General features: G+C 36.7%; 1 long non-coding RNA gene across 2 annotated transcripts; it reads left to right on the forward strand.

Moving 5' to 3' along the window:
* Positions 1–4,081: 4,081 nt before the first annotated feature.
* LOC144457536 (uncharacterized) lies at positions 4,082–56,039 on the forward strand. Of its 2 annotated transcripts, XR_013486908.1 has the most exons (4): positions 4,085–4,189; positions 18,155–18,217; positions 30,299–30,358; positions 55,555–56,039. It is a non-coding gene; the product is annotated as an uncharacterized LOC144457536 (long non-coding RNA). The 2 variants fall into 2 exon arrangements; XR_013486909.1 differs by lacking the exon at positions 18,155–18,217 and having other exon boundaries at positions 4,082–4,189.
* Positions 56,040–72,089: the final 16,050 nt, after the last annotated feature.

The following is a 72,089-nucleotide window of genomic DNA, read 5'->3' on the forward strand; positions in this document are numbered from 1 at the left end:
AGGAAAGTCTTCTGCACCCTCAGCGGCTTCTCTATGGAAGGTTAACTGGAGACCTAAGAGAAGGAGAGTCACCCATCATGGGAAAGAATACATGGGTTTCAATCTGCATTGTGGGAAAGAGTATGAAGGAAATCAGGTGGAATCATGTGTGATTATACATAATGATATTGATAAGATCATGGATGCAGTAAAGTACTGAGAGCCATATATGTATATATACATGCATGTATGAATACATGTATACATATTTCATATGTGTTCATTATATAATGTACACACATACACATATATAAATACCATGGACTGACCATTCAATGGAAATACGTACTGTTAATATATCCACTTACTTCTTAGCTCCTTACCATTCACACTTCATTTTTTTTTAAAAAAGCCTGGTGTAATTTAGTACTATCACAGCATATGTCTAGCGAGTATACTATGGAAGAACAAACATTTTTTACTTCTAAACTTGGGTCTCTACTCATCTGATAGGATTCCACAGTCAATGGGCTTAACCTCTTGCTTTTTCAAGTTTTGTCATTGTTGTTTGGGCATTCAGTCTTGTCTGATTCTTGGTGAACCCTTGGACCATATCACATCAATAATGTCCATTAGGTTTTCTTAGCAAAAGATACTGGAAAGCAAACAGGGGCTCAACTCAGCAAATCCAAGGAAAACCCACTTGCTCAATTTTATTCTCCATTTTATCTCTGTAAGACAATTTGACTAGAAACTTTCTGGGGACACGTTAGGATGCCTGAAAAGAGAAATTCTGAGGTGGAGCTTCTCATTCATCTATCAATCCTAAAATTAGCATCGCCACTTCCTATTTTTCCACTTAGAATTATGGAGCCTTGAAGCTGGAAAGACAAGTTGGAGCCCATCTCATACAAACCCCTACTGAATCCAGGACACCTTTCCGTAGGATCCTTGAGGACCATCTCACTTCCACATGAAAATATTCAGTGACAAAGAACTCATTAGTTCACAAGACAGCCTGCTCTGGTTTTGGACAGACATGACATTGGAAGGTTCTTCGTTGAGCTGTAAGTTATTGCCCTGAAATGTCCATTCATTTCTCTTATTTTTCCCCATTGCAGCTCAGAATTCCTCTTCCGCTTGTGGATCCTTCCGGGCACTTTTCAATTCCTGTGTCCTTGCAAAAATGTTGAAAACCAGTACAACAATCCCAATGTAATCTGGGCAGAGTAGAAGATGTGAGAACTCTGAAATGGAAAGGTTAATTTGAAATGGTTTTGGTTTAGAGAAATTCACTAAGTAGTAACTCTCCTACTTTGTTCACCTAGATAGTGGCCTATACAAGGGTAACAATGTAGGCTCCTTGTTTCAAATTCAGGGGCAATTAAAACCTCCCCATTCCTTCAACTTTCACTGCTCTGATACTATCATCCTCTTGCTGCATAAGACAATTTCAGTGAGGCTAGTTGTTTCAGATCAATGCCTTTTAAAGCTTAAAAAAATTATAGCTGAGTTAAAATAACAATAAAAAAAAAACCTCAAGCAGATATAACCTTTTATGTGGGCCTGACATCATGGCTCAAGCTTTAGTGGGCTCCTGAAGGTGAGTATAAATTAGAGATGGAATCTTTTATTTAAAAAATTAATTAAGTTTTTATTAAATATTAAAGAACAAGGCTGGAGTCCTTTTTCTCCTGGATAAATGCTGAAGAAAATTAGGTATGTTATTCATCTCCCTTTGAATAAAAAAAAACTATGTAAAAAACTATTTTTGAGTTAATTTTTGACAGAAAATGACTAATGTTTGAAAAGAGCTTCATAGGCATATACAAATGGTGACTCCAACATGTAGTAGAAATAATCTAGAAAAGTACATTAGTTATACAATATTTTATTTTATTTTATTTTGCCATTTTTTGAGATGGAAGAGGAAGGAAATGTGGGTAGTTTTTGAAAACAGTTTAGAAATCCCATATGCAAAGGGCACTAATATTGTAATTACTGGTTTTCTTTTATCAGCCTTAATTCTCTTTGTGGCTTCCTCCTATTTAAAGTTACTTGTTCACCTACTGTAGCTAATTCCCTTTGTTAAATTTCACAGTCAATGCTGCTTCCTGAATATTTGTTATTTCAGTCCTATGGATGTGGGCTTCTCAGATAAAGGGAAAACTGGGTGCATCCATCTGTGGGTAAATTAAAAATGAATTTAACCCCCTCATTCCTGTGAATGCATTTGTCCTGAGGCAACCTGTACTCTTTGCTTTTTACTTACACAGGGTAAAACTACTGGTAGCAGAAGTATTGACAAAAGCCAGCCAATATTTGGTACAGTCTGGACTACATTGTCATGAGGTGACCCTGTGTTAAAACAAAAGGGAGCAAGTAGAGAGAGGGGGAGTACAATGTGAAGAGCAAGAAACAGCAAAGTGCTTATGGCTTTAGCGAGAATAATCTGTTTTCATTTCCCATGGTGTGCTCCCTGTCAAATTATGTGCTTATTTGCAACTTGGCGAGAGTTTATCATGTCCTCGATATGCCACTTGCCTTTTGCAATGATTTGAGAAGGGAGAAATGAAATGTTTGCATCTGGAGAGCAGAGGCAGAAGGGGTAAAAAGGTAGAAGGACAAGAAAATGACTTTATGCTACCAGAAATTTAGACACCCTAAGACTGGAAATGGGCAGTTCTTTCTGGTGACAAAGAAACTGAAATTAGCAAGCATTTATTACTTAACCTTGTGCCAAGTTCTGTGCTAAGTTTAAGTGTGAAGGGCAGAAATGTTGGCTTCCTTCTGCCCCTTAATCTTCCTCTGTCTCTTCTGAGGATAACAAGAAAAATTTGGGGGGACAAGTTTGGGACAAGTACTGAGTCAAACTACCATTAAATATTCAAACGTGCCCTCAGTTGGGGATGGGGGTGAGAGGGAAGCTTAAATAGGCTAAGACTCAGTCTTAAAGGAAAACAGTAGATTTATTCACTAGAGTCAACATTATAGGAAGCTGGCTCAGGATTAATTTAAAATTCCCAAAGTGTATCTGGGAATAGGTTCTTCTAAGGGAGGACTACATTTTGTTGTTCAGTGTCTTTTTTTCTGGTCCAGTAAACAGCATGGATTTTTCAAGGGCATTTAAAGGGTCTGAGCTTCACAGAAAAGGCTGTTGCTGAGGCTCCAGAGGGTGTTTGGGAGTGAAATGCTGTTTTTGTAATGTTCTTAAAAAAAAAAAATGTTCCCCGTGAAATGGGCCTGCTATTTAACGAAGCCTTGCAAAGGCCTGTATTCTAATAGGCAATTTCCCTCCAATTTGAGCTTTTCACTCGCTTCTTAGTTGGAGCTGCTGAATGAAGCTTGTGCCTGTATGTACTTGAGTAAAAGCTGTCATGTTTACAGTTTTCCTCTAACTAGAATGGTGTCATAGTAGAACACAGTATAGGGGAAAGCTTATAGGACTGTAGTCAGTGGCCCTGGGTTCAAGTCTAAGCTTTTCCACTTATTGTGGATGGCTTAGAACAAACTATTTTACCCCTCAGACACTCAGATTCTCTGAATCTAGGCATTGTGATGGAGTGGGAAATATGTTTGCTCTGGAGCCAGAGGTAGGATTCCTCACCATTCTACTACTTGTGTAATCTTGGACAAATAATTTACCCTTTCTGGGTCTCAGTTTTCTAATCTGTATAATGGGGTGTGGGGTTGAGCTAGAGGGCCTTGAAAGTCCTGTTCCATTCTAGATCTGAAACCCAGTCCAACCTGCAGCTGATCAGGAGCCCCTGTCAATATCCCCAACAACAGGGCATCAAGGATCTGACTAAGGAATTTCAATTATGGAAAACTCACTTCCTCCCAAGGCAGGTAATTCTACTTTGGGGAAGCTCTAATTATTAGGAAGTTTCCTCATATGCAAAAATAAGGGTTTGAGACCAGGTGATTTCAAAAGTCCCACCAATCACAACTCTAACACGCTGTGATTCTTCCTACATCCCAAAGGCAAGCTACATTTGCTTCATATAAAAGATCTCTCTTTATACAGTTTGTGACATCCAACCACTAGGTGTCAAGTTTGGCCTGGCTGGCCCATGTTGAAGTGCTAACAGCTGTTTGTAGGGGTGGAGGGAGAGGCAGAGGGAATACAGCAGATCTGGGAGCAGAGGGGAAATGAAAGCTGTGGCACCAAAATGAAGCAAAAATGGAGCTTTTAGAATGTCATCGCCAGGTAGGTGTGAATAAGCATGCAGCCGGGAAAGGGGTCTAGAGGAGAAAAGAATCCAAGAGGAAGCCGAGGTCAAATCAATGTAGGAATAATTCAGATACAAGAGGTCAAGATGATCATGGTAAGCAAGATCATTTTTCCTCCTGTAAAGTTTTCAGTGGTACTTTCTTTTGATGGTGAGCCAGCGCGTGTCTGCCACATACCTTAAATGATCACACAGAAATTAAGATCCAGAGAAAGCCAGCAACCCAGTCCACAAATAGAAGTTAATAGTATTACCTACACTACAGTCTGGTTTTCGTTCCTGCTTTATTCACTTTTAGTCCAGTGTTTGTTCAAACACTTTCTTCAGAAGGTACATGAGAGAAAGAAAACAGTGAAGGTTTTTTGAATAGTTGTATTTTCCCATGTCTCAGAATCCTCCTCCCTTCTAACACAGTCCTGTCCCACATGGTGTCTGCTTAGCAAATGGTTCATTTTCCCAGGAACTGATGATGTACATTTCCCCTGCCCTGACCCACTTCTTTTAACCTCACTTTCATTCAACCAACACAAACTCTGTAGTATAAAGCAGAGCATACAATTCATTTGAACAAATCTATAAAGCAACATTGAATCGCAAGAAGAAAAAAAAACTTGGATCCAAATTAAAAGACACAGGATACTAAAAGGGACATTAAACCCAAATGTATTTGCCATTTTTCGCTGCCCCCAATTAAACTAATTTTGTAAAGGGAGAAATAGGACAAATATGTTTAGCCTATCAATGACTATACAGAGAGCTGAGCTTACAGATTTGGCATGCATTTTAATTTCATCTTTATAGATCCGGACACATATATCAAAATGACTGTGCATAATATGTGAATGTATACTTCATGTGAGCATAATCAATATGTGGAGAAAGGTATTTTGGAGTAGGAGAAAGAGCACCAATCCTAGAGTCAGAAGACTGGAGTTCAATCAAGTCTTGGCTCTGAGATTTATTGGCCATTTGGCCATAGTTGAATTATTTAACTTGTCTAAGCCTTAGGTTCTGCTTCCGCATGGGCAGAATATTATGGTCACTACTTACCTTACAGGATTGTTGGGAGCATCAAGATCATGAATGTAAACTGCTTTAAACTGTTAAGTGCTATATAAACACGAGTTATTATTATAGAGAACCGAAGGGATGAGAAAATCCCAAGAAAAGCAATGTCCTATATTAAAGCTCCCAGGACTCATAGGATTGAAAACTGGAAGAAGCCTTAGAGATCATCTAGTTTAATTACTTAATTTTACAAGTGAACAGAGGAAGAAACTGAGACCCAGAGGTAAAATGACCTGCCCAAGACTTCATAGGTGGTATGTTGAAAAGCCAGGAATTACATCCAGATCTTCTGACTCCAAATCTGCTGCTCTTTCCACTGTACCATGTCCCTTATGATCTAGTTAAAATAAAAAGGGGGGGGGGAGTTGTTTTGTTTGCCTTTCCAAAGCCAGGCAAGGACCATGTTACTGTATCTGACAGCGTTTCTCATAAGTTAAAAAGTTGTAACCCTGGGATCAAGCGTCACTGAAACCATCAGATGTAGTGATTAACGGTTCCTCCTTCAAAAGAGACAAGGACACACATGGATGTGAACTTAGACTCTGTTGCCAAAGAAGACCCGAGAGGATATCTGGGAAGAAAAGCGGGAAATATCATGTCTCTGAATGAAGGCCCAATGGCTGATTCCAAATGACATTCCAATGCAGGGCTGAAGTTCTCAGAGCAGGTTGAGAAGACTGTCAAGCATTTTTCGGAACAAAACTTGCCTGCTGCCCTCCAGCCAAATCTGCCCCTCAACTATCCAAAGGAAAGCCTGTTCTTAGTAGTTTCCCTCTCAATTGTTTTGCACCCACTCTGGCTAAAATCTTTTCCTGCTTTCCTTTTATCTGCTCTGTGCTCTATAGACTTCCTGCTGGGTTCCCAGTGTAATTCTGAGAAATATTACTCTTTTATTCCCTTTTGTGTTCTTTTACCCACGGGCAGCTTTCTTTTTTTATACTGAGTGTCCATCTGAATGGAGCATTTTACAGTCTCGAAAAGCCTTGCTTTAGAAAGTTTACTTGTGTATTCACATCATCCCTTGGATGGTGACTCAAGCCAGATTACCCTGGCAAAACTCAGATCAGCTGTTTCTTCACCTAATAGTTGCTAGAAACTTTAAAAGTGGGGGGGGAAGGAGGGAGAAGAAAGAGAAAAACAGCATGGGAATGCACTGTTTCTATTCTGATGATCATTTTCATCATTATTTAACAGTGAATATCACCTAAGTCTTTTGGATGTTTGGATAAAAAGAGTCTGTCTCTTTGTTATTTCCATAGGTAAATATACACACTCAAATATGCAGAGGATGGGAGAGGGGATGATCCAAGTCTTAGTGCAGTTTTAAAATATCAAAGCTCAAAACTGTACTAATACATTTGGAATGCCCTATATATAAACACGGCTGTCCTTCATACTTGAAAATGACATTGGTGTTCTTTTGCCATTCTTTCCTATCAACTGTCCTGACGATGATAGCTCTTGAGTGGATGCACGCAGCTGAAGATAGCAGAGTGTGACTGCCTCACACTAAGCTCACTTACAGAATGTCCCCCGACGCTTATGGCTACCTGTATGGCTAATGCTGTTTGTATTAGAGCTGTGTAGCTCTAAAGTTAGTCGGATCACTTTCCCTCAGACATACTGTCGTTATTATGGTTACTGTGGTCTGTATGTACTTCTTTCTACCATTACCCCTCCCCACAACAGCTCTCCAGAGCACTACAGGTTCTCTCCCACATGAGAGGCTTCAGGATGGCATCAAGGCCCTGTGTATACAATCCCAAACATGCATGTGAAAATGGGAATGTTCAAAATTTAAAAATCTGGATATTTTCTTCTTAGGAATACTCATGCCAACAAGTGACTTCTTTGCATGAGGACATCATAGAGCGCTGGTCTAGGTTTATGCTTGCCTTACTTTCTGTTATTTGAGCTTTTCCACCCCCACAGTACATTAGGTATTGTTGGAAAAGGTAACTTGTAATTTTGTAACATTTTAGCATTCACAAAACACTTTTTCTATCCCTCACAATAGCCCTGTGAGCCCAGGAGTATAAGTATTATTGTTCCCAATTAGCAGATAATGAAACTGAGGGTCAGAAAGATTGTCACTTTCCCAAAGACACAGAGTTAACTAGTACCAAAGCCAATATTTGAACCTAGGTTTCCACAATCTAAGTCTAGCACTCTTTGCATTATGTTATACTATAGTCATAAAGGAAAGGCCCTTGACTCCCATGAGTTTCCATTCCAATCCAGGGTAGCAGGGTAAAGGCAAGACAAAGTGACTCATCTGGGAAAAAAAAAATTGAACTACATGCTCAAGTGTCCAATCCTAATACATTGGATTGACTGATTTTAGTCCTCAACGTATATCTGCTTTTTTTTTATTCTTAGCTGCCGCATTTTCTTTTCTTTTTTTCTTATTATATATATGTATATATATATATATATATATATATATATACACACACACACACACACACACACACACACACACACACACACACATAAAATTTTTCCCCACTAAATGTTAAAGAATTTTTTAAACTTTTTTTTTTAAGTTTTGAGTTCCAAATTCTATCCCTCTCTCGCCCTCACCTATATCTGTTTTTAATACATTTGGAATATTGCATTCTTTTTTAATACTTTGCTATTGAAAGCATTAGGGCATTTTGTAGAAGAATCAAAGGGTAAGATTTATTTATCTCTGCCCAGGTTATCCTTGTTATTCTTTTGTTTTTGTAGCACTATATTTTATTTTGGTTTTGGTTTGTTTTTCTCAAAAATGGATCTGTATGGATGTGATGGTTTAATTTTGTCATTTTTTTTGTTTAATTTAATTTCTTTTTTTACTTGTTGTTTGGGCTGGTTGGTTTTCCCTTTGTCCACTCTCTAGCTGATAAGTACAGTGTTGCCTTATTCAGAAGGGAAGTGGAAGTTCTGAAACAACCTCCAAACAGCTGCTTTGCAGTGTGTTTCCTGTCCAGGGAAGCAGGAAGAACTGGATGTTTCATGAGGAAGTCTGCCAGCATTAGATTTCCAGAATTGTATGGGTAGTATTATAGGACCCAGCATGGAACCCAAGAGCTGAGGCACAGAATCTCATCAAAAATGGATGTCTGAGCCTCTGAGTTTCCCTTTTTTGCGATCATATCAGCAGAAACTTTTCATGCAGCATATAAATGACTGAATCACAGAGAAGTCAGTGCTCATAAATGCATGAGAAGCATTCCATACCTTTCCAACACAAAATGTTCATCACAAAAGCATCACTGATTTCAGGTTGAAAGCAACTTAGAAACCAGTTAGTTCATTACCATCATTTTATAGCTAAAGAAACTAAAACCCAGAGGAATGAAGTTGTAGAATAAGGTTGTATAATGGAATAAGCATTTGTTAAGCACTTAATGTGGGCCAGGCACTGTGCTAAGCACTTCACAAAGATGATTACATCTGATACAACATCAATTTGATTCTCAGTAGTTGTTACTACTATCTTATGTTAAAATTGAGAAAACTGACACAGACCAAAATTAAATGACTTGCCCAGGATCACACAGCTAATAAATGCCTGAAGCCAAATTTAAACACGTCTTCCTGTCTTCCTGACTCCAGGCCCAGCACTGTATCCACTAAACCACAAGCTGCTGGCAAAAAGAGCAGTGGATTTGGACAAAAAGGGCAGGGTATGAATCCTGACTCTGTTGCTTTATAGGTCGTGACCTTGGGCAAGTAACTTCACTGTTCTTGCCTTTCATTCCTCCATCTGAAAAATGAGGAGGTTGAACTAAATGACCTCTGATATCCATTCAACACTAAATCTATGATCATATGACTTTGCCCAAGGTCACACATGTAATAAGTAGCTGGTCAAGATTGAAATCCAGACACTTCAACTTTAAACTCAGCACTCTTTTACATGACATAATTTAAGAAGAGCTTACACTGGGTTGAAAGTATCCACTGATGTTTCCTGAGGTTCTAAACCACAGGTCAAAATAAAATTGTTTTTAATAAATCATCATGAACAAAGGAACAGATATGATGCACACACACACACACACACACACACACACACACACACACACACACACACACACATATATATATATATATATATATATATATATTTGGCAGCATGGTTGAAAGCTTAGTTCAACTGGTAACAGGAAAGAGAAAGTAATAGGACAGCATGTACGAGTCATGGAGAACATGTAAAGCATGTGAAATTCTGAATAAGTGAAAAAAAAAAAAGAAAGAAAATCCTGTTTGGAGGGAACTGGTGCTATGACAGAACATTGACCACTAAAGAACCATAGGAGAATCTGCTCAATGAAGGTCATTCAGGTGGATACCAAATTGAAGTATTTCTCCTTCCAGGGGGAAGTTGTCCCCTGAGATCTATCTTAGAATACTAATAAAAACAAATATGGACCTATCCAGAACAAAAATATCCCCACTCCACATAATTCAAGATCGAATGTACCAAATCCAATCCAAGATAAAATGAAGAACTTTAGCATCCTGTGTCATGAGATCACATTGAATCCAAGACTTCCTGTGACCATGTTGAAGTGACTTGGTCCCATTTTGCCTTAGTCTTGGTCTTGTCGGTTAGACCACTCCTTCTTTGACAAGATAGGTTTGTATTTCTAAACTGTGCCACAACTCCAGTGTTGCCTTGATTTGGGAGGAACAGAACTATGATAGTTCTCAGTTCCAAATTGGCCCAGTACTCAGCAGAATATAATTTAATCTTATTTTCCTTTCCCATTGCACATGTCTTACATAGCTCTGGTAGGAAATGTAATTTCAAAAACCCTTAAGATCTATTCTTAATTACTCAAAACTACTTATCAAAGTGGGAAAGGACCCTGATTGTGGTGACTGGGATGCCAGCAGAGGCTGCTAGCTCTGTTTCTCTGCTTCCAGTGTTTCTAGAAGTGGATTCTCAGGCTGACAGGATTTCAAAGAACAAAAGGACCCAGTTTATCCACAGCCTCAGAGAGATTCAGAGGGAGATGTGAGTACATGGTGACAGGGAAGAACTAGATGGAATTTGATCACCCAAATAATTTAATATTATGTGCTAGAGACCTTCTGAAGGGAGAGATGAGTCATAGAAATCCCTAAACTGCCTAACTGACCCCTTTTCCATAACACTGTGGAAGAGACTGTGAGGCTATGTAAGGACAAAATAATAATGTTTACTATTGAGAGGCACATGGACTGGGAGATCTCACTCTAAACAACAGTAGCACAGCAGCAAAGAATGGTGGAAAATCAGCAGCAGAAGATGGAGCATCAGCCAATGACAGCTATGGCAGTGGTCAAGCTCATTTGCAGCAGATGTGAGGTAGAGGAAAGAAGTGACAGAATCCCTAGAGCACAACACCCCAAAGAACAGGAGGAATTTTTAGTCAAGATGTGAGGCATATCCCCAACCTGAAGTGAGAGTCTTCCAGAATCTGTTTATTTCCCCATCAATTCCATAGTCTATGGAAAATTATACCCATAATTATGTAAAGTGCTGAAATTCAGTCCATTGTTTAATTTTTCTATTAAAAAAACTTATGCCATTTTAATTAAGTAATTTGCTTTATAATTTATGATTTCTGCCTGTTCTGTTGATAGAAAACACGTAGGATGGGTTTATGAAGCAAATATTAATTATGTACATGTTCACAATGAACCCAGCAATGATGTCATTCTAGAGTTTAGTGGGATATTTGTTGAATTTGGAACTATCTAGGCTTCTTGCCCAATCCTGTTTTTCCTAGCTCCCACCAGATGAATTGGTCCTTTAACTGCTAATTCATACTCCCATCTGAAGGTGGGAAGAATGAAAGAAGTTAAATCCCAAGGCTGCCTGCCAGTTTTCTTACTTGTTACAGGCTCTGAGAACAGGTTCTCTTGAGAAGGAGGTTGAAGTTAATGATTAAAATGAACTTTTGGGATTATCGTGTATTTCTTTTATCTATGTTACCTCTGTTCATCACTAGCACAGGAAATTAAGAGATCATCTGCTATAAAAAAGATGCAAAGGGAGACTAGTAAATGGCACAGAGGAAAATCAACAATGTATTAAGAACTATTGAAGAAAGGGAAATAGAAAGATATGAAGCCTTAAAAGCAGACAAAGAGAGAAAGGAAAAGCAATGAACACTGGTGACAGGAGAATGAGTTCAGGGAAATAAAGAGGCAGAAACAGACAAGAAAACAAGTCATTTAAAGGCAAAAAAAACCCCAATATGCTTAATATGGAAGTAGATAATTCCTAGTTTTGTTAAGCCAAGAAAAATTGAAAAATACACTTTATTAGAAAATGTTTAAGAAAAATATTTCAATTGTTTTTCTACTTTAAGGAAAATGTTCACATCACCAAGATGGATTGTTAAATATATAGAAAGACTGGAGAAAATTAAATGGAAGTAGAAAGGAGTATACCTTTTTCTCAGCTGTAAATGGCACCTTCACAAAAATTGACCATGTATCAAGGCATAAAAACCTCACAACCAATTTCAGAGAAGCAGAAATATTAAATGCATCTTTTTCAGGTCATAATGCAACAAAAATTGCATTAAATAAAGGATAGTGGAAAGATAGATTAAAATTAACTGGAAAATAAACAATCTAATCCTAAAAAATGAGTGGGTCATAGAACAAATCATAGAAACAATCAATAATTTCATTTAAAAGAATGACAACAATTAGACAACATATCAAAATTTGGGATGTAGCCAAAGCAGTACTTAGGAGAAAATATGGTTCTCTAAACTCTTCTATCAACAAAATGGAGAAAGAGCAGATCCATGAATTGAGCATGCAACTAAAAAGGACTAGAAAACGAGCAAATTAAAAATCCCCAATTAAACACCAAATTGGAAATCCTGAAATCAAAGGAGAGATTAATAAAATTGAAAGAAAAACCATTGAACTAATGAATGAAAGTAGGAGTTTGTTTTATGGGGAAAATAAACAATAAAATAAGTCATTGGTTAATTTGATTTTTGAAAAAGAAAGAAGGAAATCAAATTACCAGTATCAAAAATGAAAAGGCTGAATTCGTCACCAACAAAGACGATATTAAAGCAATTATTAGTAGCTATTTTGCCCAATCATAGCCAATAAATCTAACAATCTAAGAGAAGTGGATGAATATTTATAAAAATATAATTATCCAGAAGAACGTAAGAGGAAATGGAAAATGTAAATAACCCTCTCTCAGAAAAAAAAAATTGAACCAACCATCAATATGCTTCTTAAGAAAAAAAATCCCCAGGATCAGATGAATTTACATGTAAATTTAAAGAAAAATTCGCTCTAATACTATATAAAGTATTTGGGGAAATAGGCAAAGAAGGAGTCCTACCAAATTCTTTTTATGACACAAATATGGTGCTGATAACTCAACTAGGAAAAGCAAAAACTGAAAAAGAAAACTATATTACCAATTTCCTTAATGAATATTGATGCAAATATTTTAAATAAACTATTACCATTATACTAAAAATATTATAAATAAAATAAGCAATAAGGAAACAAACTCACTATTTGCAGACAATATGATATATTTAGAGAATCAATGAAAACTTAGTTGAAATAATTAACAACTTTAGCAGTTACAGGATATAAAATAAATCTACATAAATAATCAGCATTTCTATAGACTATTAAGAAAACTCAGCAGGAAGAGGTAGAAAAAGAAATTCCATTTAAAATAGCTGCAGAAAATATAAAATGCTTGGAAGTATACCTGCCAAGATGAAACCCAGGAACTACATGAACACATTTACAAAATGCTTCACACAAATAAAGTCAAATCTAAACAATTGGATAAATATTAATTTCTCATGAGTAGGCTGATTCAATATAATAAAAATGACAATGCTACCTAAAATAATTTACTTATTCAATGCCATACAAATCAAAATATTTTACAGAGCTACAAAAAATAATAACAGATTTCATCTGGAAGAACAAAATGTTAAGAACCAATAGGAAAAAAAATTAAAGGAAGGTGGTTTAGCAATACCAAATCTCAAACTGTATCACAAAGCAGTAAAAATCAAAATAATCTGATATTGGCTAAGAAATAAATTGGTGGATCAGTGGTATAGCTAGTAATCTAGTATTTAATCAATGCAAAGATCCAAGCTTTGGGTGCCAGAATTCACTATTTGAAAAAAATTGTTGGGGAAACTGGAAAGCAATTTACCAGAAAGTACATAAAGACTAATATCTTATAGTGTATTCCAAGATAAGGTCAAGGTGGGTATGTGTTTTGGACATAAAGGGTGATATCATAAGCAAATTAGGGGATCATGGAATACTTTACCTGTCAGACCTATGAATAAGAGAAGAATTTATAAGAGATGGAGAGCATTACAGTATATAAATGGATAGTTTTGGTTACATTAAATTAAAAAGTTTATCATTTTTATTATGTTAAATTAAAAAGATTCTGCACACAAAATCAATGAAGCTAAAGTTAGAAGGAAAGCAGGAAATTGAGGGAGGTGGAGTGGGATTACTGCAAGTTTCTCTGATAATGGCCTCATTTCTCAAATATATAGTAAACTGAGTCAAATTTAGAAGAATAAAAAATTATTCCCCAATTGATAAATGGTCAAAGAATATAAATAGTTTTCAGAAGAAGAAGTCAAAGCTACCTATAGTCACATGAAAAAAATATCTAAATCACTCTTGGTTATAGAAATGCAAATTAAAATAACTGTGAAGAAGGAACTCACATCTATCAGATTGGTTACTATGACAGAAAAGGAAAAAATGACATGTTGGAGGTGATTTGGGGAAACTGAGCCAATAATGCACTATTGGTGGAGTTGTGAACTAATTCCACTATTCTGGAGGACAATTTGGACTATGCCCAACGGACTATAAAGCCATGCATACCCTTTGACCAAGTTATACCACTATTTAAGAGATTAAAAAAAAAAAAAAGAAAGAAAAGGACCTATTTTGTTGCTCAGTTTTTCAGTCCTGTCTGATTCTTGCGACCCTATTTGGAGCAATATCTTGGCAAAGATACTGGAGTAGTTTACTATTTCCTTCTCCAGTTCATTTTACAGATGAGGAAATTGAGGCAAACAGGGTTAAGTGATTTGCCCAAAGTCACACAACTAGTATGTCTGAGGTGAGATTTGAACTCAAATACAAGGGTCTTCCTGACTCCAGGCCCAGCGCTCTATCTACTACACCACCTAGCTGCCCTAAAAGGACCTACACATACAAAAATATTTATAGCAACTCTTTTATATATACACACACACATACACACACACACACACACACACATAATTTGTGGAATAAAACAAGCATTTCCATAATATAGAACAAATAAAAAGGTGATTGTACATGAAACTGTAAATCTACTATGCACAACTTGCTATTCCTTTCAAATATACAACAAAATTATTATGTGAACTCCTTTTTTTTCTTACCCCCACCTTGCCCTAGAGATGGTGGCTATTAGACACACACACACATACATATACACATACACACATATACATATATATATGTAAAATTATTCTATACATGCTTCTACTTATCAGTTCTTTCTCTGGATACAGATAGTGTTTTTCTTCATATGTCCTTTATAGTTAATTTGGGTATTTATAATAGATAAAATAATTTATTCACTCAAAGTCGTTCTTAAAACAATATTGCTGTTACTGTATGTGATGTGCTCTCAGTTCTTCTCATTTTGCTCTTCGTTATTTCATGCAAGTCTTTCCATGTTTTTCTAACGTCATTGTGCTCATCATTTCTTAAAGCACAGTAGTATTAATATCACAATCATATACTACAACTTGTTTAGCCATTCCCCAATTGCAGCTCTTTTTGTGGCAGTAAAGAATTGGAAATTGAGGGGATGCCCATCAATTGGGGAATGGCTGAACAAGTTGTGGTATATGATTGTAATGGGATACTATTGTACTATAAGAAATGATGAGCAGGATGGTTTCAGAAAAACCTGGTGAGACTTACATGAACTAATGCAAAGCAGAACCAGGACAACAGTGTAACCAGTAACAACAATGCCATACAAAGATTAACTGTCAATGACTTAGTTATTCTTAGGAATACAATGATCCAAAACAATTTTGAAGGAGTTATGATGAAAAATGCTATCCACTTCCAGAGAAAGAACTGATAGATTCTGTATATAGATCAAAGCATACCCTTTTAACTTTATTCTTCTCAGTTTTTTTGGTCTGTTTTCTTTTGCAACATTGATAACATGGAAATATGTTTTACATGATTACACATGTATAATCCATATCAAATTTATTGCCTTCTCAAGGAGGAGAGAGGGAAGGGAGGGAGAGAATAAACATTGTTTTTACATGTAAATTAAGAGAATTTTTAAAAAATACACACAGAAAGAAGAGGGGAGCCATTGCTAATAAGTGAGAGAAAAGGGGAGAGACAAACAGATAGTCAAGAGAAAGAAACCAAGACAGAGACAGAAACAAAGAAAGAGACCCAGAAAGAGACAGAGAGTCAGAGGACATACAAAGATACACAGAAAAACAGAGACAGACACAAACAGAAACAGAGGCAGAGACATATTCAAACAGAGACTGATATAAAGAGATGTAAAGAAAGAGTGTATTCGTACACATATATAAGAATATGTAGTTAAAATTTCCCAAAAACAGGACAAGGTATGGTGTAAGTTGTGAAATATAGTGAAATACATATGTATATATACATGTGTATATAAATGAATGTTGATGTGTTTATATAGCTTTAGAACTGGAAGAGATTATAGATGTCATCTAGTCCTAATACTTGGAATTTCAGAAGATAAATTTTTAGGACTATATGATATACACACTTACCATGTGCTAGGCACTAGGAATACAAAAATTAAAACAAAAACATTTTTACTTCCACTAGAGTTTACATTTTTCTTGGCGGGGAGAGGAGCAGAAATAAAATACAAAAAGTTAATAATATATGCAAAGTAAGAAAGTATTTTTAAAAAGGAGAGAGTGCTGACACTACTATACCTGAGGTAGTGGGGTAATCAAAAAAAGCCACATGCAAGAGGCACAATTGAATTGTGCTTTGAAGGAAGCTAGGGATTCCACAAGGCAGAAGTGCAGAGGAAGTGCATTTCAGACCTGGGGTACCACTTGTGCCAAGTAGAGATGGGAGATGGAATGTTATGTAAGGGAAACAGCCACTAGGCCAGTATGATGGAACTAAGAATGTAAAAAGGGAAGTAAAGACGGGAGGAAAAGGAAGATGAAGGAAGAGAGATCTGTCAACTCTTTAACCTAAATATAGGCCATTAAAATGATCCTGTCTCACATAGTGTTAGTATTTTCATGCTACAGTTAAGCAAAATATTCAAGTAAGACATGACACATAAAATAGGAGTGACTAGGCATTCTAAGGATGGAGAATAGAATTTCCTTTTCCTTTCATGTTCCACATTAACCTTTCTGTTACTGTTGGGGAATGTTAGACAGTTAGCTTTGAAAATGGAGTTGTTTTGTTTGTTTTTTAGATTAGGGGACAAACTATAGGGGGCTATGTTCTTCATCTGATGTAGTTAGCTAAATTTGGGGAAAGCATGGTTTAACAGAAAGTCCAATTCAAGAAATGTGTTGAAGAGAGAGCTTAGAGATCTCTGCTATGCTGTAGCCAGCTGTGCAACTAGAAGAAAAACTGGGACCAGAGAGGCCACCTGCAGGTTTGCTCAATTCCTTTTAATATTAATTCATATTTACACAGTGCAATTGTGAGGCGTCAGCAGTACAAGCATTTTATCCCCACTTTAAAAATGAGTGGATGGAAGTTCAGAGAATATGTATCAGTTCAGCTTCTAATTTTCTAAGCAATACAGAGGACAGACAATGTCACATGCACATAAGTGAACGGCTTGCCTTCCATGAATCTAAATGAGGATGTCCAGTCCCAATATTCTAACAGCTTAAGGATAGACAAAACTGAAACAGAACAATCAAACAGACTAGCATTTATTGATGAGGAACAAAGTTTTTAGTTATACCTACCATGTACAAGTCACTTATTAGGAGCTAAGGATTCAAAGCCAAAAAAGGAAAGTTCTTATCCTCAAGCAGTTTATGTTTTGCTGAGGAGAGATGTGGTAAGTACGATGATAGATAAGTGCAAAATATATACAAAGTCAGCACAAACAAATTTGGAAGAGGAGAAGTAAGAATTGATAAAATCATGAAAGGCTCCATACAGGAGTTGATACTTGAGAAGAGCTGTGAATATGATGAAGATTTCAAGAGGTGGAGGTAAGGAAGGAATAACAACATGTTTTTTGTTTGTTTCTAATTAGGAAAGCACACCTTGGTGGCTAAGGCCTGAATCTGGTTTATTTAGATTGATCATGGTGGAAAAACACTGTATAGCACAAAGTTCAGGCTCTGCTTATTTGTATTACCTTAGGCCAGTCACTTACCCCTTCTAAAATACCTATGACCGTCCCATCGCTAGAGCAGAAATACAACCATTGCAAAGTCGGTGCAAATCTGACACCTCTTTAAAAAAATAAATAAAAAATAAAACCTGCTTGTGACCTATCTTCTCCCTAGGGCTTCCCCTTCCTCTTCCAACAGTAACGCATGCTATTGCAAAAGCAGCAATCCAGTGCTACCTTTTCTCTACACTAGAGAAAAGAGATGTGAGGAGTCTCTTCGGTAGAGTTAAAAGAGCCCTGGTACCAGATCTTGCGAATGCCCTGGGTTAGATTAGATCACCTGTGAGGTCCTTCCCAAATCTCAGATTCTATACCCTAAATCGTTGTCAGTTTACAAGTTCTCCCTCCCAATCTATGAAATCTGTCTTATTTGTTTCTTGTATTATTTTTACTTCATTAGTTAACAAATCTGATTTGTGGGGACCTTTCCTGTTGTTTGCACTGTTTCCCCCTGGATGCCAAGGTGAGTGTGTGTGTGTGTGTGTGTGTGTGTGTGTGTGTGTGTGTGTGTTTGGGGAAGGGAAGGGAAAGGTATCTCTTTGGCAGGTGGAGAGAAAGGGAAAGAGTGAAAATAGAATGTAGTCTACTATTGCCTGGAATCTGATCTTCCCCGTCAACACTTATTACATCCTTTAAATTTCTCATCCAGAGACGTCAAACTAGTTACACCTCTGCTTGCATTACTGTTGCCAAGATGGCTACTACCTTCTGATTTTCTTATCATTCACTTTTTCTTTACCTTCCTTTTACCGAAGAGCCAAGACTCAACTCAGAGCTTAGCCACAAGAGTGATGAAGATGTTGTCAGAACATAAAAACAAATTCATCCATGAAGTGAATTGAATTTAAGACAGGGTAGTGACTAGAAATTGTTCCTCCAGGACCACCCAGCTTCTTGCTGATTTTGACCCCTTAAGCTGATATTCTTTGTATGCTTATCATCAAGTGTCACAAAGTGAATAATTACACCAAACTTTCATTTAGTACATGACCATTTTAAAATATAAGCACCACATCTAAAAAAAAAATCTAAGAAGCTTTAGTCATGTTGTTATGAACCAAGAAAATCACCTGTTATATTTCTTCAATAGGTATATCATCAAAGATTAAACTTTTTTTTTTAATTTTCACTTCTATATTTTTATGGCACGGTTGCTAATCATAAGCAAAAGGATGGAAAATACATTAGTTTTCTGGAGTATTTCCAATAACGGGCCAAATTAACAGAAATTACCATAACTAACTATGTTATTCCTTAGATATGTACAAACATGGCAAACACACATCAGAGAAGCCTCTCCGTTTGTGCCCCAGATAAGGAGGCTGGGAGGGAAGCTTGAAATATCACTAAACCAAGTGCCTTCGAGTTTGAGAAAGTTCTACTCAAAGTAGGAAAAGCTATTTCACTTTCCTTGGAAAGGGGAAAGATAGTTTATATAGTAGATTAACAACCCTTTCTTTTGTTCTCCTTGAATTCACAAGTAGAAAAGGGGAAGATGACTTAAGAATTAAACAATGAAACTGACCTGTTCCTTCACCTTGTAAGTTTCCATGCCACATTTACCGGTTTTGCCAAACTAATCCATGAATCACAGATGCTGGTCATTATTATACATAGCACATTCATCTCCAGTGTCATCATTCACACTGGACAATGAATAGTGCCATTTGTCTCCAAATATGGACCTCAAAGGACAACCATCAGCCTCATATTAATTCCTAAGACCTCATCAGCCTCAGTTGTTGATCATTCTACTGAAAAGCAGGAAATCACACAGCCTGGGAAACTTGGGAAAATTTGTAGACACATAAAGCAATCTTTTAGGTTCAGGGGTTTTCTGGTCAGAGTTAAATTTTTTTTCTTTCCTCCTCCAAACCACTTTAGATTCTCATATTCAACAGCAAATCAGTCCAGCTAATATAAAAGCCATTTTCTTTCATTCCTTTCTCTTATTTCCATTCAGTACTATCCCTACCCCACCCCCAGTCCCCTTCAATCTGCAGTGCTCGCCTCCGGTGCTTCAATAGTAGCTAGGACTGTGTCTTAATGAAAAAAGATGGATAAAATATTACCATAACCTCAGAAGCCGGAGTAAAGCCCTTATTAGAATTCGGGACCTGCAGCTGGAACTTTCAGCATGGGGTGGGAGATAAAGTTAACTATTGTTAGCTCACAAGTGGTTCAGACTTCCTGGCAACTGCAGTGAATTACTCAGCCCTTTATGCAGGCCTTCAGAAACAGGCCACTGTTTCACAACAAAAAAGGCATTCAGACAGGGAAAGATGGCCTCCCCAGGCTCTAGAAAGCTAGCTTTAAGGCAGTGAATGGACACTGCTGCCTCCCAAGTGAATGACCACTGTGGGAAAGGGTGATGATGTCAGCATGAATATATTTCCAGTGTTTTTGTCCTTCTCCCAGATCTCTCTCCCTCTTGGGCTATTGCCTTGTCCTCTGACTGTTTTTTGTATCTCCTTGTGTCTTTCTCTGTGTCTCTTTGTCTCTCTCTGTCTCTTTCTCTGTCCTCTTCTCTACTTTTCTTCCTCTCCTCTATCATTCTTTCTCTTCATTTCTCCTCCCTTCTCTATTTTTGTATTCTTACCTCTCTCTGGCTTTCTCACTTTCTCTTTTTATCTCCCTTTCCTTCTCTCTTTCCATTCTGCTTTTCTGAACCTATAATCATCAATCATCATCACCATCATTTCAGAAGTTAGAACTCCAATCAGAACCACTATCAAATCACCACGATGGCAATGTTACTTTAAAAAAAATGCTTTTCTTTTTCATCAAAAACAAGAATAAATGGAAAAATAGAGCAGGATTGAAAGAGTGTATATGTGTGTGTTGGGGTGGGAGAGGGTGGGGGCAGAGGTGGTTCAGTTTGGTCCCTCTGGTATTGGTTGGGAAAGGACAGCCTGAGAGGAGGGAATGATGAGGAAAAATGGGGAAGGGGGAGGGGAGGTGTGGCTTTTGAGAAACAAATTTGTAATCCTTCACACTGGAAACTCCTGAAAGGAGCTGCCTTCTTATGGTTTCCAGGAGCAGAAGAATAACATTCTTGACTAAAGCTTCACCAGAAGCACAGCCTTGCTTTTGAAAATGTACCCAATTACCAACTTTGTAGGATTCTTTCAAAGCTTTATCTGGCTTTTAAAATAAAATGAAAAACAAAATTAAAAAAAAGAAGAGAACAAGGAAGAAAGGAAAAGACTTCTAAATGTCTTCAGCCTGTGGCAGAGCCAGAGTGTTAAACAAGTTGACATATTTCTGGAATGGCCCATGTCCTTAGGTTCCCTAGTGTCAAACGCATGTAGTAATGAAGGTTAAGGTATGAGATTTGTCAAGAAGGCACTATATAATCTATGATAAATAGATATATTGACTCCTTTATTTCCTGCACTCTAAGCTCTGTACCAAAATAAATGAATTATTTCTTTGAAATGTTTTAAGTCTATTTTGTAGAAATATAGGTAATAAATGTTCCTTTAAAAGCTTCTCTTGGTAAAATCGAATACCCTTCCACACATTTGCTGAGTATCTACATTTTCTACACAGAGGCTTTGCTAAGGGATGTATACAAATGTTCTTGAGAGACTTAGAATCTAGTTAAGGGACTTTCTAAGCTGGTGACTCATGAACTACAATCAGTAAGTACAAAGTAAAGAGTAATGGGGAGAACTGGACAATAAAGGCCCAGTCAGTCCTAAGAGCATGCCCAGAGGGCTCTGAATGCTACCATTGGATATACAGGGTTTGAGAAGAATGCTTCTGGAAAATCTGAAATGATGTATAAAGAAGGACCTATAGTCCTGTTCCCCTACCCCCCACTACTTATAACATGTATAAGAATTCTGAGACTGTTTCGTACTTATATTTGGGTGAAGAAAAACGTTTTAAATGGCTACTTAAATAGAAATCAGTGTGCATACAAAAGGCTCCAGCTGAGGAATTCAACCTTTCTTTCTTGCTTTCCTGCTGATCGCAAAGTGTAAGACTGATTCTTTGACCTCTGGAAGGATGCGATTGAAACTGCCTTTCCCTTCACTAGACAGAGAAACTCATGCATGCAAAGTCTGCTTAGCAAGTCTTTGTCTGAGATGTGGATTCCTCCTTTCTTTTCCCCTTTGGTATGGGGTGGGGGGGGAGGGATTGGGGGAGCCCCTTATAAGATCTAAAAAGCTCAGAAGCACAAACTGGAGTCCATTAAGAGAGACCAAGAAGGAGCCAAACCTGAGGAGAAACAACCAACTTACTTGAACTAGTCTAGCAGTGAAATTGCTCAGTGGCCAAAATAGCCCACCCTTCAAGCAATGAAGAGAGTCATCCAATGGCTAGGTCTCACCTGGTGAATGTTGAGAAGCAACCACTTGAAATTGAGCCCACTCTGCCAAGAGACTGAGGAGGTAAAAGGGAGATGTATTTGGATATCTGTTCTTGCCGTATTTTTTCAATAAATATCCCTTTGTAAAAGCTAATTGATGTTAATTGGTTCTCAATGATATAGAGGAGATATCAATGAGTTAAAATGGTGGTAGGGTGCTAATTCCTAGTGTCAGTGATATTGAGAAGCTATTAACTGGCAAATGATATTAGGCCAATAATCATTGATGGAAAACACACTGACATGGGGTCTTCAGTTGGTAATATTAGAAGAATCCCACTATCCTTTAGTGGTACCCTCAGAACCCTGAGGGGAAAATATAAATAATCTGCCAGTACACACAGGAGGCAGGGGTGCTGGGAAAGTCTAGAATCTCCCTACAAAAGTACTGTAATTTGAAGGCATGACTGTTCAAGGGTTGTACAGTTATCAGCAATATACAGTTAGGGGCAACTAGGTGGAACAGTGCATAGAGCATTAGGCCAGAAGTCAGGAACACATGAGTTCAAATCTGACCTCAGACACTTAGTAGATATGTGACCCTGCACAAGTCACTTACACCTGTTTTCTTCAGTTCCTTATCTGTAACATGAGCTGGAGAAGGAAACAGCAAACCACTCCTGTGTCTTCTACCAAAAAAAAAAAACAACAAAAAACCCAAATCACATGAGGTCATCAACGATTCAATTAAGTCAGAAAGACTTCCTAGAGGGGGTGAGCTTTAGGATAAGTCTTAAAAGAGGTGATAGGCATGAAGCAACAGAAAACAACATCTCCTTTATAAAATTATAAGGCCTCCAGTGTTAGAACAAATTGTCTTCTTTTTTTTTATGCCTCTAAAATACCTCCTGCAGCCCGGTATATGCAAGAGGTCCTAAGTAAACGCTTATCAATGTAATGACTTGTTCAGGAAGTGCCATAAGGTTTGCAAAGCACTTTAATGCTCACCACAATCAAGTAGATGCTATTATTTTTTCCCCTTTTACAAATGAGAGAACTGGGGCTGAGAGAGGCCAGTGATTTGACCTTAGTTAGGGTCACAATAGCTACGAAGTATTTGAGGTAGGAGTTGAACTCGTGTCTTCGTGACTTCAAGTCCAGAGCTCTAACCGTGGTGCTACCTAGCTGCCATGTACATATAGTTTCAAGCAGGCACCTTAACATCAACATCAACAGCTACTTTTGGCCACTTCTGTAGCTTAGAGAACAAAAGAACTCTCTTCTGCAAAATCATTATCATCCCAAGTGCACATTATCTCCGGGCCTCTCCATGGAGTGTATTATGTATCCTGGGAGTAAGACAGCATCACTGTTAAGTAAATCAAAGAAGTTGTGCCTCCTAATCAGGCTTCTTAAGTGTATTCTCTAAAAAACAGGTAGAGGTGTAAGCAAATAACTCTAAAATGTTTGTCCAAAGTTTTAGATTGTATATCTGGCACCTCATAGGTACTTAATAAATGTTTGATGAACTGATTTTGTTTTTAATTTTGAAAAGAAAATCTGGTGAGACAATTTACAACCAGATCAAATCCATGTAAAACACTGAACAGACCAAGACTGAAACTGATCCATAATTTTTTTTTGGGGGGGGGGTTAGTGTGCAGCCAGGTGGTACAATGGATAGAGCATTGGGCCTGGACTCAGGTAGACTCCTCTATATTAGTTCAAATCGGGCCTCAGACACTTACTAGCTATGTGATCCTAGACAAGTTACTTAACCCTGTTTACCTCAGTTTCCTCATATGTAAAATAGCTGGAGAAGGAAGTAACAAACCACTTTAGTATCTTTGCTGAGAAAACCCCAAACTGGATCACAAAGAGTCAGAGTCGACTGAATAGAAACAACAATGACAACAAGGTTTCTCTCAAACCATTCTGGGTGTAGACATTGTGACAGTGTTCCTAGTTAAAGGACCAGAATAGGTTTATAGGACTAGCCAACTGTCACCGTGCAGAGAATTGTACCTTAATGGGATGGAATGAAAAAAAAAAGCAAACAAACAAACAGAAACAAACAATAAACACTGATGAGGTAAAGAGCTAGAAACTTTTCCTAGTATTAGCACACCATCTCTCAGCTCTGGATGTCCCCTATGCCTGGAATGTTCTCCCAACTCCACTCCAACTACTGACCTTCCTGGTTTTAATTCCCAACTAAAATCCCACCTTCTACAGGGAGCCTTTCACAAGTCCTCAATTCCAGTGCCTTCCTTCTGTTAATTATTTCCTACATATCTTGTGTATAGCTTGCATTGTGTATATATGTTTGTATGCTATCTCCTGCTTTAGATTGTAAGCAACTTGAACTCAGTCACTGTCTTTTTCCTATATTTGCATCCTTAATGTTTACCATATTGTTGAGTACATAGTAGATGCTTAATACATGTTGACTGATTGATAGTGTGTGTTGTATCTTTGAAAGGAGAACAAAAACACTCTGGAGAGAGAAATGGGGGTGGGGCAAAACATTACAATTGCAGACCATTAGTGATAGATGACAAAATTTACCTAACTGATCTCTGCTTCTGGTACCAATAATCTCTGGTCAATGAATCTCCCAACTGCTCAATCCCAATAGACCTTTTCCTCAGAATAAAATTTTTTAAATAACTGATGGAAATGACAAATTTCAATCAAAGATTAGTGAAAATAAAAAATATATCTTTCCCATTCAAGTACATGGACCCCCTGAAGGTTGAGAACCTTTGACTAAGTCCAAACCCCTCAGTTTATAGTTGAAGAAACGGAGTCTCAAATAATTTAAGTGGAAAGGAGAAAGGCAGTATGCCTTTTTTTTTAAAAGCCCCTACTACATAGAAGACATCGTGCTAAGCACTTTATAAATATTATGTCACCTGATCTTACAACAAGCCTGTGAGGTAAGTGCATCATCCCCACTTGATGCTTGAGGAAACTGAGGCAGACAGAGATTCAGTGACTTGCCCAGAATAGCACAGCTAGTACTGTCAGAGGTAGGATTTAAACCCTAGTCTTCCTAACTCCAAGCACGGTTGTTAAACTATGCAATGCAGCCACACTGGGGAGGGTGGGTTGGGATAGGGGAAATAATTAAATAATGTAAGATCTATGACCTAATGAAGATCAGAGTCTAGTTAATTCTAACTATGTCTCCCTTGTTCTAGACTTCTTCAATTGATTTTTTTTCTACCCATGCAGGACTTTACGTTTATTTCTATCACATTTGATTTTTAAAAATCAGATTCTATGATTCAGATTGTTGTTTTATGCTTCAGGTTGACACTGGACTGAGTAACTTATGAAGCTGTTTCCAAATCTAGCATTCTGGGATTAAGGGACACTCCAATCTTAAAAGCTGACCTAGTTGATTATGGTGGCAAAGAGCTTAACATAAGCAGCCTCCTATCTATACCTGTCAGCAATACTATCCTCATCCTCCAAAACATATGATCCTAGACAGGGGTCTTTTCATGCTGTGAAGATTTAAAAAAAAAAAGTTGATTCCCTCAATGAGAAAGAAGAGGACTCTGTAGTAGTAAGCAGCAAAAAATATAGGAAAAGGAGAAAAGATAGCAACAGCCACATTTAACCTTAGTCCCTCTAAGAACATAACCGCCTTTGCAGAAGTGTCTGGCCCAAGTCTGAGAAACTATTGTGTAATTTCAGCCTTACTTCTTTTTATAATGGGGCTTGAAATGTGCTGGGAAACCAATACTGGAAAATTAGTTAAAACTAAAGACTAAAATTGATCTTGTCAGTATGAGGACAGACATATGTGCTTTGTTTGGCACCTGTTTCCCACAAAGGGTCTGGGGATTTGTGTTTTCATATAAAAACAAACAAAAACTAGTATTTATTTGAATATGGGGGCAGAGGGTAGGGAAGAGTTACTTTTGCTTTTCAATGCTCAGTGCTCTAGTTTTCTACTTTATTGGGGGACAGTAGAGGATGTTAGCCGTCTCTGGCCCTGCTGTTGTCACTTAAGACTCATATCTTCAGATAAGTACCAAGAATTTCTACTTGGGAATCAACATGTCCTGAACTGAGCTCATCTTTCCCCCCACAAACAGCTCCCTCCTCCAAAATTCTCTGTTAATGGTTACCACTATTCTCTCACTGATTTTGGCCAAGCACTTGAAATCAAACCTACTTCACAAGATTGTCAGAAGACAAACGCTCTGTAAATTTTTAAATGTTTCAGATGGGAGCTATTTTTGCTATTAATATTATTTTATTTAACTTTTCATGGGTGAATTCTATTTTATAAAAAACAAATCTCACTTTAAAAACTTCAAACTTAGAAAGCAAATTATCTGCCTTTCTGAAGAAATCTTCACTTTACAAAATAGCAAAGTCTCTCCCTCTCCTATTTATCCCTTCCTCTCCGTTTTCTACTGCTACCCTAATTTTTCAAGTTCTACTTTACTTCATACAGTATTACTGCAACAGGTGGCTACCTTGCCTCCCTGTCTTATACGCCTTCTCCAATCCATCCTGCGTCTTTCTCTTTGAGGGTCAGAGAAAGGGCCTTGGAATTCTCCTTGCATGTTCCACTGCAACTACTTTTGTAGTAAGTATACAGTAGATGCTTAATAAATACTTGCTGACACTGACTGATCTTCTTTTGGCAAAGAACTTGTCTGCCTGTAAGAATGCACTATTCTGGGGGAAACGCTGCTTCAAGAGAGTTATTCTAGCTACTGCCACTCACAACCATTAACATGGGAATATTTTCTGCCAAAATCTTTGGAGACTGTCATTTAGGCATATCTTCTAATGCTTGTTCCTTCCTTAGGTTATATACAAAACTCACAGCCACTTCAAGGGCTCAACACATTAGCAAATGTATACAACCAGTATGAGATGCACCCACCCTCTGAGTTAACATGATTAGCCCTACCTATTAACTAGACCTATATGCAGTGCAATCAAGGAACTTAATGATGGAGTTTGAAATGAGAAGAAATCCCTTAGGTACTGTAGTCACAGGGTACTCAAGATTCATTAGTTATCCAAACATAGACAGGATCAAAACACAAAAGTCAGTGATGAAAAGCTAAAAAGAGATGGAGATTTGTATAAACAGAGTCAAAATCTTATAGAGTAGAAGCAGATCTAACTGTATTGTAGCAGTTAGATCTATTCTCCACGTGCAACTTCATTGTTGGGTATAACTCTAAACAATAAGCTTATACAAAAGCAAGATATGCTCCCCTTTACCTAAGCAAAGCATGTGGCTTGTCTAAAGTCTACAGAGAGAAGCCTCCTGTGGATTTAATAAGGAGAAATCAGCCTCTTCCTTCCTCTCACTATTTCCAACAGCAGAAAACACACTTCATCTAGATTTAACCTGCCTAAATTGTCCTCAAAGGCAGTTTGGCTGTGGTCGGGAAGTTAGAAAGAAAGAAAGAAAGAAAGAAAGAAAGAAAGAAAGAAAGAAAGAAAGAAAGAAAGAAAGAAAGAAAGAAAGAAAGAAAGAAAGAAAGAAAGAAAGAAAGGAAGGAAGAAGAAGAAGAAGAAGGAAGGAAGGAAGGAAGAAGGAAGGAAGGAAAGAAGAAGAAGGAAGGAAGGAAGAAGAAGGAAGGAAGGAAGGAAGGAAGAAGGAAGGAAGGAAGGAAGGAAGGAAGGAAGAAGGAAGGAAGGAAGGAAGGAAGGAAGGAAGGAAGGAAGGAAGGAAGGAAGGAAGGAAGGAAGGAAGAAAGAAAGGAAGAAAGAAAGGCTCCTGTCTTTCTGATTCAAGAGGAGCTATAAAGTTCTCTGGCTCAGCATTAGAGAGGTGAGGATAAAATAACCCTAGGAATCAGCCATCCTCTCTAGCCCATCCTCTATCTAGCCCTATCCCCATCTAGCTCCATCAGGTTCAAATGCAAATGTACAGGATCATATGAGTAGTAGATGGAAAGATTCAAGACTAGAGATGAATTCTGACACATAGTTCCATGATGCACCTTCCATTTTATAACATTGCTGTTAGCTTTGACAAATGTGTAGATCTCTTGGTTTCTCTGAGCCTCCATTTCCTCACCCGTAAAATGACAGGGTTGAAAATAGTCGGTAATACTTTCCTAAGCCATCTTTAAGGGGACTACAATCATTAGCAACAACTTAAATTTCAAGAATTCGTGATTTTACTGCTCATGGTACTTTCTCCACCAATGGAGCTTTTCCTTCCCTACCCACAGAGGAAGTCATTACACATTGCAGCGATCAAAAATGTAATCACCTATTGCTTCCTTCAAATCTCAGCTAAAATCTAACTTTCTGCAAGAAGCCTTTCTTAGTTCCTTGATGCCGATGTCTTCTCATTGAGATCACCTCCAATTTGCCCTGTATACATCTTCTTTGCATATAGTTGTTTGCATGTGGTCCCCCACTAGATTACAAGTTCCTGGAGGGCAAGGATAGGCTTTTGCCTATCCTCTAGGTTTAGTCAAGTGCCTGGCACACTGTAGGCACTTTAAAAAATGCTTGTTGACTAACTTAATTAGGTTCCTGAATCCTGCCCTATGAATGAGCATAGTTTGCTTCTCGGTCTTAGTCTTTATGACTTCTTGAACCCCTGACTTTTTATTTGCTCTTGATCACAGGTTCCCAATTACCTTCTAGTTCTGTATAGCACTGAATTTAACATGGCCATCCTGATCCCAGCACCACTAGAGCACCTCTTCTTTGCTGTCAGTCATACCATAGCACCAAAGATACCAAGAGCAACCAATTACTTTCAGAATTCCAGCAATACCAGCAGACCTGAACCATCTTTATCCAGAATGCATTATGCATATGCTCTTTTTGAAAGAAACTATTTTTTGTTTGATTCCTTGCTTGCTATTCTCCCCAGCAAATTTTCTAAAACAGTCTAAACTGACTAATAAATCTACAAAAAGTTGGAGTGTCTGCTTTATTATTTGTTTATGTAACATGACCACAAATACCTGTAACCTAATGGAATTTCTTCTAAAATCATGACAAGATTTGTCTTTTGCCTTTTTGGAAGGGCAGGGGGAAGCAGAAAAAAAAAGATTCTTACTTTCCTTCCTTTTTTATAAGAATGATATGAGCAAAAATAAAGTAGCAAAATTCAGCAAAAATTGTTCAATTCATTTTCCCCAATGAATTCATCATTTTGCCATTGACCTGCAAATGGTCAGTCATGACAACCTGTATCCCAGAATGAGAAATTCAGTCTATATCTTCTAAGGTCTGCATCAGTGATGCTGAGTAATCCAATCAACTTTTAAAAATATAAGAATATGCTGTTGATAAAACTGTAAATTGCTGGGGATCAAATGAAGGTATAAGAAGAGATAGCATATTATACTAACCAAGGAACAAACTGATATCAAAGCTAGGAAGCAGATTTGAAAGGTGTTCTTTATAACTGACTAATATGAAATCAGTGTAAAGAAAAGGGTTGAGAATATGAGCCAATTTTCTCTAAGCCTGACGCTTCCTAAGTCTCCCTTGTTCCTCTCATAAAATTGGTTACCTAGCCCTTTAAGGTGTCCATGATGCTATGTCCTTATAGACTGAAATATAAGAATTATCCACAGGGCTCATTTTTACTGAATAACATAAATGTGTCATCGTTATTCCAATATAAAGAAAGTGTTATAGCTGTGCATAATGGTCCAAATCCTGTAAAAATAGTCATTTAAATTAACAGAAAGACTTTCTCCCTTTCTCAAGTCTTACATGCCTCACCATTATCCACTTTTTTTGGTTAACTATGGTATAGAGTGAAAAAGTTTCAATAAACAATCTTGCACTTGATTGAAAGCTACCAATCATTTTTTCTGACATTTGTACCCTATAGGTTGGTTTAGAGAAAATAAAATTGTCTTCAGAAATATGACTTTCAGAATGTTCATTTTGGTGGGAACTTTGACTAAATTTATCAAAACATGCAACATGGAGAAACTTTTATAAAAATCCAGGCAATTGATAATAATACAACACATCTATGCTGTACTTAATAATTCACAAAAGGACCTTTCTCACAACCACCCTGTGAAGCTGGCAATGTTTGTTTTATTATTCTCATTTTACAGATCAGGAAACTGAGGCTTAGAGAGCAGCCTAGTATTGGAAAGAGTGATGTATCAGGAAGAGCCCAATTAATGTACCAAGAGTCTCCAAAATATTTTTCTCTAAAATAAACCATTCAAGTTTTTTCTCCTCCTATTTTAGGAAGCATCATTGCCAAAAACAACAACAACAACATTTTGCTACCTGGTTCCCAACCTTTTGGTGAGTAACCTCTTCCTGCATAGTTAGGATAGTCCAATAGGCCTAATGCATAGACTGTTCCCATGTCCACATTCAAGGTCTTGGCAGCTTGCAAACCCTGTTAGAACTTACGTGAAGATGTGAGATTAACATCACTCTATGATGAAGCAAGTAATAGAATAAGATATTTATTCCAATGAGACATATACTAAGGCAGGGGTCCTTAACCTGTGGTCTGTGAAATTTAAAACATATGGATTTTCATGACTATTTCAATATAACTGATTTCCTTTATAATCCTACATAATTTATTTTATGCCTTTAAGAACATTATTTTGAGATGGGGAATATGGGCTTCAGTAGATTGCCAAAGGGGTCCATAGCAGAAAAAGGAAAAAAAATTAAAAACACATAAGGTAAAGTGTTTACCAGAATAATAATAGAAACAAAAATAGACAGACTTTATATAGTGCTTTAAGGTTTGCAAAATACTTTGCATGTATTGTCTCATTTGATCCTCATAACTTTTGAGATGAGAGCTATCATTCCCATTCTATACATGAGGAAACTAAGAGGCACAGAGACTTGTCCAAGGTCACAAAGCTAGGAAGTCTATGAGACAGGATTTGGACTCAAGTCTTCTTGAGGTCTTCCATGCTATCTATTGTACCACTTAGCTACCCTCATAAGAGAAGGTATAATAGAAGATATCCTAGATGGAATTGCAACCAAAAAGTATTTTCTATTGATGAGGCTTTCCAAATGTTCCTGTTCATAACTGACACTGCACTATTTAACACAGAGTCCCTGAACACAAAAACAAAGCCTCCTCAATGGAATACTCGGGGAGGTAGAAGAGATAGGTTGGTTATCCACACTGGAAAAAGAAAGTTTAGATATAGCCCAGCCATGACATACATCTTGGAAGGGTAAATGCCCACTTAGATTACCACTTGTCTAGTATGCTATAGTGGGGATTCCTTGAATGCATATATTGGACTAGCTAGAAACTAAGGTCCTTTCCTCCTCAAATTCTGTAACTCTGTAAACCATTGATTTCAAATATTATATATATTCAAATCCAAGTGTTACATATGTATGTATATACATATATGTATGTAAATATACATATATATATGTATATACATATATGTATGTAAATATACATATATATTACATTTATGTGTACCTATATGTATACTTTTTTTTGGCTAATATATATATATTATATATATATATATTTAACTTGAAATTCCTACTCAAGTTAGTTTTTATGTATAAATATAAATAGATTAGATAGATAGATAGTAGGTAGATGGAAAGAAAGAAAGAAAGAAAGAAAGAAAGAAAGAAAGAGAAAGAGAGAGAGAAAGAGAGAGAGAGAGAGAGAAGAGAGAGGGAGAGAGGGAGGGAGGGAGGGAGGGAGGAGGGAGGGAGGGGGAGGGGAGGGAGGGAAGGAAGGAAGGAAGGAAGGAAGGAAGGAAGGAAGGAAGGAAGGAAGGAAGGAAGGAAGGAAGGAAGGAAGGAAGATGCATATAGATAAATACGTATATATAGACATAGACTGGTGTGGGGAACCTGAGGCCTCAAGGCCACATGTGGCCCTCTGGGTCCTCAAGTGTGGCCCATTTGGATTCAGTCAAAAGGCACACTTGAGGACCTAGAGGACCACATGTGGCCTTGAGGTTGCAGGTTCCCCACCCTTGACACAGACAGATGTAGATACAAAAGTAGCTATACCTCTATAATTATAGATATCTTTTCTGCTATGTGCATTTTTGTAACTTAAGTATCTCTGAACATTAATGTTCTTTTATACTTATATATTACTAGTCATTTCTCTTTACCACAAAAATAAATAATAATAATAGTTAGCATTTATAAAGCATTTCAAGATTTGTAAGGCACTTTATATATCTTATCATTTAATCCTTACAACAACCCTGAGAGGTAGGGGTCATTATCCTCTTTTTACAGAGGAAGAACAGACATAGAGAGGCTAAGGTAGGTAAGGTCATCCAACTACTATGCAATTTGAACTCAGATCTTACGACTCCATATCCAACACATATATGAATAAGTCTACAGACAGAAAAAGAGTGTAAATGAAACAGTAAGGCTGTATCCATGCTATCTGCATTTCTGTGTCCTCTTTCTACCTTCCTTCTGTCCTTTTTTGTGCACTTTAGTGTTTTATCGATGCCCTTTTCCTTCTTTGTCGTTACTATTACAAGCTACCCATTCTTCCCATACAACTCTTCACCCCTCTTGCCTCTTTTTTGTAATCAATAAGTAGTTAAATAAAGCAAATTCACACATTGGCTTTTACTAAAGATGTATGTCTCACTCTATACCTCTTGGTGATCCTTTCTTGACTGCCAAGAGGCATATATATAGACTGATATTAATCCTATGGGAGGATGAGGTTGGTAATGCAAGGGGAAAGTTAGGCTTTATCACAGATGGATAGATTATATATATATATATATATACATATATATATGTATATATATATGTATATATATATCTATATATATTATATATATATATACATGTATATATATTATATGTATATATGTATATATACATATATATATATTATATGTATATGTATATATACAGAGAGAGAGAGAGAGAGAGAGAGAGAGAGAGAGAGAGAGAGAGAGAGAGAGAGAGAGAGAGGCAAGGTAGACCAGGACAACTGCAACACATGTTTGAGATAGAAGATATAATCTGATTTAGTAGGCATTGCAGGTGAGCAGTATGGAAAAACATCACTGATTATAGACATTCTGACCAAAACAAAGAAAATGCCTCATATTTTGGAGGGAAATCAGAATAGAATACAAAGGCAAACTCTGAATCTATTTTGGGAAAATTATGTAGGACTTCTAATGATGTCATGAAAGTTGAACTGACTCTTTATTCTAAATAATCTCCTGGAGATAGTATCTCACTGTAAACTCATGAAGTACCAGCATATTATAGTAGGTAAGATGGCTAGATCTGAAGTTAGAGAATGTAGATGGGTTCAAATTCCAGCTCAACTACCTGTGTGACTAGTATGGGACCTTACATGTAACAGGTACCTGATGAATATTTGTTGAATAGAATGAAGTTGAATGTATGAGTGGGAAAAGGAGGCAGATTGCTCATATGGTGAGAATGATAAAACAATTGGACAACCTAAGTGGTGCAGTGGCACCCCTGGGACGCTAAACATCGAGAGGAAGGAATCCAGTATGCCTGATGAAGAACTTAATAGAAGTTTTTGGAGAGACAGACAAGAATTGCAGTGGACAGAAGGTATTCAAGGCTTGTAATGTGAATAAGGGGAATGAATTCATAGAGTTATCAAAGTATCAAATATATTTATGTTTTCCTCTAAAACTTAATGTGCTTTCTCTTTTTTCTGGTCAAAACTGCTCCACGCATATTTCTTACTGAAGCTTCTAATCAATGATGTTCTCCCACACTTAAATATTGCTAATCATTTCATTTCATCACAAATACTTCTGAAGCATGCTTAAAGTATGCCTCTTGGGGCAAAAAAAAAATCATCCAAAGGTTGAGCTCAAAATTGTAATAATATTAATTCCTTAGGCATGTGGGGTGTGGGGAGTGGGGAAGGAAAATGGTTTTATAATTAGAAGCTTCATCAGTATCACAGGCTTAGAGCGCCCAAATGCAAGTTAAGGAGTGTCCATGTTAGATTGGTTCTCCCTCAACTTGTATAATTTAATGGGATTTTCTACTTTAATGATAAAAAAGGCAACAATTGGGAGAATATAAAGCCCACTAGTTGCTTAAAAGCATACCCCTCTTACTAGTACAAACCTCTCTAAATGCAATTCATCAGCTTTGGATTTAAAGAAAATCTACTTAGGCACATACTTTGCATCAATACTTTTCTTCCCAACAATTCTTAGCTATGACTTAAAAGTAAAATTTTAATTCTAGTCCAAAGTAGTTTTCTTAACTTGGCTTAAGATAGTAGCTTATGATGTCTTTTTGAAACTTTTCTTTCTCTCTGTTCACAATGGCCCAGATCTTAAAGACCTTTCTTCTCTCATTCATTCACTTCTGTCTCATGTACTACAGCCAAAAATGCAAAGTGCTTATGGGATTCTTTCATGTGTTGTGCATATCTGTCTATTACCAAATAGATTAAGACCGCTGATCTATTTCTCACATGTCACCTAATGAATTATAATGGCAATGAATTGTGTAATATGGCTTTGATATTTTTTTTCTGCAAAATTAAGCTAATGCTTTCAAAATTAGATATCATATATTCCTTAATAAGGCATAATCACTAAGACACTGAGTTAGTTTAGAGGTTATTTTATCCAATTTTCATAGAGGAATCAAGCTATAATAAATGGGAAACTCTCATCCTCATTGCCCTTCTATAAAAAGGACCTATAGCCAATGAAGGGTTACTGACCCAGAACAAATAAATTAATAAGCCTTAGTAATTATATTTGGATCATTTTATTTTAAACCATGAAATCAAAAGCTCTGTTCACATTAGTGCATGAATTGCTGTAACTAGCTGCTGGGGCTCCCCTGATAGATACACCATCTGTGAATGTGTTCAAGGTTTTTTCATCACCCAGACAAAAGTTTAATATCTCTCTCTCTGTCTCTCTCTCTCTCTCTCTCTCTCTCTCTCTCTCTCTCTCTCTCTCTCTCTCTCTCTCTCTCTCTCTCTCTCTCTCTCTCTCTCATTTTTCTCCTTCTCATGAGTTGTATCCTTTTAAAACTACTCAACTCTCCATTTTTATACAATCAGAAAATGAACCTCTAAATACTGTCAAAGTGGAGAAACTTCTAGAAGCCTGCCATTAATGGCCCTTTAATTGAGACAATCCAAGAAAATGTTGTCTTAAGAAACTAAAGGAAGCAGGAGTATACTTTCCATTACTAAGTGACTTTTTTTCCCTGTTATTCCTATGTGAAGAATTTCTCTGTAGCTGTTGGTAGAACTGTGAACTGGTACAAATGTTCTACAAAGCAATTTAAGACCATATCCAAAAGTTATGAAAATGCCCAGACCCTTTGAACCAGTGATACAATCAGGAGGTCTATAACTTCAAAGAAATCCTCAAAAAGGAAAAAGGCCCATATGTACAAAAAATTTTCTAACAGTTATTTTGGTAGAGTCTAATAACTAAAAAGTAAGGGTTAACCATAAAGTGGGAAATGGCTAAACAAATTATGGCATATGACTGTGAAGTACTGTAAGAAATGAAGTGGATGTTTTCAGAGACACCTAGGAAGACCTGAATGAATGAATGAGAGGAAGATGAGCAGAACCAAGAAAACTCAAATTACAGCTTATGTTTACCTAGACCACCATGCCTGAAAAAAAAAAACAGTACATGAAATTAACATAAATTCATATATTCTACTTGTAGCCAAATTACTGGAAATAATTTGGATACATAGGCCTCTAGTATTGAATCCTTTACTCCCTTGTCCTATTGTTAATCAATATTTCCCAAATCCCAACCCTGGATTACTCCTACCATTCATCTTTCCTATGAATATGAGGGAAGAAGTCAGACAACTTCAACTTCATTGTTGAGTACAAATTTATGTTATCTCATCCAGGTCCACACTGCTGTACAGCAATCATTTTGTGTGTCTCTGATTAAATCTCTATTACACTCCCCCACAACTACTGCTCCAAATTTTCCCTTCTCTTCTCATTCCTTTCATATGACCATTTCCTCTTCTCAACAGAAAACCTAGCCTTATTTTTTACTAAGAAAATAGAATCTGCCATTCCTGAGTTACCTCTGCTCAACCTCTCCATCAACATCACCCTCTCCCCCATTCTCTCTTCCTTTGCTCTGGTCTCTAATGCACATTTAGCTGTCTTTGGCAAAGCCAGCCCTTTACTTAATATTCTTGATTCCATACTTTCCTCTCTCTTCCCACCAAATGTTTGCCAGGCACTGTGCTAAGCTGTTGGAGTTTGCCCACTTGATTATCCCCTCACTCTTTTTGATCTTGAATCTCTAAACAAAAGCTGAATTCCTCATCACCAGCTGTAGGCATCACCATCAGAAAGTTCCATTGGCATTTCAGACTCAATATGTCTAAACCAGAACTTAACATCTTTCTTCTTGAATCTACCACCCTCCAATTTCCTTTTTTTCTATAAAACACAATTGTCCTTTCAGTAAATCTGTATTCTGGACCCTTCATTCTCCCTTACCCCCTAACCAATTAGCTACTAAGTTTTGTCAGTTTTATTACCATACAATCTTACATCCACCCCCTTCTCTTCACTCATATGCCACCACCTTAGTTTGGGCCCTCATTCTTTGTCTCTTGGACCATCTTAGTAGTCTCCTAATTGGTCCCCTTTTTGCCTTTTGCTCCCCTCTCTAATCCATCTTCCAAACAGCTGGTCTGACCCTGTTAACTCCCACCACCACCCTACCCCACTCAAAAATTTTCAGTGTTTTCTTTTTGTTTCTTAGATAAAATGTAAAATCTTCAGTTGGATAGTTAAAGTTCTGGATAATCTGGTGTCAGCCTTCCTCTCTAGCCTTATATAACATTATTCTTCTTCAGTCAGTTTAAATTTCAGCCAAGCTTCCCTTTACCCTCTGTTTCATTCCCCTGACTCCTTCTACAGTATGGAATTCAATCTCAGTCCTCTATGTCTTTGCACAGGCCTAGAATGCATTATTTCCTTCTCTTTGTCTCTCTCTTTCTCTCTCGATATAGATATAGATAGATAGATAGACATAGATATAGATATATGTATATATATATATATATATATACACACACACACACACACACACACACGTGTGTGTGTGTGTGTGTGTGTGTGTGTGTGTGTGTGTATAAAATCTTCCTATGTCCCTATATGTGACCACATACTACAGGAAGGCTTTCCTGAATCATGCTAGTTTTTTCTTCTTTTCTTCTTCCTCAAATTTTCTTATATTTTCTCATCTGCTCATCCCCTACTAGAATGTAAGCTCCTTGAGGGCAGGATCTGATTTTTACTGTCTTTGTATCCCTATCCTTTAGCATAGCACCTTGAACTTAAGGGGCCTCCAATGAATGTCTACTAAAGTGAAATTAATCCAGGCTATTTTTATGTATAGCTATTATACTTTTTAGGGAAAAGAAGGGGAGGGGGGAATGATGTTAGTTCTCTGCTTAGCCTCTATTTACAGCATTATTTATTAAAGTCATTCAAGACTACATCATTACCTAATTTAGACTTTTATAGTGAATAGCTAGCATGAAAAAGTAGAAGGAAAGAAGAAATGAGAGAGAAACAGAAAGGACCAAAGGAAAACCTCAATCAATTTCATAGAGGGCTTAAAGAACATAAAACATATTCTGAGTTTATTAAATGATTAAGTATAGCTACTTGTTGCACTACTAAAAGAAGACAAAAAGAGCAGTCTCTATGAGGAAATTATTTGAAACCTACAGGGCCTTATAAATGGCATTCCACCAATTTCAAAAATGTATGTTGCCATAAGTAAAACACAAATTTGATTATTATCAAATCAGATAATATCTGTGCTTTTGAATAGAGAAAAACAGTAACAAAATGGGATAGCCACTAGTCTGGTATCCTATCTCCCATAGTAGCCTATGAAGGATGTTTCAGAAGAAGGCATAAAATTCCTGTAATTATTATTTAACATTTATTTGGCACCATAAATGTACCCAGTACAGTATGATAAATAAAGTTGTGCCAAGCCAATAACAAAATCTCTGCCCTGAGGAGTTTAAAGCCATGAATGATGGTAATAATACACCTAATTGGGCAATACTATACCATGGAGGGAAATTTCTTCCTAGGAGGATTTGTTGCTTTCATGACATATTTAAGACTATATAGCTGAATGTACCCTTTCCTGAATTACTCTTCTCTATAACTTTTAAAATAACGCAAACCAAACCAATACAATACAAAACAAAAACACACAATACTATTGGCCAATGCAGACCTATAATTGAATGTAAGGTGGACTATATGGTCCCAGAGTGGATCTCTTTGGGTTCAAAACTATTAAACTGAAACCTCTTATTTGGTTCCTATCTCACCTGGACCAAATTGCATTAGTTAAACTCTCATTTTGAGTCCAGTAATGTTGTTCACCTGCACCTGGCAGTATGGTTTACCCAGGCTATATTTATATTAAGTTAGTGGAAAGAGTATTTAATGTGGAATCAGAAGACCTGGGTTCAAGTCCATGTTTCACACATGATACACCTTTTCCTGCCTCCATACCTTTACATTGGCCATCAGGGAGAATTGTAATGCATTCTTTCTCTCTGTTCTTCTTTAACAGAAGCCATCTCTTCATCTGTGTATGTATGTATATATGTACATACATATGTTTATAAGCTCACAAATGTGTATGTACACATACATGTATTTCTGTATGTATGTGTACATATATGTATACACACATATGTATTTACGTATGCTTTCCCCCTATAATACAAGATTTAATGATATAAGAAATGATAAGCTCAATAATCTTAGAAAAACATGGATAAACTTGCATGAAATAATTAAATGCAAAATAAGCAGAACCAGGAGAATGTTGTATATAACGACAGCAATATTGTTTTAAGAACTACCTTGAACAAATAAATCATTTTGACTATTGTAAGTACCCAACTTACCTACAAAGGACATAAGAAGAAAGATGTTCTAGGGCAGGGGCGGGGTAAGAATAAGAAAATAAATTTATATAATAATTTTAATATATATTTTAAATGAATAGCAAGTTGTATGCAACAGATTTGCAGTTTCATGTGCAATCATCTTCTTTATTATACTATGTATAGAAATGGTTGTTTTATTCCATAAATTAAAAATAAAATAAATATTTTTTTAAAAAACCATAAGCTTCATTAGAGTAGAGATTGTCTCATTCTTTGTATTTTTATTTTAGTACTACCACAGAGTAGTCAGTTACTAAATGATTATTGACTAATGGATTAATTGATTTATAAAGCATTTTATAAATCTTAAAGGGTTACGTCTCAACCATCATCATCATCTTATAATTCAGTCCCAAATGTCATACTTTGTTCCTGTATATTTCTTAACACCTAACTTTAATCATCTTGGTTTAGTCTGGGATACCTTAAACATGCCACTATATTTATTTAAGTCTGTCTGTCTGTCTGTCTTGACTATTTTTGTCCATATATTTATGTCTGCATGTCTATTTTTTTCTATATGTATACATGTATATATAAATATATAAATACATGAATATATATATGCAAATATATACATATATAAATATGTATTTTTTATGTTTACATATTTATGTATAGGTCTAAATATGTCTATTTAACATGTGTGAACTTATAAATAGAAAATACCACATTTGTCTAATGTGTCTTTTTGAGGGCAAGGAGGAGAAGAAGAAAGAAGAGAAGAGGATAAGGACAAGAGGAGATGGAGAAAATAAGGGGAAGGAGGAGGGAGGAGGAGAAAGATAAGTGGGAGGAAGAAAAGGAAAAGTTAGAGAAGGAGGAGAAAGAGTTGGAAAGAAAGAGAAGAAAAAAGTCAAAGGAGATGATAAGAATTAAAAAGAGAAAGAAGAGGAGAATGAAAGGATAAAAGGAGGATGATGAGGTGGAAAAGAAGTTAAAGGAAATGAAAGGAAGGACCACAAAGAAAAAGAAGAGAGGAGAAGGAGAAAGAAAAGGGGATGAGAATAAGAAACGTTAAATGAGATACAGCTTTGCTTTTGACTGGAGCAGTCATATGTGAAATATTGCAAAGGCCAGCACTGATCCTGCCAATCCTTTGCGTAGAGTGGCCTATAGGCTTACATTAGTCTTTGTGTCTTAGACTAAAAGCCACTAGAAAGCAGGGACCACACCGACCTCTTGCTTTGTACAACAAAAATGCCTAGTATATAACCATACACATGGCTAGCCCAATGCTTTGATGGGGATATTTCTCGGGATAATAATGATGTGATCTTTAACAAATTTTTGTTTCTTCCATGTGACAAACCAATTGATAAAATAGGAATATAATTTTGCCATAAATTCTCTTCCTTATCAAACCAATCAAGTTATGCAGCAGCCCTAGCCAAGCTTTCCAGAGCCAAGGGGACAGCTTTCTACATTAAAGTTGGACTAGTAGATTCTCTCTTCTCTGAATCTCTATCTTATTCTTCATGCCACAAATTAAAAATTCTTCAAATAATTCATGAAAATAAAATGTTTCTGTTGTCAACTACATCATATTCCCATTTGAGAGAATATGTTATCTTTAGCATTGCCTCTTTTTATATATATAAAATGACACCATTAAGTACTCAGAGGATTCTCAATGTTGCTCTCAAAAAACCCTTATATTGACAATATGTATATGGATTTTTAAATAGAACGATATAGTTGCATATATGGAACAAAACAGAAATAAAATAGGAATTTATCTTTTTCCCTCAGGGATAATTTTAGATAGCATCGTTGCCTCAAAGTGTAGTTTTTAAAGAAATGGAATCGTTAAAAAGAGAGAAGAAAAGTACATCCGCTGTATAAATCTCATTAATTGATTATTATTTAGTGCAACATAAAACATAATACTAAGGCAACAAAATATTGAACTGAATACAACCACTTTAAGTCTAAACAATGATGGATAGCTTGAATCATAGATATGACCAGGGGGCTAAGAACTCATACTTCAATAATTCAAGGATCATTGTTTTCATGGCATGTATACTCTGTTCTGTGGTATAGAGGGCAACCCACCCATACCTTCTCATTGCATAGGATTTCCTGTACTCATTTCCTCATTAATCCTCCTCAGAAGTCTTATCCAATGTGTTGGTGGTGTTCCACTGCTTCATTTAACATTTTTGAATAACATAGTAGCAACCAGAATGTCCTTTTGTTGCTCTTTACTGTTGCCATTTAGACAACCTATCTCCTTTACTTGGATCTATGTCCTGGTCCTGCATCAGGTCTGGTAAAGGAACTTATTTTGATATCATGATATTTCATGATTTGCAAACATACCATCACCAAGATGGGCTTTTATAGTAGCAAGGAATGCTACCCAATTTCCTAAATGGAATTTGGCAGCTTTCCATTATGTAGTCAATCCTGTGCCTAGCTCATTATTCATCACAGATCAAAGTGGTATAACACATAAAAAGACCTACGTTGAAATTCTTACTCTAACACTAGCTGGGTAAGCTTCATTAAACCTCAGTTTCCTGATCTGTAAGATGGTGATAACAGTAACTATTTCATAGAGTTGTTGTGAGGACCAAATGAGAAAATGTATATAAAATGCCACAAATGTAAAAATACCCAATAAGTGATTAATAAATGCTCATCCCTACCTCCCTCTGCATATTTCAGTTATTATTATTCTCCAGTGCTGACTTTTCTAAGATATGTATACTGTTGGATCAAGTCAATAGACTGTAAATACTAAAGCCTGTCACAATCTGCACAATATATGCTTTATATACTTGGTTTTTTCATTCCAGATCATCAATCTCTTAAAGTGATCTTGGTTATCATTGGTAAATCTCTATAGAATTCTTGTGCTTGATGACATCAGTACTGAGAATCCACCTTGCCAACTGAGTCTTGCATAAGGAAGGTATCCTCCATGGAAGCAGTCAACAGTTTTGGAGAGTATTTTTTTCCTCTAATACCTTTGTTGATATAGCTACTCTGAGGATCATTGAACAAAGCTTTTTTAAAAAATTGTTTCTGTAGCCCATGTAAGCTCAGAACCTCTAACTCACAAAGGCAGGCTTGGTCCCCAGAGCAAAGACAAATAAATCTCTTTCACAGTACTATAAGGTTAACTCTGAGGAACTGGGAATTAGGGTGTCTTTCTAATGTTATCACACATAAGGTTCAACTGATTTGTTTCCTACCACAAATATCAGTTGGTATCAATGTCAGCCAGAGTTAGATTTTAGAAAGAAGTATATCTAAACAACAATTTTATTACTGAGAATAGCTGGCATGGAAGACGCACACTTCCTTAAAGTCTGTGACACACTTCCACAAGTATGTACTGAGTCCAGAAGAATGGGCTCAGGCTTAGAGAGCTCATGTGGAAAAGGGGTAACAGCACCCAGAAGTCCTTTTGTTGGAGTACTCAAGATGTTCCCATTAGATATAGTATAGTTTTGTTTGTTTCTTTTTCGGTTTTGTTTGTTGGTTGTTTGTTTTTTTTGCTGGGTGTAGAGCCTGGAATCTGGTTTCCTCATCTCTTCTACTCTGTATTTAAAGTCTGCTGAAAATGGGAAGTCCAAAATCTTCTAGACCTCTGAAGTTCACAAGGTCAAGGGGATAGCTAGAGAAGTCAGAGAGATTTTCCCCCTCCAAGTGGTTTCTTCTCAGGAATATGGCTGACACTCTCTTTCCTAGATTACTATTCACTTAAATGTCTGATTGTATTTCAATCATTTTATATTAGCACCAGAGAATACCACCAAATCCTTTATCTAATCCCGAATAGATTTTCATTGCAGAGAAGTGTCCAGACCTTATTCATACCTAATGAGCAACTGAGTTTCTCACCTAATAAATATATTAAAGCTAAATGAAGTGGATAATTTTAATTCCACACTTGGATATTGTTCATGTATTCATAAGTGACTATAATATCTACATTGGAGATCTGCAGTGTTTTCTCAATTACATATCTTTGAAGATGTGTACTATATAAATTTATTGGCAAAAAAACAGCTTGTTTGCTCTCATCTTCCAATTTTCTGAAGTTCTTCTTTCTTTGAGATAAATTGAAAGTTGATCCCCATGTGCCTTTAAAATTATGTTGACTCAAGTTGGACTTCAGTGTGTATTAACTAGAAGAAACCATTTTTATTTCCTTATATTGTTAGTGAGGTATTGGAGTCTAAAGATAATAGTTACAAAATACTATAGAAAATCCAATAGATCTGTTTGATTTCATGTCTATTTTTTTTGTTTGTTTTCTTTTTCTTTTACAATTTCAATTATAAATGCTCTTAGGATGAACATCCATTCTTTTTCATTTCTTTATCTTAAAATATATTTTTCAGCAAATTTTTCATCATCCACCCCACATCTACTTCCTTACCAGACAGAAGTCTTATGAATTGTCGAAGGTATCACCATACATCTAATCACACTGAGCAACAACTTTAGTGTCATCTTGGACTCCTAGTTCTCATTTATCACACAAAAACAACTGGTTGCCAAACGTTCTTATTTCTACCTTTACAACATTTTATGTTTCCATTCCCTTCTCTCCACCCATATACTCTACACTTTTCTTCAGACTACCATCACTCTCAAGTGTTACACTGCAATAGCCTTCCAAATAACATTCTTACCCTACTCCAATTCATCCCCCACACAGTTACCAAAGTGATGGTACCAAAGTTTTGGTCTGCTATCAGCAGTACCTTACTGAATCAACGCCAGTAACTTTCTATTACCACTAGGAACAAACAAAAACTCCTCTATTTGGCATTTGAAGCTTTCCTTCACAAACTAACTCCAAGCTATCTTTTCAGCCCTACTACACAATATTCCATCTACCAATGCGGGTCAACACCTTATAACTTATCGTCATAGATAGTATATATAGTATAGCCAACAGAAGGAGATAGACTATTTACTGAATGTATGTATGAGTATATAGACTCATAAAAATATGATAAACCTATTCTAGAAAAATGCCCACATATTTCTAAATTGCTAATCAATTAAGTTTATCCATTAATCAGAATATTTAACATATTAGGCATTTAGTGGCCCTGTCCACACTGAAGTATAGAATAAGTTTCCATTTCTCATTTTTCTGTTTACTACAGTGCCCTTCTTTAGCGGTCTTCAGTATTGGTAATTTTGGTTTGGACAAAAGTCTTCCAAATTAAGTATGGCTAAAAATTTCTATTCAAGTCCCCAACTTGGGCTTCCTGTATATTGTGCAGGGGTCGGGGAGGTAGGGGTAGTATTTACTAAAAGAAAGACAAGATGAAAATAAGTTTGGATTCTCAAAGTAAAAAATATTTCATCAGAAGCAAAATAGGCACAGTCAAAGATGAATGCCATGCATGAGCACTGCTTACAGGGAATGTATCAATCTTATAGTTCTAATTACAATGAATCAGTGTTACTGTGAGCATGATTCATTTAAGACACACATGGATTAAAAATTCACTTTCTCAGCTTGGAGTAATTTATTCCCAAATGTCAATATGAGGAACAAGAAGAGATGAAATATACATACACGATGTCTGCATATGCACATATATAAAGCATAAAATCATAAAATACTTTAATATTTGCATTATGCAAGTATACCATTGCTGTAAGTTATACTAAATAGCAGTGGTTATGTAAATTAAAAATATAATAGTAACATGCCATTATTAACATCTTTGCTTATGCTTTTCCCCCAGCTCATGCCATTTCTTTCAAGATCTCTTTACAAGATACCTGACTAATTTTATAATTCCAGGGGTCTCTAAAATAATGGTAGAATTTTACAAGTCACAAAAAATGATACTAATATTAGTATTATAAGCTATTTTACTTGCAAATCAGTTTATCCATGTTCTCCTAAAGCAAGTGGCATAATGTAGTTGCAAACTGTATTATAAGTAGATTTTCTCCAAATAATCATTTTCTGTTCCAGGCCTATAACTGAGCAATCCTTAGATGTTTCTATCAGATGATTTGTGGAAATAATAATTATAATCATTATAATATTTCCTGAGGGAGCAATAATCAAGCAAATTAAATCTAGTCAGGTAAAAATATGTCAATGTTATCTTTTAATATTGGTGAAACAGTTCAGGGTAAAACAAGCTATAATTCAATAAATAAAGAATAAGTGCAGCAATGTTGTTAAGCTTGTAACAGCAGCCCTGTAGATATGACTAGGGTCTGATAATTAGTTTCTCAATAATTCTAAAACAAAACTTGAGCAAAGAGACTTGGATCAAACAGGGACTGACCTACACCTTTACCCCGAATAAACCAATCTTATTTTCACCTTTGAAATAGCTTACATAACTTTTTAATAAATGTGCCTTTTGTTTGGCCAAATTCCATGCTCCTTGCATAGACTTCAAAACTTGGTCACAATAAAAACCTTGCTCTAATGTAAATAAGGTAAGTAGGCATCAGTCACACGCTGGACAGGTGTAATGATCTGAATAGAGTAAAACAAAATTTAATAAGGCTAATGTAAAATCATACACTTGAGCCCCTCCCCCTCCAAATGTCACAAATACAGGATGGTATGGCGGGACAGAATTGGTATCTGCCAAGGTTTCACATCCCACTTACACTTTAAGTTATATTTCCTTCCCTAAAAGGCAAGGAAGTTGTCCACCAGACTGGATGGGTCAAGGAGGTAATGGATCAAAACCATTACCTTTAACTGGCTTTGTGGTAACTTTAGGCCATGTTGGTATTGACTTAGTTCCTTTGGGGCATAAAGTGCCAGTGTGGAATTGGGGATCTTCGTATGTAACAGATGTCCCAAGTCTACCAGGAATCACTGCACTCTACCCTGCTGACCAGATTAATTTCAGTACAGAACTGAAAGGAGTCACTTCTACCTGAGTTAAGTTCTGTATCTTTGAGTATCCTTTATAGGCTGTGACAAAGTCAACATTCCTTTGTTAACTATTAAATGTGCTCTGTGTGACTCATTTCATTCCATTATCAAGATTCCATTTCATTCCCATGAACTGCCAGAACACCAGCCTGAGTCAGGGCCAGCCCATTACCAGGAGTCATAACAAGGCCACAAGTCTTATGAAAAGGATGACTTTTTTAGTTTGTAGCTCTACGTGAATCAAATGGGAGATTTTTGAGTTTTTAGCTCTCTCTATATATATCAAATGTGACAGAGCAGCAAAAATAAGTTAATGTTATCTTTGGCTACCTTGAAAGAGGCATAGTGTCAAAAATGAGAGGGGATAGAATCCTGCTAAACTCTATCTTGGTCAAACTACATCTGGAGTACCATATTCAATTCTGGGCAGCATATCATGCAAAGGACATTGGCTAGCTGAAGTACATACTTAGGAGAGTGACCAAGAAGTTAAGGGAACTTCAGCTAAGATTGATTGAAAGAATCTAGGATGTGGAAATAAAAAATTAAGTGTGTATGTGGTGAGGGAGGCAATCGTCTTCCAGTATTTGAAAGTATTTGAAGTAGTGTCACATCAAAATTGAAATAGTCTTGTTCTGCCTGGTCCTAGAGCATACAACCAGAAGCAAAGAGTGGACATAAGGGGTTTGATAGGATGACAATATTCCTAACAGTTGAAATGATCTTAAAATAAAATGGGCTCTTTAGCCTTCCCACAAGTCATTAAATAGAGGCTGGATGAATACATGTCAGTGATGCTATATAAAAGGATTAAGGTGGGAGCTGGACCAGATGGTCTTTGAAGTCTTTCCAACACTAAGAATCTGTGATTCTGTGACTCTAGGGAATAGTCCTATGGGATATCTCTATCTATCCATGGATAGCTGGAGGAGAAAGTGAGGCTGGTGACTTTGCACAGCCCTCCCTCACTTAAATCCAATTCACTTACAAGTCATGGCATCACCTTCCTGATGTCACAGTCCTCTTCAAGAATGAAGGACAAACATCAATCAACCATCAGTCCTGGAGAAAATAGTGAAGAGAGTGAGGAAGATGGCACCTTCCCACCTCTCAAAAGCCCAGTTCTTTCATCCTTTCTTCTGTATTCTTTTATCTCTGCCCTCAAAAAAGGATTCAAAACTCATCCACAATGATTTGTGAATGATAGCCAGCAATGTAAAAACAGGGTCACAATCATCTAGCCATATGTGAGGATGCCAATATAGGCAAAGATTCAAACCACTCCTACAGATACTAAAAGTCTGAAATTTGGACTTAAAATGCCCTAATGACACAAAGAGAATATGATGAGTCATAAGGTTTTCTGGTATTTAAAATGTTAAGCAACCAGAAGTAGGGGCAATTTGGAGGCTTTTTTCACCATCTTTCCCCTGATTTCTTACATTTCAACAATGACATAAAAGATTGTCTGCCATTTAGAAACTATTTGATGTTGGGTTAGTCACTCAATCTGTTAGATCTTTGCTGTAATCTGAGGAGAGTAATACTACCCTCACTACCTTCCAGAATTGTTGTGAAGGTGGCATATACCAAGTGATTCGTAGTTAATCCGTAATCATTTATTAAGTAGCTGCAATGTGCCAGGAGCTAGGCTAGATGACTACTATGAAGTATAGCACTGAGTGCTATTTAAAGGTCTGCTCATGTGTTTTTGAAAAATCTGCTTCTCTGTAACTTCTACCTAATCATCTTAATAATAACCGTTTGAATAACACGGCCAAAGTCTCATCACTCTTTTGCATGACTCCTTTAAATTTTGGAAGGCTGTTACCATTTCTTTCTCTTATTCTCACATCCACTCCCATCTTTTCTTCTTCATAACAGATATTTCCCATTACTACCATTGTTCTTCCTATGACATGGCTCATTACGATGAAGACACTTGTATACACTTCTTGTAGACTCACTTACAGAGGCACTCTGATTTTAATGAAATTCAGACTATAGGTCTCCTTGGTCTACCCACACTTGCCCAACCCCACCACACACACACACACACACACAACTATAGAGGTCATTCCTGACATATTTCACCACTTAATCTTCATTGGACACTTCAACAAACCATGATTTCTTCAGTCTAGGTACTATTTCCATTAAAACAAATTGAAACTTCTCTATAAATACAAAGTTATAAAACCAATCAATTACATTTATTAAGACCTTACTCTATGCTTCTATACAGCAATAAGTGCTAGGAATACAATGAAAGGCAAAAGGAGCTCCTGTTCTCAAGAAATTTCCATTTTATTAGAGAACACGTAGATAAGTAGTTAGATACAAGATACATACAAAGTAGATGGAAAGTAATCTTAAGAGAGGTAGGCTCTAGCAACAGAAAAGACTGGTAAACATCTCATACAGAAGAGGGTAGTTGAGCTGATTCTTGAGGGAAGTCCAGGATTCTAAGAAATGAAAGGGAAAAGGCAGATCATTCCAGGTATGGGGCACAGTGAGGGCAAAGTCACAGAAACAGGAGACATATGTGAGAAGGACAACAAATAGTTTAATATGGCTGGATCATAGGGTGGGTAAAGAAGAGTAAAGGATGAGAAGATTAGAGAATCAGGGAAAGGTCAGGTTGTGAATAGTTTTAAATGCCCAACAAGGGACTTCATATTTGATCCTGGAGTTAATAGGGTGTTACTAGAGATTGTTCAATTGGGGAGAAGGGTAGAGATTGACATGATTATACCTATGCTTAAGAAGGCAGCTGAGTGGAGGGAGTGGAGGGAGTTATGTGGTAGGGAGACCAATCAGAAGGCTGTAACAATAGTCTAGCCTTGATTTTAATGAGGAGAGCTATACCAGGGTGGTAATTGGAGGGAAGAGGACATATATGAAAGTTGTCCTGAAGTTAGAACTCACATGATTTGAAAAAATATCAGGTACATGGGGTGAGTGAACATTAGTAGACATGGATGACACCAAAGTTGAGAGCCTGGGTAACTGAGATGATAATGGTGCCTTTAACAGTAAGAAGGAAATTTGGAAAATGGATTTTGGGGAAAAAATAATAAGTTCTGTTTTGGCCAAGCTAAAATGCCTATCAAATATCCAGTTTAAAATGTCCAAAAGGAAGGGGGGTGGAGCCAAGATGGGAAAGCAGTGACTTGCTTGAGGTCTTCTCCAAAGCCCTCCAAATACTTGTAAAAAATGGCTCTAAGCAAATTCTAGAGTAGCAGAACCCATGAAAAGACAGAGTGAAACAAATTTCCAGCCCAAGACAACCTGGATGGTTGATTTGAAAGGTCTATTGCATCAGGCTGGAAGAGGAATGCAGTTCAGCATGGGCACACGTTCAGGCAAAGACCAGGCCTCAGAAAACCTAGAACAAGCCTCGGAGGACTGAATCACAGGCATCTGTGGCAGTTTCCAGACTTCTCAACCCACAAATGCCTAAGACACGTTAGAAGGTTAGTAGGAAAGGTCTGTGACTGTGGTGAGAGAGAGAAGCTCAGTCCCAGCCCCAGTCCCTGTCTGGCCCTGGGGCAGCAGCTGCTTCCTGAGCTCTCTGCCCATAGACAGAGGAGAAATCAAGTGGCTGATCAGAGGGGAATTGCAGGGATCTCTTTGCTGGTGCTGAGGCGGGGTTTTCTTGCTTTGGCTATGCTTGGATCTGGGTCACAGATATGGGTGGCAGTCCTGGGGCCAGGAGGAGCACTGGCTTGATAGAGCTTGTAATGGTGGTGGAAAGAGAATCCTCCTCATAGTCCCAAGGCAGAAAAGAGTGCTTATGGTCACTCATGGATCAGATTACAGGCCAGGAAAGAAGTAAACCCCTCACCCTTGATTGTACCACCTTGGAAGACCTGAAAATTTACAGGTCCCTAGAAGTATCTCTGAAAACAGCTGCACAAAACTCCTGTATATTCTTCACACTGGAAGCACACCCCTACTTTAACAAAGAGTTTAAAACTCAAGTAATTGGCTGGACACATGAGCAAACTATGCAGAAAAAAGTTGGACCATAAAGTCTTTCTTTGGTGACAAAGAAGATCAAAACACATGACCAGAAGAAGACAACAAAGTCAAAATTCCTACATCCAAAGCCTCCAAGAAAAATATAAATCAGTCCCAGACCATGGAAGAGCTCAAAAAAGATTTTGAAAAGCAAGTAAGAGAAGTAGAGGAAAAACTGGGAAGAGAAATGAGAGTGATGCAAGAAAATCATGAAAAACAATACAACTGCTTGCTAAAGGAGAGCCAAAACAATACTGAAGAAAATAATACTTTAATAAATAGCCTAACCCAAATGGCAAAAGAGGTCCAAAAAGCCAATGAGGAGAAGAATGCCTTCAAAAGCAGAACTGGCCAGATGGAAAAGGAAGTCCAAAAGCTCACTGAAGAAAATGCTTCCTTAAAAATTAGAATGGAGCAAATGGAAGCTAGTGACTTTATGAGAAAGCAAGACATTGTAAAACAAAACCAAAAGAACAAAAAAATAGAAGACAATGTGAAATATCCCATTGGAAAAACAAATGACCTGGAAAATAGATCCAGGAGAGATAATTTAAAAATTATTGGATTATCTGAAAGCCATAATCCAAAAAAGAGCCTAGATATCATCTTTCAAGAAATTATCAAGGAAAACTGCCCTGATATTCTAGAACCAAAGGGCAAAATGGAAATTGAAAGAATCCACCAATCACCTCCTGAAAGAGATCGCCAAAGGAAAACTTCTAGGAATATTGTAGCCATATTCCCAGATCAAAGAGAAAATATTGCAAGCAGCCAGAAAGAAACAATTCAAGTATTGTGGAAACACAATCAGGATAACACAAGATTTAGCAGCTTCTGCATTAAGGGACCAGAGGGCTTGGAATATGATACTCAGGAGGACAAAGGAGATAGGATTATGGCCAAGAATCACCTACCCAGTAAAACTCAGTATAATCTTTCAGGGGAAATAATGGAAATTCAGTGAAATAGAGGACTTTCAAACATTCTTGATGAAAAGACCAGAGCTGAATAGAAAATTTGACTTTCAAATACAAGACTCAAGAGAAGCATGAAAAGGTAAACAGGAAAGAGAAATCATAAGGGACTTATTAAAGTTGAAATGTTTACATTGCTACATGGAAAGATGATATTTGTAACTCATTAGATCTTTGTCAGTATTAAGGTAGCTGGAGGGGGAAATAGATAGATAGATAGATAGATAGATAGATAGATAGATAGATAGATAGATAGATGGATAGATAGATAGAGGGCTCAGGGTGATTTGAAGATAAAGGGGTGATATCTGGAAAATAAAATAAAATTAAGGCGTGAGAGAGGATTATGCTGGGAGAAGGAGAAAGGGAGAGGTAAAATGAGGTAAATTATCTTATATAAAACAGACAAGAAAAGGCTTTTACAATAGAGGGGAAGTGGGGGAAGGTAGGAGGGAATGAGTGAATCTTTTTCTCATGAGATTTGGCTTAAGGAAGAAATAACATACAGACTCAATTGGATATGGAAGTCTATCTTACCCTACAGGAAAATAGAGGGGAAGGGGATAAGAGAGGGGGGAGGGTGATAAAGTGGACAGAAAATTGGGGGAGGGGAAATCAGAAGCAAACACTTCTGAGGAGGGACAGGGTCAAAAGAGAGAACAGAATAAATGGGTGGTGGGCTAGGATGAAGGGAAATATAGTTAGTTTTCCACAACATGACTACTATGGAAGTATTTTGTATGACTACACATGTATAATCTGTATTGAGTCGCTTGCCTTATCAATGAAGGTAGGTGGGGAAGGAGGAAGGAAGAAAAGTTGGAGCCCAAAGTTTTAAAAACAAATGTCAAAAATTGTTTTCACGTGCAACTGGGAAATAAGATATATTGGCAATGGGTTATAGAAATTTATCCTACTCTACAGGAAAATAGAAGAGGAAGGGGATAAGAGAAGGGAGGGCAGATTAGGGCAAGGGATATTCAGAATGCATGCCTTCTTAGGGTGGGGAGACGGATGGTCAAAAATTTGTAACTCAAAATCTTGTGGAAGTGAATGCTGAAAACTAAAATTAAAGAAAGAAAGAAAAAATTAAAATAAAATGTCCAAAAGCCATTTTTTAAATATAAGATTGGTGTTCAGGACAGAGTTTAGACCTGTATATTTCTACCTGGAAATGATCTGCACAGGGATAATAATTGAACCCAAGAGAACCTATGAGGTCACCAAGTGGATAATACAGAGAAGAAATTTTAGAAAATAACTTTGGCAGATGTGTAGAGAATGGATTATGATGGAGAGAGACTCGGGTTAGAATGATCAACTCAAAGACCATTAAAATAGCCTTCATGAGTTGCCATGGCTAAAACATTAATCACCCAAGTAATTAGTCTCTTGGGACTAAGGGTGGTGATTGTATAAGAAGACATATATTTTTTCACTTGGCCTATACCTGAAGCCTTTTTTACCTTGGCAGGACCACTAGAGTTTAGACTCCATTAGAACCACCTTCAAGAACTCAAAGTCATCTCCATGCCAAGATGAAGCATCAGACACCTTCAAAGGAGGTCCCTTAATCATATACACTCATTCCCTAATTGCTTCACAAGTGTAAGGCTTGCCTCCTTAATCAGGCTAGGACCTGAGGTCATTTTTATATTATTTTGTATTGTAGTTTTAAAACATTATTAGATTTGTGGTAGCTGCTTGATACATACTTGTTGATTGATTCACACTAAGAAATACAGCTTGAAATTTTAGTTAAGAAGACTAGCAAGATATTTAGACATGGGTTTCCCAGAATAAGAAGAATAATCTGTGGCGGCAAGAGTGGGAGATTTTTACTAAGAATAGGGAGATTAGGAAGGAAAAATACCAGAAAGAGTGGGTATATGGTATTTAATTCTAAAGGAGATGAAAGAGCAAATGAGAAAAGAATTGTGAGTGTATATGTATATGTGTATGTGTGTGTGTGTGTGTATACACATACACGTGCTTACATATACATATACATAGGCCTACGGAATTTGAAAAATAAAAACCTTATCAACCAATTAGTCTAACTCAGACACAAAATTATGTATACTTTATGACATATATGACAAGTGGTTGTTCAGCCTCTGAGAGGGGATGAGGTGGAATCACTTCTCCAGTCAAGTCAACAAGCATTTAGGCAATTACTATATATGGGGCACTGTGCTAAATACCAAACAGAACATTCTACTTCCTAATATCAAGCCAGACTTGGCCTCTTTATACCTTCTACCAATTGCTTCTTATTCTATCCTCTGGGACCAAACTAAACAATATATTTCCCTTTCCTAGTAGCAGGTCTTTAAATAGTTGAAGACAGCTATCCCCCTAGGTCTTCTCTTCTCCAGGCTAAACATATCCAGTTCCTTCAAACGATAAAGAATTTCCGTCCTTTGGGTGGGATATGGCAATGAGAAACAGAGAATGTAAGATTCACTAGATTTATAGCATATTCTTTCTTCTCTAGTAGAAACACCATCTATTGCAGGACTTCCTCAGACATAAAATAAAGAGGAAAGACAGGAATATAGAAATTCTGGTAGACCTTTTTCTTACCACTTACATATTCTATATATATACCTCTATCTTCAGAGTTAAAAGTCCACTCAACAAAATGCCTCTAAGGTTTACTAACTCAGGGTAAAAGGAGGTCAATTATTTGTCTTGTCCCCAGTGACTTCATTGGTTCACATATCACATCAACACAAGAAAGGTAATTACCATTCTTTTAGCAAGCCAAAACTTGATAGATTATGGAAGGCTTCCAGGAGAAGTCTTACAGTCACCCATTTGCAGTAATAAATCTATTGAGGTAATCCAAGCTAAGAGTCTCTTCATTATTGAATTTGTGTTGAGAAAGTGACTTTATATATTAGCATTACTTATGTTAGCAAAGCTAGTGGATATTACTACTTTATGAAAAATGCTTCTTAAAAATAATGCCAAATTCAGTCAATTTGTGTTTGACATTATGAAAAAATATAATGTCTCTGACATATATGTGAGGGTGTTTTATACCTGAATGTACTATTATTGATAATATTATTATGCAGTGTGAATATTCAAAGCTCAATGTATGACCTTCATGAATAGGCAAGGAGCAAAGATAAACCTAACTCTCTTTGCAATTTTGTCTTGTTTGGATCTGCTTTAAGCTTGGGGCTACCTTTAAGCACTGTGGGAGTGCAAAGAGACAGGGAACCACAGAACACAGGCATAAATGAGGAAGTGCTTTCTCATTTATACATAGCATGGTGTAATATAAGTGCTAGACAGAGAGTCAGGAGGAAGTGGGTCTGAATCCTATCATAGTTAATCAATGCCTACTTGTGCTTCTAACTGGGGATACAAGTAAAAAGAATAAAACAATCTTTACTCCCAAGGAGTTTGTATTCCAATGGAGGAGACAAATATGTATAAAAATACATACAAAATAAAAATAAAGTTAATAAATACAAATACATGCAAAATAGTTAAATACAAAGTAGTTTGAGGGAGGATATGAGGACTTTGGGGCATCAAGAAAAGCTTTATGCAGAAGGTCATGCTTGAACTATGTATTAAAGGAAGAGACAGATTGTATTAGGCAAGAAAACAGTACATTAGAAACATGTGGGACAGCCAGGGCAAAGGCATGGTGTTGGGAGATGGAAAGTCAAATGTAAGGAACAGAGAAAAGGCCAGTTTGGCAGGATCACAGACTGAAGAAGGGATAGGAATAGCCAACAAGACTGAGAAGATAGCTTGGGCCCGGATTGGACTAGTGAGAGACACAGGTAAAAAAATAAATATACACACATGTAATCTTTTGCAGGACTCTGAACCTCACTTCCTCATCTGTAAAATAAAGATATTAATATTATCTGCCTCACGGGATTGTTGAGAGTATCAAATTAGATGTTTGAAAGGGTTTTGCAAACTTTTAAAGTGTTACATAAATGTGAGCTATTATTGTTCCATGAGGGTAATTTTTTATTTTTAGGCTCCTTTATTTTCCAAAAACTGAACAATTTTATTCTTATTGGGTTTTTTTATCCGTTGGTTATGTGGTCATGGGATAATAAAATGAGATACTAATTGTAATGTGTTTTGTAAAACTTAAAAATCTTGATGATGATGATGGGCTAAAAGTCTCTCCTCTCATAGTAACTGACTTTATAAATTTAACAATTTATTTATGTCTTTATTTCCTAACACTTTTCTACAAACCTGTAGGCAAACAATTTCATCAAAGTAATTAAGAATTGTGAAAGGCTTTGAAAGTAGATTTAGAAAGTAGCAGGACTGAATTTTTTTCTGTTTTATAAAATAAGATATTCTAGGGAATTTTGTGACAAAAACTTTTTTTTCCTAAATATTAAATCCCTTCCTAATCAACTTAGCAAATATGTATTAAGCGCCTACTCTATACAAAGCAGTTTATTATGCTCTGGGAACATAAAAATAAAAACTAAGTATCCTTGATGATAGCATCAAAGATCTCATTGTTGTTTCTTTCATTTGGAGTGAAACTTTGATATTTGCTATCAATGCTTTATTTGAAACGGAAATATATGACACTTTGATTTTTGTTTCAGATCATGAACCTATTTGAATGCTATTCAGATAGTCTTCAAGGACAAATATTCTGGCAGCAGCCAATGACTAACGAAGAACCTGTGTATATCCCTCCTTGTCCTAATTTTACACTGAATTTCCCAAAGAACTAACCATTGAAATGAAAACTTCATTACATAGATTTGCTCTGTGTGAGGTGCCCTCAAGATCAAAAAATCAATATAACCAGCTGGAACTGCAAACTGTAAAGCAGCAATAGAAGAAGATTAACACTACCTAAGATATCTTTCAGACACAGTCCACTTGCAAAGCTCTCCAATTGACTGGCCTTTGAACATGAATCATCAAAGTACAATGTCTCAAACTCCTCCTTCCTCTCACCCACGCATATACACTCCTTATCTCCTTGCTCCTAGAACACACAGGCTCAATTCATAACTTCTAGAAAAATTTTAGTCATGAAGAACCATGAATAAAAATAAAATCTTCCATATTCTCAACTGTATTACTAGTGAGTGAAAAGATTACCTTTCAGGGAAAAAAAATGTAACAAAATATCTTCCTATTGATTAGGAAAGAGCTGAACAAATTATGTCTGTGGATGCAATAATGTTATTGTAAAACAAAAATGATGAATATAAGAATTCAGGGTATAATCCAGGTTTCTAGCCAACTTTGAATTTTTTACATGAAATTCTCCCAATTGGTGGAGAGAATTCTGATGTGATCTTGTGTGATTGTTGGAGTGTGAGATATGGAAAGGGGTGATATTCTGTATTTTTTCTTTAAGAGCAACCCATGTGGTTCCCAACTTTCTTTGGGGACCAAATAACTTCAGATAGGAAAAGACTATTTGCAAACATGGGGGAAGCCAGCTCCTCAACAGGTCCCTGATTTTCAGCTTGCCTTCGTTTGAAGAAATTTCCTCTGAGATGAGATCAGGGCATCTCTTTTAGGTGAATGAGAACTCATATTCTTCCCACTTAAAGAGCTCTTTATGCATTTTCTGGTATATTCTAATCTGTTTACCTTCTCCAATTTTGATTTGCTCTTTACTTGGAACATCGCTCAATCATGCCCCCTTCTCTTCTCTTTCACTGCCGCCACTCTGATACAGGTCTTCATCAATTCACTCCTGGTCTATTGCAATAGCTTGTAGATGGGTCTATCTTCCTCAAGTCTCTCCCCATGACAGTCCATCATCCATCACACACAAAAGTGATTTTCCTAAAACCCAGGTCTGATCATGTCACATATCGCCTTTACTCAATAAACTTAAGTGGTTCCTTATCACCTCCAGGATCAAATACAAAATCCTTTGGCATTAAAATTAATAACCTAGTCTCCTCCTATTTTCCATTTTTCTTATATCTTACTTACTGCCACATATTCTTTGGTCCAATGACACTGGCCTCCTTGATGTCTCACCAACAAGACACTCCATCTCTTTTTGCTCCAGGCATTTTTTTCTAACTGTCCTCTATATCTAGAATGTTCTCCATGCCCACCTCTGCCTACTGGCTTCCTCTTAGTTCTAATCAAAATCCTATCTTCTATAGGAAATCTTTCCCAACTCCCCCTGTTTTTTAGGAAAATGTGTTTTTATTTTTAACATTTTTTTAACATTTTTATTTAAAGTTTTGAGTTCCAAATTCCATCATTCCTTCCCTCCCTTCCCCCTTCCCTGAGACAGTAATAAAATATAGGTTATACATATGCAATTATGTAACACATTTCAATATTATTCATTGTGTACAAGACGACAAATTTTTAAAAAATGAAAGTGAAAAATAGTGTGCTTCAGTCTGTATTTGATCAATATCTGGAGGCACATAGTATACATCATCATTAGTCTTTCGGATTGTCTTGGATTATATTGCCGAGAATAGCTGAGTCATTAACAATTCTTTAGGAAACAATATTGCTGTTACTGTGTACAGCATTCTTGTGGTTCTGTTTACTTCACCATGCATCAGTTCATATAAATCTTTCCAGGTTTTTGTGAAGTCATCCTGTTTGTCATTTCTTATAGCCCAATAATATTCCATTACAATCATATACCACAGCTTGTTTAGCCATTGCCCAATTGATGGGCATCCCTTTGATTTCCAATTCTTAGCCACCACAAAAAGAGCTGCTATAAATATTTTTGTACACATAGGTCCTTTTCCCTTTCCAACTCCCTCTTAACTCTAGAGCCTTGCCCAGTTTCATTATTTTCTGTTTATGTTGTATATAACTTGTTTGTACCTATTTGCTTATTGTCTCTTCCATTAGGTCATGAATTCCTTGATGTTAGGGTCTGTCTTTTTTTTTTGCCTGTCTTATCCTCAGTGCTTAACACAGTGCCCAGAACATAGTAGTCCCTTAATTTTAATTGACTGACTTGGATAAATAGGTTTACTCACCAGTCACTATTGCTAATGGCCTTTTGTGTAAACCAGTGTTTGATGTGAAAAGGCTAAATCAGTGGGTATAATCTTGGGGTTCCCTCTCCTCTTAAGAAAAAGCATTGAGAAAGTAGTTTTTTGTTCTGAACCATGTGCCTGCAGGCAGGTCAAACCTTGACTATCCTATTTCCTCAAATGCTGTTGGAAATAGCTCAGAACCCTGAACCCAAAAGCTGTGGAAATTGCAATGCCCAGTGTCCTTCAGCAAACATCCTGGGAAACAACTCCTGTAGAGATGCAGTTTAGCAACTGCTCCTACAGGTACAGCCACAACTGTTAAAGACTGAAAAAAAAAAGTTGTTGTCACCAGAGTCTTTGGCTCTACCAAATGACTCAACATCAGAAAATTGATATGCTTTTTAGCCACAGAAAGGACCTCAAAGAAGAAGGATTACCATCTGCTTTGTTGTTGCACCCTAAGGACCATGAGACCTTTCCATTGGACTTGCAGATGAATCTTTCACATGTGCCTTCTTCCCCATTAGAATGTTAGCTCCTCTAGAGTGGGGACTGTTGGAATTTTCTATGAGCTTAACATGGTGCTTTGTACCTAGTAAACACTTATTAAACATTTCATTCATTCATGTCTTGAAGAGTCTATTGCCAAGCTCACAGTCATCCTCTCTACCCCAGCTCTTTCTTTCCTTTCTACTAGAGGACATTTACATATCTGCTCCTGTTCCTAACCTTATTTTCCAGCCTTAGTATGCATTATTCCTCTCTATCCATGCTATGGTCAACCAAAAATAGCCTCCTTACTGTTCATCACAAGTAATGTCTCATCTCCCATTTCTGTGCCTTTCTACTAGTTATTCTTCAAGTCTAAAATGAATTCTTTTTTTTTAAGACCTCCCCCATTTATCAGAATCCCTAGTTCCCTTCAAGAAAAGGCTAAGGATTGCACCTGACATTGCATTGGTATAGGGAACTTCCAGATGAGAAAACTCCCTCTAGCAGGGCAGGAAATCACTTTCTCTGTAATTCAGAGAATGGTTGAGAGCACTTAAGTTAGATGACTTGTCCATGGTGACGTGTCCAATACATATGAGAGGTAAGATTTGAACCCAGGTCTTCCTAGATACAAGGCCAGATTTCTATTCATTATTCCACTGCTATGTCTCACAGTTTCTTTCAACACTCAGCTAAAATGCCAATTTCTACACAAAAATTTCCCTACATGAAACCTTTGCTGGACTGCACAGTGGATAGAGTTCTAGGCCTAAAGTCAGGGAGACCTGACTTCGGATTCAACCTCAGGCACTAGGTGTGTAAACCTGCACAAGTCACTTAATCTCTATTCCCCTCAATTTCCTCAACTACCAAAGAAGGATAATAATAACATCTGCCTCCCAGGGCTGCTGTGAGAATCAAATGCGATAATATTTGTAAAGCACTTAGCATACTGCTGGGGACATAGGAGGTGCTTAATAAATGCATGTTTCCTTCCTTCCTGACTCTTGTAATTGCTAATACCTTTCTCCTCCCTCCAAACTTGTGTGTGTACGCACACAGACACACGTACCCCATACATATGTATGTATGTATATGGATATGTATGTATATGTGTATATACATGTATACATACATACATGTGTATATATAATTATATGTATATAAGTTGTCTTTCCCAGTGAGACTTTCAGCCACTCAGGGGCAAGCACTTTCAGTCTGGCTTTTGTATTCCAGTATCTAGCTAAGTACCTAGCACATAGTAAGCCCTTGATAAATACTTGTCGACTGACCAATTGATTGAAAAAGAGGTAGGGAAAGTTAAACCTGAGAGACTTGAAATGGATAGGAGGGAAAAGCAATTTTAAATGTTAAAAGAAGAGTTGATCCTCAAGAGTTATAAAATGAAATTTGGTAGGTAGAATCAACTAGGAGCAAACCAAATATAATTTCAAGCCATTTAATTTTGTATAATTGATTATAACACTCCATGCTTTAGATATTTCTTGGCATGAATTCTGAGTTCTTTTAATGCAAATTGTACGAACCAACATGATAGAAAATCACTTCAAAATGAGAAATTCAATATAGCCATCAGTCTAACTGAATAATAGGGACTAACAGCTGGCTCTTTATTTTTTGGCAGCTGGCCTTTTATCATTTGACACTTTGGTTTCTTTTCTATTTCTAGATTGGTTCAAAGGTAAATAAAGTAAGCTCACTTTTTTTCAGTGTCACGTAAAATAGGTAAACGAAACATTAACTGCATTGTTTACAATCAAAAATTTGAATAAAATCCTGTATAATGATTACATCTATAACAATTTTACAATATACATAACATTGCCTGCTTTTAAATGCTTTTGTATGGAGTAGGCTTGCAAAAATAACAGGAAAAGTATATTCTATAAAATAACAGATAATGGTAGGAAAAACATCACAAAAATAATCTTTAAAGCAGTTATTAGAATTATGACCCAGATACCTTTAGAGGAAAAACAATAGGTATAAAGAGGAAAATCTAAGAAAGGATAGGGCTACTATTTTATGTGATAGGAACCTGATGACGGACAACTGAGAAAGGCAAAACAAACCAATTTCAATTTTGTCAATATTCTCTACTGACTGGTCTATTCCAGTGCTTCAGTAGGGCATAGAAATGACCCTAGGTACTCAGAGGCTATTTGTTATTCAATAAGACTCTAGTTGTTTTTACCAATAAGGAAATTCTTAGATATATTCCTAAGACAGTGTATCTGCTATCTGATATCAGCTTAGTCAACTGCAGATTGTCCAAAAGGTAACTGATTTTTGTTCAAGTCAACTCAGGCAACAGAAGAAATACAAAACAATTCTCATTACTGTGGCCCCTTTTGCTTCCACATTGATGGTGGTATAGGCATCACATATTAAATGCGCAGTTATTATAAATGTGACTTTTGTTCAATGACCTACAAGTTAATGTTTTAAGTGAAACTAGAAGACATAAATAAAGTTAAATGTGAGAATGACTCAAAGGTTCTCCTTTAAAAGACAAATAAAGAGCTTATTCTGAAATAGAGTTAAGATGGTGGAGTAGAGACATCATTCCATCTGACCTCCACCAACATTCCCCTCCAAACAACTTTAAAGTAACATGCACATTGAACTCTGAAGTGGCAGAGCCAGCAGAAGATCAGACTGAGAAATTTTTCCAGCCCAAGATAACTTAAGATGTCAGAAAAAGATGCCTGTGACACTGGGGTGGAGAATAACCCAAAGCACACACTGTGGCAACACCAGCTGTGGGCCTTGGAGGCACCTGACAGAGCTACAGCAGCTTCAGCAACCCTCAGCCCAGAAATTGTAAAGAGATTGGACAATTGGTCAAAAAGAGATTACAAGGGACCCCTGCAGTAGCACTGGGCCCAGAACCAGGTGCTATTTGGCAACTCCATTACCCATACCCAGGCCCAGGTAGTGGTTCCAGAGCAGAGAAAAGTGCTTGTGATCATAAGAAAACAGGGGCACTGATCATAGTTCCAGGGCAGAGAGGTGTCCTAGTACAATGAGACACATATAAATTTCATGGGATGTAGCAGTACCTAGGGCAATACTTGGAGGAAAGAAGTACTTAGGGGAAAATTTGTATTTGTAAAGACTTAACATCAATAAAACAGGAAAAGAGCAGGTGAATGAATTGGGAACACTACTTTAAAAAAAAACTATAAAAAGAACATTAAAAATCTCCAATTAAACACCAAAAAAAGAAATCCTAATAATAAAGAGATGAATAAAATCAAAAGTTTAAAAAACTATTGAATTAATAAGTAAAATTAGAAGCTAGTCTTATAAGAAAAAATGAAATCTGTAAACCACTGGTTAACTTGATTTTACAAAAGAAAGAAGAAAACCAAATTACCAGAATTAAAAATGAAAAGGGTGACTACACCACCAAGGAAAATGAAATTAAAGAAATTTTAGGAGCTATTTTCCCCAGTTGTATACCAATAAAACTGTCAAATCTCAGTGAAATAGATGAATGTTTAAAAAATACAAATTGCCCAGATTAACAAAATAAGAAACAAAATATTTAAATAACTTTATCTTAGAAAAAACAGTTGAGCAAGCTATATAAATGAGATCCCTAAGAAAAAATTCTCCAGGACCAAATGGATTTACAAGTGAATTCTAGCAAACATTTAAATAATTCTAATGCAACATAAATTATTTGAAAAAATAAATAAAATCCTTCTATGACACAAATATGGCTTTGATCTCTAAACCAGGGAAAGCAAAAACAGAGGAAAATAACTATAGGCCAATTTCCCTAAGAATATCAATGCAAAAAAATTTAAAATAACACACTAACAAGGAGATTACAGCAGTATATCACAAAGCATATATACCATGACCAGGTAAGATTTATAACAGGAATATAGTTCTGGTTCAATATCAGGAGAATTATAAATATAATTGGCTATGTCAATAACAAAAACAATAAAAATCACGGAATTACATCAATAGATGCGGAAAAAGCTTTGACAAAATACAACACCTATTCCCGAAAAGCTCTATAAAACATCGACTAAATAGAATTTTCTTAAAATGATAGGCAGTAGCTTCTGAAATTAAGAACAAGCATTATCTGCAATGAGGATAAACCAGAAGACTTTCCAATAAGATCAGGGGTGAAACAAAGATATTCATTATTACCACTATTATTCAATATTGTTCTAGAAATGCTAACTGTAACAATAAGTCAAGAAAAAGAAATTAAAGGAATAAGAATAAGCAACGAGAAAACAAAACCATAACTTGTTGAATATGATATGATTGTAATTCTTAGAGTACCCCAGAGAATCAACCAAAAAAACTAGTTTAAAAATTAACAACTTTAGCAGTTGCAGGATATAAAACAAGACCACATAAATTATCAGCTTTTCCATTTATTGCCAACAAAACTCAGTAGGAAGAGATAGAAAAATTCCATTTAAAGTAACTGCAGACAATATAAAATACTTAAGAGTCTACCTGGCAAGACAAACCAAGGAACTATATGAAAACAATTACAAAACACATTTGACACAATAAAAAACAGATCTAAACAATTGGAGAAATGTTAATTACTCATAGTAGGTTGGTCCAATATAATAGAAATGACAATTCTACCTAAATTAATTTACTTATTCAATGCCATATGGACCCAACTATAAAAGAATTACTGAATAAAGCTAGAAAAAATGATGAAATTCATCTGAAAGAACAAGAGGTCAAGAATATCAATAGAATCCATTTTTAAAATGTGGAGACAGGTGACCTACTAGTACCAGATTCCAAACTATAATTCAAAGCATTAGTCATGAAAATGATTTAGTTCTGGTTAAGAGAGTGGTGGATCAGTGGAATAGATTAGGTACACAATAGTAACTCATCATAGTAATCTAGCATTTGATATACCCAAAGATCCAAGCTTTGGTGGCAAGAATTCACTCTTTGACAAAAATTGCTGGGAAAATTGGAAAACAGACTGGTAGAAACTAGGCATAGACCTTTATCTCACGCCATATACAAAGATAGGTTCAAAAGGAGTACATTATTTAGACATAAAGGATAATAGTCAAATTATGGGAACATGGAAAAATTTCACCTGTCAGATCTATGCATAAGCGAAGAGTTTATGACTAAAAAAGATATAGGAAGGGATCATGGGGAATAAAATGTATACTTTTGTTTACATGAAATTAAGAAACTTTGGTACAAACAAAACCAATAGAATCAAAATTAGAAAGAAAGAAGGAAACTGAGGAAAAATTACATCAGTTTTCTTTGATAATGACCTCATTTCTCAAATATATAGGGAACTGAGTCAAATTTATAAAAATAAGAGACATTCCTTAATTGACAAATGGTCAATGATATGAGTGACAGTTTTTAGAAGAAGAAAACAAAGCTATCACTAGTCATAACAAAAACTCAAAATTCCACTAATAATTAGAGAAATGAAAATTAAAACAACTATGAGGTATCACTTCACACCTATAAGATTGGCTAAAATGACAGAAAAGGAAAACAACAAATGCTGGAGAGATTGTAGAAAAATAGGTACACTCACACACTGTGAACTGGTCCAACCATTCTGGAAAACACTTGAAATTATACCCAAAGGGCTGTAAAACTGTGTGTACTCTTTGACCCAGCAAACCACTACTAGGTCTTATCCTAAAGAGATGAAAGAGAAGGGGAAAACATCTATATGTACAAAAATATTTGTAGCAGCTTTTTTGACAAGCAAGGCGATTTCAGAAAAACATTGGAAAGACTTATGTGAACTGACATAAAGTGAAATAAGCAGAACCAGGAAAATATTGTACTGTGCACAGCAATATTATAGTAACAGCATATTATAATGATGAACAACTGTGAAAGACTTAGAACCCTGATGAATACAAACATCTAAGACAATTCCAAAGCACTCATGATGAAAAATACTATCTACCTCCTGAGAGAGAACAGATTAATTCTGAGTTCAGTCTGAAGTATATTTTTCCACTCTATTTTTCTTGCTTTTTTTTTTAACAACATGGCTAATACAGACATATGTGATGCATAACTTCACATGCATAATGGGTATCACATTGCTTGCCTTTTCAATGAATGGGGGAGAGATTGGAGAGAGAGAGAATTTGCATACTACTTTCTTAATATCAAGCTGCTCATTTTTGCTCAAAGCTTCCTCTCTCTAAAAAAAAAAATACCACTATCCTCCTAATTGTACCATATGGCTGCAAATCATTGAGTACCCCAAAGAGTCAAAGCTACAACTTGTTTAAGCAAGTCATGAAATATAGACAATGGAATGATACATATTGGCTGTAACACATTAACAATGACAACTTATTAAGAAGGAATAGCATAAAAGATATCATCAAGCATAAGGATGAGCAGAAGAGGAGGAGAATCAGCATGCAGCAAGAATGATGTATAATAGATGGATAGGGGACAGCTAGGTGGCTCAGTGGATAGAGCACCAGCCCCGGAGTCAGGAGGACCTGAGTTCAAATCCAGCCGCAGACCAAACACTTCACACTTACTAAATGTGTGACCCTGGGCAAGTCACTTAACCCCAATTGCCTAAAAATAACTAGCTAACTAAATAAATAAATATTTAAGAGGTTAGAGGTCTAGAGGGAATGTATTCCAGGTTTGAGTGACAGCATCCTAGAGATGGGAAATGGATTACCACATGTGAAGAAGGGTGAGTTTGGCTGGACCATAGTATAGTGTATGTAAAGGCAAATAATGTACAATGACAATCAGCTTGGAAACTTTCAATGAAAGTTAACCGGTTCTTTCCCAAAGCAGTCCAGTCAACTCGGGACCTTTGGAATGGTTCTAAATGTTAAGAAGTTTTCCCTTGCATCCAGTATCCCTAGAGCTGCTACACATTGTCTTTAATTATACTCTCCGGTGTCAAACAGAGTAAGTCTCACCTGTTTGCTATTACTAGAGGCTCAGGCCTTAGGACATTTTATTAATTGAGGGTTTCCTATTCGTTTGACAATTTTACTTGCCCAGATTGATTATTAGCATTTTTCTGCCCCATTCTAATGGAAACAGAAGATTTACGTAGGCCATCCTTCCTGTGACATTAGCATGATGAAGTTCTATAACTAACAACACACGCTCTACTTGCATACTGCTATATCTGGTCATGCAAAATATCCTCAATGTATCATTGTTAGTGTTTTGTCAGGTGACCTTCCATAGAAAGACAGCCATTGCTCGCCCCAGTAGATCATTCACCCACATGGACTTCCAGTTTCAACTTAGCCTAGCTAAGTTAGCTGCATTTCTCAGCTCATTTCCCCTTTTCCCACTAGTGTGTGGGTCTTTCCATGAACTTCTTTAGCTATTCACTCTTTTTTGTTTCTTTGTTTTTACTAGGTAATGGGGTTAGTTGACTTGCCCAGGGTCACACAGCTAGTAAGTGTCAAGTGTCTAAGGCCGAATTTGAACTTAGGTCCTCCTGACTCCAGGGTTGGTGCTCTATCCACTATGCCACTTAACTGCTCCAGCCATTCACTCTTGATTTAAGAGCTAAGAAGTAGAGCTGTCTGAAAGGGGGAAAGGAAGCTTTTGGAGGTAGAATTCCTCATCACTTGAGGTCTTCAAGTGCAGATCATATAAAAACTTGTCAGAAATATTGATGAGGTAATCTCTACATTGAAACTGGTCACTTCCTGAGGGACTCTCCATTTCTGATATCACACAGTTCTCTGACACAGCTACAGTAAGCCTCAAAGAGCTGCAGTTTAGCCTGAATTTAATTGCTATTCTCCTTATAACTCCCACTTCTTTCTGTATACTTATTTTCAAACTCATCCTGGCCTTTTTTTTTTTATCAGCCTCATTAGTCTATTAGTTAACAGATGGCAATTTTGGGTCAGTAGAGCCAGACCCAGATTCTCTTTCTTAAACAGGACACAATTTCTCAATTAATGCATTCCTTTAAAATGAAATACTATACCAGCATTTCACAAAGGGTTCCTAAACAAGAGGGTTGCAGTTCATAGTGATGAACCATTCTACCTATCCTGCTTCCACTGTCATCTCTAATTTCTCAAAACTTTGGTGCTCTTGGGAAGTGTGTATGAAACCCACAATGGAGGCTTCCTTTTCAGTAAAAGACTCCCTATTTAAAACACTTGATCACTTATGCTGTCATTGAACACCTTTAGGATTCTGAGTCTGTTCAGAAGTGGAATACAAAAGCCAGGTAGGCTAAGTTGAAACTGGAAGTCCACCTGGGTAAGTGATCTACCTGGGTTAGCAATGGCTGTCTTTCCATGAAAGGTCACCTGACAAAACATTAACAATGATACATTGGGGATATTTTACATGACTAGATACAGTGCTGTGAAGATGTCTACAGACTGAAAACATGAACCTCGTTAGGAACTTCTGAACTCTGCAGTGTATTGGACCTAATTTTGGCACAAAGCCTGGATCACCATCACAGAAACTCTATGAGATTATGAACTGGGAAGGGAAATCTTGTCAAGAACTCCCTTAGGAAAGGAAAGGCCTGCAAAGGCACCAGGCCAAACTTCTGGGGACCTCAAAGAATTGTAGCCCATATCAACACATGATGATACAATACATTGGACTTATGTGTATTGAAACTAGGAGACCTTTCTTCTCTCAGCTGGACAGAGATGGTTTTTGAAAAGTCTTTTTTAGATTTTTAATGTTTGCTGGCATCTGGCTGACAGAAAGTGTAATTGCCAAGATCAGGTAAACATGTCCTTCTTTCTAAGAGGGCTTGACAACAGGGACTGATCACACAGGGTTTATTCAGCCAAAGAGGTCCTGCAAGAGGCATAATTTAATTAATAACACTTAGAATGAAGTCCTCAAGTAGGCCAGGAAAAGTACAGGCATTATCAGTTTCAAGCTTTCTGGATAAGAATGCAGTGTCTTAACTTTTCCCACGGCTTATCCTCTGAGTATGCAGTAATAATAAAAGCTGTCACAGAGGAGAGAAAAATAGAATACAACCCATCATGCAAAGGGTCTTAAGAAAGGTTTCAGCTCCACTGTTTTATATATCAGATATTCTTACTAGAAGTATCTTCACTTCCCAGCCCAACAATATTTCTTCAATCTATTCTGCATTAACATTTATTATTATTATTATTACTAGTAATAATTACTAGTAATGGGAACAAAGAAAGCCAAGACCTTGTCATGTTCTGACAAGATCTTTAAATTTTGCAGGCTTGAGTAGTTTTATTGTAATCTTCATCTTGGTTTTAAACGAGTTTCTGGACTCCCTTAAGTTAATGCAGAAATAAAGAATTTTCACAGTTTAGGATCATACAAGTAAATACTTCAACAAGTATCTATTAAAGGCCTATTGTATATAAGCATTATGCTAAGCACTTGGGGATGATACATAGTTTAGACAAGACACATTCCATGTTCTCATGAACATTTCAAGTTAGTAAAGAGATGTGACCCAAGTGCAGATAACTACTGTGTAATCCATGATATGTGCATCTAAGTATTTGGGAAACAGCAGAGCACTGAAGGTTGGACTTAAATTCAGGGAAGTCTGGGTTCAAATCCTATCTTATGAGCTGAGTGACCCTGGAGAAGTTACTTAATTCCTTTTCTCCCACTAAGAAGTTCCTTCTAATGCCTCCATTTTGCAGAAAGGATGTGAGCCCAGTCTTGCTTTGTTCCCTTCCCAGATGTGCTTCTTAATATCTAGGTTTTGCCACCATCTCCCACTCCCTACCACCTACACAAATATATGGTCCCAAAGGTACCTTTTCTTACTCTTCCCTACGATTATTCAATTCTATTTTATTTACTGTCTTCTATTATTAGAATATAAGCCCCTGGAGGGCAGAAACTGTCTATTTGCTTATATTTGTATCCCTGGTGCTTAACACAGTGCCTGGCACACGGTAAGTACTTAATAAATAGTACACCTAGTAAATGCTTATTACCTACTTGACTATTCCTGTGTGGTTCCAGAAGCTCAATTGAACTTATCCAGTGAGTTATGGGTTGTGATTCACATTGTCTTGGGTGGATGAAACTCCCAAAGTGGGAATTCCCCAGACTGATAAAATCACAGAAGTTTTGTATATTTAGATATATAAGTATGTAGGGTACCCCAGGCTTTTAGGACCCTCTGTATAAAGATCAAGCAAAGTAAACAATGTCTAAGAGGAGACTGAAAGGAACAGGGACTATTCCCTGAAACAGATGATACAAGTTGGATTTTAGAGGCTGGTTAGAAGAAGAAGAGGGGAATTATAGACATAGGGAATGCAAAGATGAGGAGGCAAAAGAAAGAACAGGTTTTGTAAGGAGTTAGGGGGATGGGAGGGAGTGAACAATCCATTTTGGCTTGATCATATAGTATGTAAAGGGAATGGGAAATGTAGGGTGTGGTGGAACAGGAGGGAGAGACAAATGCTTGTTAATTGAAAAAATCAATTATCTTTTGGGAAAAAAAGATAGAGTGATGCCAAATTGAGGAAAGCCTTAACTTCTAGGCAAATTAGTTTGACCTTTATTGAGTTTACTGGGAATGGAGAGCCTTTGAAGGATTTTGAGCATAAGAATGATACATTCAGGTCTATGCCTAAGGAAGATAGATATGACAGATGGTTTAAATGGTGGAGATAATGCAGATGACAAGATCCGTTCAAAAAAAATCTGAGCAAGTGTCTACAAAAGCCTATACTCATAGTGATAAAGGATGTGTAGGGGTGGAGTTCTAGGAAACTTCAAGGGATCTTGGTGCTCCTGTGAGGGCAGGGATTAGTTTCCATTTTGTATTTGCTTAGCATAATGTCCTGCACATAGTAGGTACTTCAGAGATGTCTACTGAATTGAAAATGAGAGGTGAGAAAATTTGAAGAGTCAAAGATAACAACAAAGTTCCACACAGGTGAATGAACTTCTTAATTGAACTTATATGCCCTCATTTTTTTTTTTGCTTCCTTTGTGACTTTAGCCAAAATTTCAAGAAAAAAGATATCAAAACTCTTTGTAACAGTTTTGCAGCTTTTCTTTTTATATATTATTTTATCCTGGGTACTTTTCATCCTATATCCTAGATCTTCATTTTCTCTAGCAAGTGAGCTCACGATGTTCTTCTAGGTACAGTTCCCTAAAGAACTTTGCTTTTTGTTTCTTATTTTTAGTTGAGCTCCTCTGGCTACAGTTTTTCTCTAAGATATTAAGACATTTCTTTGGGGATATCTTGCCTGTCAATTAGGAAAGAAAAAAAAAGACTCATGGCCCTTTAAGCAATTCTGTCAAGCAATACAGAAAATCAGAAATATAATTGATTTTTCTTTCAGAATTCCCCTTTTCTTGAAGCCCACAAATATTACTTAATAGTATCTCAGTATTCAATTTCTCATAGTTTTTGATAATAGAAACATGAAAAAAGTCTCCATGTTTACAATCTACTTAGTGACTATGGAGGAAAGTTCACTACAAGTGTGCCAGTAGTAAGATGATCATACAGAAGTTTATTTTCTTTTTCTTTTCATATCCTAAAAGCAACTTTTCAACTTTTTTATGGAAAAAAAATACTTCTCAGGAAAAGCACACTTTGGAATCAACCCCAAATTCCCAAACTAATGAAGCTTTTTTCTATAGCCTATTCTGTAAGACACATTGAGTTGTTAACTTTAAATTAGAGGTGGGGTGTGGGTAATGCAGGAAGTTCATCTGAGAGATAAGCTAAAAATACTAAATGCCGACAGCCTAGCCAGATATTTTAAACAAAATGAATGACTAGGCCAAAACAACTAATCTTCACCCCTGTAATCCTCAGACACAAAAACGGTTCAGCATCCACTCATGTAGTTGAGAGCAACTGAACAGGATCATCACTTCTTGTCTTCTTTTCCCCAATAGTAGGTGTGTAATATTTGTATCTTTCCCACACTTACCCATATACTGATGAAGTAAAGGTAAAGCTTCCAATAGACACACATAGAAATTTACCCAGGCCGATTCATGAACTTTGGTCAAAATGTACAGCCAAAAGTTTCGTCCACCTCCAGAGTTTTGAAATAGAGTTGTAATAAATGTGGTGGCAAACAGCTTAAAAATGTGCCTTCCCTCAGCCAAAGTTGATATGAGGAGAAAACTGCTAGGAAACAATTTCCATGAAAAGAATAAGTGGAAAAATCCTGGCTCACCTGCATGATCTCATTGTTTCTTCTCTGATTCATTTCCTTCGTGCTTTGGATTGCACTCTTGTGACAGCAATGGGCTTTTTTTTTTTTTACACTGTTCCATGGAGATCCACTTATTTTACATATTCCCAAATAAGGGACTGAAAGCACCAAGATTACCAAGCAATCTCATTTATCTTGAAGTTTAGCAAGCACACTTGCCAGATGTAGTAAATGATATGTTCACCTCACCACGTTCAAGCCAGCTTCCAATTTCAAGTCAACTCTCTATATATTTCACACAAAATTTTCTGTTTGGCTTTTAAGGCTCTTCATAATCTGGCACCCTCCTGTCTTTTTAGTCTTCTTACATTTTGCCTGCCCCCAACATATACCCTCACTGCCAAGTGTTCTCTGATCCAGTGCCAGGTCCTCGTACTAGACACTTCATCTCCCTACTCTGGGCGCATTTACTATCCCCAATGCCTGGAATACTCTCCCTCCTAATCTCTTCCTCTTGGCTTTCCTGGCTTCCTTCAAGTCTCAACTAAAATTCTACCTTCTACAGGAAGCCTTTTTTTGATCCCCCGAAATATTAGTTCCTTTCCTCTGTCAATTATCTCCAATTTATCTTGTACATAGCTTGTACATAGTTATTTGAATGTTGTCTCCACCATTAGACTGCCAGCCCCTTGAGGGCAGGAACTGTCTTTTCCTTTATTCTGTATCTACAGCACTTACACAGTGTCTGACACGTAGTAGGTATATAGTGAATGCTTTTTGGTGACATTCATGTCAATCAACATTTTTGTGTGATTATGGCTTATTACTTTTTTAGACAGGTATTTTTGGTATTGTACAGAAAGGAAACTCTACATTGAGAACTTGCATCTTAAGAAATGCATTCACTTAACAAACATTTTTGAGTGCCTACCGTGAGCAGAACACGATCTAGACACTATGGCTAATGCAAACTTTGGACAAAACCAAGCCATTGAACTTACAGTCTTAATGGTGATTTTGTATGTGTGTATCTATCTATATAGACACATGTCTATCTATATAGTCATACATCCACACTGTTTTATGTACATGCATACACACATATTTTTATATACAGATATACATGTGTATATATAAACATCTGTGTATGTGTATATATGTATGTATATATGTGTATATGTGTATATGTGTGTATATGGGTATATATGTATACATAATTATACTATGAAATATGTTATAGTACAGTAGCTAGCTGCAAAACAAAGGCCATATGAAATCAAAAGGGGAAGCTCATGATTCATTTGGAACATCAGAAAAGGTTCTTTAGAGAAGGTAACCCTTGGTTTGGTGATTTAAAGGATGAACTGGAAAAGAGATAGAACATGTCATTCTTTCAAAAACGTTTGTTTCTTAAACAAGGAAAGTGGCCTGGACCATATGGGTTTTTAAAGTAAGCTTTTA

This window comes from Phascolarctos cinereus, unplaced genomic scaffold (genome assembly GCF_003287225.1).
Source record: "Phascolarctos cinereus isolate Bilbo 61053 unplaced genomic scaffold, phaCin_HiC Scaffold_5;HRSCAF=322, whole genome shotgun sequence".
Classification (NCBI taxonomy): domain Eukaryota; kingdom Metazoa; phylum Chordata; class Mammalia; order Diprotodontia; family Phascolarctidae; genus Phascolarctos; species Phascolarctos cinereus.